The sequence below is a fragment of the Dendropsophus ebraccatus genome, chromosome 5, assembly GCF_027789765.1.
Source record: "Dendropsophus ebraccatus isolate aDenEbr1 chromosome 5, aDenEbr1.pat, whole genome shotgun sequence".
NCBI lineage: Eukaryota > Metazoa > Chordata > Amphibia > Anura > Hylidae > Dendropsophus > Dendropsophus ebraccatus.
Genome location: NC_091458.1, coordinates 137446627 through 137518715, shown reverse-complemented (window position 1 = coordinate 137518715; position 72089 = coordinate 137446627). Strand labels below are relative to the sequence as shown.

The 72089-nt window shown below is 43.9% G+C and overlaps 2 protein-coding genes across 2 annotated transcripts; both read right to left on the bottom strand.

Moving 5' to 3' along the window:
- Positions 1-17644: 17644 nt before the first annotated feature.
- On the bottom strand, positions 17645-46421 carry LOC138793846 (pancreatic secretory granule membrane major glycoprotein GP2-like). Its single transcript, XM_069972557.1, has 11 exons — positions 46379-46421; positions 44990-45004; positions 40767-40937; positions 40580-40669; positions 36656-36876; positions 28310-28464; positions 26320-26565; positions 24064-24220; positions 19556-19625; positions 19295-19330; positions 17645-17838 (listed from the first exon to the last, which is right to left on the bottom strand). The coding sequence occupies exons 5-11, from the start codon at positions 36773-36775 to the stop codon at positions 17777-17779; spliced, it is 846 nt and encodes a 281-aa protein (XP_069828658.1). The 5' UTR covers positions 36776-36876; positions 40580-40669; positions 40767-40937; positions 44990-45004; positions 46379-46421; the 3' UTR covers positions 17645-17776.
- Positions 46422-60011: 13590 nt separating this feature from the next.
- LOC138794201 (ZP domain-containing protein-like) lies at positions 60012-70092 on the bottom strand. Its single transcript, XM_069972979.1, has 5 exons — positions 70007-70092; positions 65973-66129; positions 65085-65151; positions 60866-60898; positions 60012-60272 (listed from the first exon to the last, which is right to left on the bottom strand). The coding sequence occupies exons 1-5, from the start codon at positions 70090-70092 to the stop codon at positions 60211-60213; spliced, it is 405 nt and encodes a 134-aa protein (XP_069829080.1). The 3' UTR covers positions 60012-60210.
- Between the last annotated feature and the right edge of the window lie 1997 nt (positions 70093-72089).

The following is a 72089-nucleotide window of genomic DNA, read 5'->3' as shown; positions in this document are numbered from 1 at the left end:
CTAAGTCTATAAAGTAAAGAAATAAAGACAAGACACAAGTTAAAAAATTTTTTATTCAAATAAAAACACCCCCACACCCCTCATTGACCATTTTATAAAAAAAAAAAAAAAAAAAAAAAAAAAACAACCGCTGGTCATCGACGTAGTCCACGGAATCCGACGTAATCCCCAGGATACCGATATCTGAAAAACAAAAAGGGAGAAACACACAAAAAACACACAAACAGGAGCACAACACCCATCATTGTGAGCGGTGTTGTGCTCCTTACAGTATGCAGCATCTTTACAGATCGCTGCTTACAGTCTGGCCCCCAAGGGGTTAAGGGAGGATGTATTGTATCCCCCTTAACCCCTTGGGGGCCAGACTGATGTCAGACTGCACCCATCCCAGCAAGGAAGGGGTTAAGTGACCCCCCTTCCTTGCTGGGAGGGGTGCAGTGCAGGGGAGGGGGTGGGGAGAGCTGTATACTCACCCCGATGTTGTCTCTTCGCTGGTCCGCAGCACAATGAAGTCACTGTGCTGCGGACCGGCTCTTTATATGTGCGCTCAGCCGATCAGCCAATCAGCTGAGCGCACATATAATTCTAAATGTTTCTTCTAATAATGCTATTGTGATAACATAATTAGAAGAAACATTTGATGTTTTAATTAAAGTAAAGTGATGATTAGTACAGAAAGCTCTATTGCCGGCAATATGAAGCTTACTGGAGCTTCCTGTACTAATTAATATTTAATTAATAAAACACATTTTCGTTGAAATAAAATCAGTTTCGTTGTTCAATAATTTAATTCTAACGAATCCATTATTGTGCAATTAAATATACTGTCAAAAAATAAATATATATATAAATATACATTTATTTATATATATATTTATTTTAACAGTATATTTAATTGCACAATGATGGATTCGTTAGAATTAAATTATTGAACAACGAAAGTGTCTTGATTACAAAGAAAATGTGTTTTATTAATTTAATATATTAACTATTAGAGGCATCGGCATTCGGCATCATTGCCGGCTATTTTTGAAGTACTCCGTACGGACCGCCTGTCAATCCACGGCCGCATTTCCAGCCGCAAACAATGGTCTTGTTCATTTTTTACGGGTCCGTTTACTATAGGGCCGTAGATTCATACATAGTGTGCACTGTGCAGCCATATATCGTATACTTTCCAGCGTACGCATGAACCACCAAAAATACCGCCGCACAATTACAGCCGCAAATACAGCCGCACCGTTACATAGTGTGAACCTAGCCTTAGATAGTTTGGCGCCTCTATCCTGGCGATGCTGTTTTTGTTAATTTCTACCCTTTTTCCTACTACTTTCTCTTGCCAGCGTGGTCCTCTTCTTAGCCTCTGACGCCCTCATCTTGTGCCTTGAATACTGTAATGGCGTCACTTAAAGTAACGTCCCTGAATGTTCAGGGATATAATAAGCCCGAAAAGAGGTCTCAAATTTTGTATACCATGCACAAGTTGAGGATGTAGATACTGTGTCTGCAAGAAACCCATTTTTTGCATTCTAAAAACCCCGCTTTTCGCAACAGGTATTACCCTACCTGGTGCCATAGCAGCAACGCTTTAGCAAAAACAAAAGGTGTGGCAATTTTCTTCCACAAATCGCTTGTATGTGAGGTGTTGGATACTCGAGTGGATGCGGATGCTCGTTATCTGTTTGTTCGCTGCACTATTATGGGCCAATTATTTACTGTTGCTACGATTTACCTCCCCAACCACGGTCAGCATACCTGTTTAGCAAAAATCCTAGATGAACTTACTGTTTTCGCCCAAGGCCATATCATTCTCTGTGGCGACCTTAATGTTGCATTAAACCCTCTGTTGGATACCTCCTCAGGGCGCTCATCACTGTCATATCACAAACTGAACAAAATTTGCAGAGCCCTGCATACTATGCAATTGTCTGATGTATGGCGGCTCTTACACGCGGGGGACCGTGATTACTCATTTCATTCCCACGTGCACAATGTTTATAGTCGCTTAGACTATATCTTCACGAGTCATCATATTCTCCCGCGGATTGTGTCCTCGTCCATTGGAAATATAGTATATTCTGATCATGCTCCGGTTCGTTGTGACCTCTCATTTCCACATGGCGCTCCCCGAGCCTTTACATGGCGGCTCAATGAATCACTATTGCACGACGTTGCGTGTCTGGCTGACCTCAAATCCTCTGTTCACCACTTCACTGCCGACCACGCTGCCGATACCTGCTCCCCCCAAATGCAATTGGAAGCGTGAAGCACTGAAGTATGTGTTAAGAGGAATTCTAATTAAACACGGTGCAAGGCTAAAAAGGGACGCTGCGTCTAAACTGAAAAAGCTGCTCGCGGAACTGCATGACCTAGAGCTTAAGATTTCTTTGGACGAGGACACACTCAGGGCACTTGTGAAAACAAGGCAAGAAATACGGACTTTATTAGAGCGAAAGCATAATAGATTTAGACAGGTATGCTCCAGTATGTTTACGAATGGGGCAATAAGTCTGGGCGGATGTTAGCAAGAGCCCTGCGTGATAAAAGGGCATCTACGCATATTGCGTCTGTGAAGCACTCCAGTGGGGAGTTAACACACCTGACGTCCGACATCCTGGCCATGTTTGGGGAGTACTACACGGGATTGTATTCTCTTCCCATATCTCCAAAGGCTACGGTTGACTCTATAGATACCTTCCTTAGGCAGACTGCACTTCCGCAGCTGTCCCGTGAGGTCTTAGAAGACCTGGAACTCTCCTTTACATCTGAGGAGCTGAGTGCTGCAATTAGTGGTCTCCCGACGGGGAAAAGTCCGGGCCCTGGTGGATACACGGCAAAATTTTATAAAACCCTCCAGGCTGAACTGTCCCCCCAACTCCTTGAAGTCTTAAATGCTATCTCAACAGAATCCCCTCTCCCACCCACATTCCAACTGGCTTATATCACTGTGATTCCCAAAGAAGGGAAAGATCCTAATCTGTGCCCTAGCTATCGTCTGATTTCGCTCCTCAACACGGATGTCAAGCTGTTTGCAAAGCTGATAGCGCTGAGACTGGTGCCTCATCTGGGGGCCCTAGTCCATCCTGATTAGGTTGGGTTTGTCCCCATGCGGGAGGCTAGAGATAATACTTTGAAGACATTTACGGTTATACACCATGTCCAAACCCATAATATCCCGACTGTTTTGCTTTCTCTGGATGCCGAAAAGGCTTTTGATCGGGTGGACTGGGGCTTCTTGCATGGGGTGCTAGCCGGTGTTGGTCTTGGCCCCTGTTGGGGGGTGAATGATGTATAAGTTTGTCTGTTTGTGTCTGTGTCTTTCTCTTACTTTTTTTCTCTGCTGGCCAGCAAAACCTCTTTCTATCCACTATTATTTCTGCAGACAGACAAGTGCAGCATTTCCCACCAGCACACACATCCACCAGCATACAAACAGCATCACAGTTTACCAGGAGGAACCAGAAGGGAGGGGGTGCTGGGTTTATATGGAGCACTGACCTGATTACTGCCAGGTGAGGCTGAGCTGGAGCTATGCAGCTATAGTGGGTTTTGTATTCCTGGTTATTTTTTGTATTTCTATGTTATTTATTTTCACATTATGTATTATAATTTTATGCTGTGTAAGAAAAGGACAAGTTTGTAGCACTTTTATGTTCGGATTTAAACTGATGTGTATATTGCTTTAAGAGTGTTGCATTTTGGATAAATTGGGTATAAAGACACCTGGAATCCCTAGGTTTAGAGAGAGTCTGGCTCAGAGTATGTGAGCTGGGAAAGCAGGGTGCTGCTGATCTGCTGTATATTATTTGTTTTGTTATTTTGCTTAACCTCTTAAGGACATAGGACGTACCGGTACGTCCTATGTCCTCACTTGCACTTCAAAGCGGGGCCGCGCGGCGGCCCCGCTTTGAAGTGCCGCGATCCCGGGTGCCGCGTGTAGCCCGGGACCGCCGCTATTAGCGGGCACGGTCTGATCGCCGTGCCCGCTAATTAGCTAATCGGAGGCAGCTGTCAAAGTTGACAGCTGCCTCCGATTACCGGAGGCAACGTTTCCCTGGTGTCTAGTGGGGGAGATCGCTCCTCCGGGACCTTGTCCCGGAGGAGCGATCTCCGTTACTGATGCCGGCCGGGGACGCGTCCAAGATGGCGCCGTCCTCGGCTCGGCACTCGTTTACTTCCGGCTGCAGCAGCCGAAAGCAAACGAGTGCCGATCTCATGGATCTCTGCAGCATATCTATGCTGCAGAGATCTCAATGAGAGATCACAGTGTATATACTAGAAGTCCCCCATGGGGGCTTCTAGTATATGTGTAAAAAAAAAAAAAAAAAGTGTTGTTAATAGTAAAAAGCCCCCTCCCCTAATAAAAGTCTGAATCACCCCCCTTTTCCCAGGTTTTAAATAAAAGTAAACAAATAAATAAATAAATAAACATGTTTGCTATCGCCGCGTGCGTAATCGCCCGAACTATTAATTAATCACATTCCTGATCTCGTACGGTAAACGGCGTCAGCGCAAAAAAATCCCAAAGTGCAAAATTGCGCATTTTTGGTCGCATCAAATCCAGAAAAAATGTAATAAAAAGCGATCAAAAAGACGTATATGGGCAATCAAGGTACCGATAGAAAGATCAAATCATGGCGCAAAAAATGACACCTCGCACAGCCCCATAGACCAAAGGATAAAAGCGCTATAAGCCTGGGAATGGAGCGATTTTAAGGAACGTATATTGGTTAACAACGGTTTGAATTTTTTACAGGCCCTCAGATACAATAAAAGTTATACATGTTATATATCGTTTTAATCGTAACGACTTGAGGAACATGCATAACAAGTCAGTTTTACCCCAGGGTGAATGGCGTAAAAACACATTTCCCCCAAATAAAAGAAATGCGTTTTTTTTTTCAATTTCACCACACTTCGAATTTTTTTCTGGTTTCGCAGTGTACTTTATGCAAAAATTCAGCCTGTAATTGCAAAGTACAATTAGTGACGCAAAAAATAAGGGGTCATGGGGGTTTCTAGGTGGAAAAATGCAAGTGCTATGGCCTTTTAAACACAAGGAGGAAAAACCGAAAACGTAAAAACGAAAATGGGCCATGTCCTTAAAGGGTTAAAATAAAGAAGAAGAATTTTTTTTGCTATGACTGAGTGATATTGCTTATTTTTGTGACCTCAACAAATCCCACACCTCAACATATGGTGGCAGCGGTGGGATGGTCACCTGTACTGGACTAAGTACAATTGTCAACTCAGTTCATGGCAGGAAGAGGACGTGCCAAGAGATTTATATGGACTCATTCTCCTAGACGGTCACAGCGTACCAAGGAGACTACACGTCCTAGATTGGTGGAAAAGAGTCTCCCAGCAGCCCCTGAATCCAAGATGGAAGCCACCCAGTCTGAGGTTGGTGAATGGGTGATACCAGAGGAGGGCGCTGCAGCTGCAAGCGATACTAGTCCACCAGTGAGTGCAACTACTGCTCCAAAGACCATGGAGGAGCTTCTTGTATGGTTGGTTCACCACCAAGAATTAAGTGACCAACATAGAATGGAGGAGCAAAAATACTTTCATGAACAAGAGTTGAACAGAAAGGAAAAAGAGGAGGAGCAGCGTAAAATTGAGTTGCGGCGACAAGAAGCAGAAAGAGCCAGGAGAGATGAGCAATTCCTTCAGGCACTGCAAGCCATGCAACACAGTGTACCTCCTGCTGCCCATTTAAAACTTACAAAGCTAACAGAGACTGATGATATAGAGTCATATCTGAAAGTATTTGAAAGAGTGGCTCAAGCTAATAAGTGGCCTGAGGAACAATGGGTCCTTCATTTATCCCCATTTCTCACCAGCAAAGCTCAGCAGGCATACAGCCAGATGAGAACCGAGGAGGCTGAGAACTATCAGAAAGTTAAAGCTGCAATTCTGAGACGTTATAATGTGCATGCAGAATCCTTTCGCCAAAGATTCAGGACCTACAGATACCAGGACAAAGAAGGACCTAGAGAGGCCTACACCCAGCTGTCTGAATTGTGCTTCAAGTGGATTTCTCCAGCAGGCAAGTCTGTTAAACAGGTACTGGAGCAGATTGTTCTTGAGCAGTTCCTTGGAGTCCTTCCTGAGCCAATGCAAATCTGGGTGAAGGAACATCAACCAGAGGATGGTGAGCAAGCAGTGAGGCTGGCAAAAAAACTATCTGCTTGCAAGAAAAGGACTGGTCTGTAAGCCAAGGGTGGTAAGATCTCCTTCATTTACTACTTTTACAGATAAGCAGAGGCCAGAAATTGTGAAAAGTAAAAGTCATTATAAAGAGCTAGTTTGCTTTGCCTGTGGTAAAGCTGGACATTATGCTAAAAACTGTTCTGGTACAGCTGGTAAAAAGGCAAAGGGAACTACAGTAAATTGTGCTGGACTTGTTAGAGACTATCTGCACCCTGTAACTGTGAACTCCCACACTGTGATGGCCTTGATTGATACTGGGAGTCAGCAGTCTCTAATAAGATCGGACTTGATGGACTCTGCTAACATAACTGGTCATCTATTTCTGACGTGTGCATGGTGATAAAAAAGTGTATCCTAAAACTGTGCTCCCTGTGCAAATAGGTGATACACTAATGTCTTTAGAAATGGGAATAGTGCCTAAGCTTCCATATCCTGTGGTCCTAGGCCAAGATGTACCTGATTTCTGTGTTATACTCAAAAGAGACAGTTTAGTTTCTGCAGTAACAACCAGGTCCCAAGCTAAAAAGCTGCCTGAAAGAGTGTTTGGGTGACATATTTCCATTTGATGGTGACTTATTTCACGGTGATGGTAAAAGGCGTCTCTCTAAGAGAGAAAAGCGATTAGCCAGTGATAAATGGCAGTCTGAACATCCTCTCATAGAAAAAAAACCTTTCCATACACTCAGGTGGGAAAAAGATATTTCTGTCAAACAGAAAGAGGATAAGACCATTTCCTCACAGTTCACTCAGGTGAAAGACGAGGCAGAAGAACCTGCACAGTATCCTTGCTACAAACTGAAAAGTAATATCTTATATCGGGTCTGTGAGCACCCCCAGACAAAAGAGCAAGTGTGGTAGATAGTGGTCCCCTCTGAATATAGAGAGCCTATAATGAAGATAGCCCATTCTATTCCACTATCAGGGCATCTGGGCAGAAAGAAAACCCTGGCAAGGATACTGAACCAGTTCTTTTGGCCTAATATACATACAGATGTGGCAAAGTTTTGTGAATCTTGTCCTGAATGTCAGTATGTTTCTCCAGGTGACAAGAAATGTAAATTGGTTCCTATTCCTATTCCTGTGGTTGATACCCCTTTTGAAAGAATAGCTCTGGATATTGTTGGTCCTCTGGAGAAAAGCAAAAAAGGTAACAAATATATACTTGTTATAAGTGACTATATGACCCGGTATTCCTTTAAGGACTATTACCACAAAGAGAATTGCAGAGGAATTAATACAATTTTTTAGTCACATGGGTATTCCTCATACAATTCTTACAGATCAAGGTACAAACTTTCAATCGAATTTAATGAAACAAATTCATGAACTACTTGGGATTCAGGCTGTAAGAACTACTCCCTACCATCCCCAAACTAATGGTTTGGTGGAACGCTTTAACCAAACCCTTAAAAAAATGCTCTGCAAGTTTGTGCAGCAGTATCCGGGACAATGGGATCAGTTGCTGCCATACTTGTTATTTGCATATAGGGAGGTTCCACAAGCATCCACTGGTTTCTCCCCCTTCGAGTTGTTGTATGGGAGGCGACCAAGAGGACCACTGGATGTAATCAAGGAACACTGGGAAAAACCTGACCCAAAACAAAAAAACTTGGTTGAATATGTCCTTTCTATGCGTGACAAGCTGAATGAGTTGGCTGATTTTGTAAAAATCAACCTTACCAAGGTGCAGTCACACATGAAAGGGTGGTATGACAAATCTGCTAAAGAGAAATGTTTTTGCCAGATGATAAAGTTCTGTTATTACTTCCATATTCTGACAACAAACTGCTAGCAAAATGGCAAGGACCATTCAAAGTCTTGTGTCAAACTGGTCCAGTAGATTATGAGATTTCTATGCCCGGCAGAATTCAGGAAAAGAAAATTTTCCATGCCAATCTGCTTGAAAAATGGTTTGATAGACCAAATGTTGCTTGTACCATATTAGCAGAATGTTACCCCAATGTTCTTGAGCAGTCTTATTCAATATTGTCCCCCACATCCAACCACTGTCCAATCACAGATATTCGTAGAGGCAGTGAACTTTCACATGAGCAACACAAAGATATAGACCTTATACTTCAGAAACACAAACCTACATTTGTTTCTACACCTGGTTGCACAGAGTTGACCCAGCATGTAATTGACACTGGTGATGCTAAACCAATACGTCAAAAACCCTACAGAGTGCCAGAAAAACTTAAACCTGTGATAGAAGAGGAAATTCAAAACATGCTACAATTAGGTGTCATTGAGCCATCATGTAGTCCCTGGTGTTCTCCTATTGTCCTTGTCCCAAAGAAAACTGGGGGTATGAGATTTTGTATTGATTTTAGAAAACTTAACCAAGTTTCTAAATTTGATACCTACCCTATGCCCAATATTGATGAATTGATTTCTAGGTTGGGTGAAGCGCAATACATCTCTACATTTGATTTAACCAAAGGCTATTGGCAGATCCCACTTGGAAAAGACTCCAAAGAAAAAACAGCTTTTGCTACTCCAGAAGGTTTATTTCAATGTACCCGAATGCCTTTTGGCCTACATAATGCCCCTGCTACATTTCAAACACTTATGGACACCATCATTAAGCCACATAGGCCATATTGTGCGGCTTATCTTGATGATGTCATTGTCTTTAGTCGTGACTGAAAGTCTCATATTTTGCATTTAGATAATGTAATATCTGACATAGCCAATGCTGGGCTCACAATCAATCCAGCCAAATGTACCATAGCTCAAAAAGAAACATCGTATCTTGGCTATGTTATAGGTGGGGGAAAAATCAAACCAGAAGTGTCCAAGGTCCAAGCAGTAAGGGATGCTCCCATTCCAAAAACAAAGAAGGAGGTAAGATCATTTCTAGGGCTGGCTGGCTATTATCGCAGATTTATTCCACATTTTTCTAGTTTCTAGTTTTCTAGTTTTTTCTAAAAAAACTAAGTTTAACCTTGTTGAGTGGACATCTGAGTGTAAAGATGCATTCAACAACCTAAAACAGAACCTGTGTACTGCCCCTGTATTGAGCAATCCAAATTTTTCTTTACCGTTTCAAGTCCAAGTTGTCAGATTCAGAATGGATAAGAACATCCAATTCTGTACATAAGTAGGAAACTATTTCCCAGAGAAGAGAAATATTCTACTATAGAAAAGGAATGTTTGGCCATCAAATGGGCTACAGAAAGTTTGCGCTATTATTTACTAGGCAAAGAATTTGTATTAGTTTCTGACCATCATCCTTTGTTCTGGTTGAACACAATGAAAGGTGACAATGCTCGTCTAACAAGGTGGTACCTAAGCTTACAACCCTACCGCTTCTCGGTAGAGTATAAACCAGGGAGTCAGCACAAAAATGCTGATCACCTATCCCGATTTGGTACCCAAGTTCAAGAACCTTCTTTTGTGGAAGGACAAGCTTCCACTTGAGCTGGGGGGTATGTTGGGGGGTAAATGATGTATAAGTTTGTCTGTTTGTGTCTGTGTCTTTCTCTTACTTTTTTTCTCTGCTGGCCAGCAAAACCTCTTTCTATCCACTATTATTTCTGCAGACAGACAAGTGCACACACATCCACCAGCATACAAACAGCATCACAGCTTACCAGGAGGAACCAGAAGGGACAGGGTACTGGGTTTATATAGAGCACTGACCTGATTACTGCCAGGTGAGGCTGAGCTGGAGCTATGCAGCTATAGTGGGTTTTGTATTCCTGGTTATTTTTTGTATTTCTATGTTATTTATTTTCACATTATGTATTATAATTTTATGCTGTGTAAGAAAAGGACAAGTTTTTAGCACTTTTATGTTTGGATTTAAACTGATGTGTATATTGCTTTAAGAGTGTTGCATTTTGGATAAATTGGGTATAAAGACACCTGGAATTCCCTAGGTTTAGAGAGAGTCTGGCTCAGAGTATGTGAGCTGGGAAAGCAGGGTGCTGCTTGATACCAAGGCAGTTGCAACAAACCCTGATCTGCTGTATATTATTTGTTTTGTTATTTTGCTTAAAATAAAGAAGAAGAATTTTTTTTTGCTATGACTGAGTGACATTGCTTCTTTTTGTGACCTCAACAAATCCCACACCTCAACAGCCCTGCTATGCTCTCGCGTATTATGGCCTTGTATGCATGTCCTAGGACACAGATCCAGATCAACGGCTAATTGTCCGACCCCTTTCTCATTAAGAACAGTACCCGTCAAGGGTGCCCTCTGTCCCCGCTATTATACGTACTAGTTATGGAACATCTTCTACAGGGTATCAGGGCCAACGATGACATTAAAGGGGTGCAGATTGGTTCCCATCACCTTAAATGTTCGGCGTTCGCCGATGATCTGCTCCTATACCTCACAGACCCGTCCTCCTCAACCCCTGCTCTGTTGGCCACTTTGCAGCATTTTAGTGACCTTAGTAATTACAAGATCAATTTTACTAAAAGCGAAGCCCTAAATTTAAACATTCCTGAGGCTGACCTGAGAGTTCTTTGAGCCTCCTTCCCCTTTTCTTGGAAGGACAAGGCATTTAAGTACTAAGGTGTAAATATACCCGCTAATTTGTCAAAGACGTTTTTGCTTAACTTTGCACCCCTGCTGGAGCGCTTCAAGGGTGACCTCCTAAAATGGGATAGGAAGGAATTCTCATGGATAGGACGGATAAATATACTTAAAATGGACTTGCCCCCACGCCTGCTTTATCTGTTCCAGACAATCCCTGCCTTTATCCCCATGAAGTTCTTTGCTGACATGGCCAAGGTCTTTTCCAGGTTTGTCTGGAAATGTTCACAACCCCGAATTGCTAGGTCCACCTTAACTAGGCCTAAATCTGCGGGTGGGTTGGTGCTACTGGACCTATATTACCTTGCTGCGGTGGCAACTAGAGTTTTGGATTGGTTTCATAATGGATTGATGAAGCTGTGGGTGGCGGTGGAGTCTGAGGTGGCGGACACACCGCTCTCATCCATCTTGTGGATGTATCCTTCCAGATGGCCCCATACATGGGTGGCTTTACTGCCCTTTGTCTTCTCCATTACGGTGTCTGCCTTCCACTGCCTTTCGATAGGCCCCATTGTTCATAGTCGGGGGCCCATTAACCCCCCTCTCGCACAACCCTGATTTCTAACCCGGGGCTTCTTCTTCTTCTACCTTTTTAGGCATTGGTTCATATAAGCCTCTTCTCATAAGACATTTCTTGGCAGCTTCGGCTCTTAAGGGGTATGAGGATATAGTCCCTGAGGGTCGGAGATCTAACGCTATGGTATTGCAATATAACCAGTTGCTCCATTATTATAACGCCAATAAGGCTCTCCTGCAGTTTCACCGGTCTCTGTCCTTGTTTGAGGATCTATGTATGGCGGACGCATTTCCTAGGCATATGGTGTCTCTAATATATTCCAAGCTGCTCTCTTCCTCGAACCCTTCACCTCCTGCGTTCCTGAGTGGCTGGGAGAAAGAACTTGTTTGTGTGATTGGTCCATCTGAGTGGGGAAAAATTTATCACTTTTGTCATAAGTCATCGGTCTCCGTCAGATACCAGGAAACTAACTATAAAATACTGTCCAGGTGGTACAGGGTCCCTACGCTTTTGCACACACTGTATCCTACTGTTCCTGATGTCTGTTGGAGATGCAAATTGGTTCAATGTTCTAGGCGCCATGTCTGGTGGGCATGCACCCACTTACAATCATTCTGGATGCAGGTGATTGACCTGGTAAAGGTGATCACTGTCTCCTGACCCTCTAGTCCTGCTCCTACTGATGCTTCCAGGTGCCAAAAAGGCTCAAAGGAAATCTCTAGTTCGGTTTCTTTTGACGGCAGCTCATGCCGTCATCCCGAGGCACTGGAAGAGTACGACAGTGCCTATGGTGCTGGAATGGTTGACAGAGGTGATGGTAATCAATCGCATGGAAGAACTGAGAGCGGAACTGCTTAGCAGTTTGCAGAACACCACAGTGCTGTGGATGCCGTGGACCACTTTTGTTGACTCTCCTGACTATTGTAGATACAGTAGTTCCTCTCGGCCTTGATTTGAGCTTGTGTGGACTTTGATCCTCTTTAGGGCTGTAGAGGACCACGTTGGCAATCCTTTTCCCTCTCTCCTCTTGCTTCTTTCATTTTTCCTGTTACTCTCTGCTTATTCTTTAGTACCCCCCCCCCTTTCTTCTCCTTTTTGTTGTTTCCTAAGTTTATACAAATGGGAGGCTATGTTTTTACCGGGTCCCTTACTAATGTACCTGCTTCTACTGCCTCTCCTTGGACCTTATTACTAGAATGCAGTTTTTGAGCTAGCTAGCTATTGTTAAAGTATGTTGAATATGGATGTTGGCCCTGGCTGACTTGCACTTGGGTTCTGATTCAAGCTGTACTTGTATTCTCGTATGCTTCTTACTGCATCTTGATTTTTACTTTAATTTTCTGCTTGTGTAAACTTCTTTTTCTCAATAAAAATTTGTTGAATAAAAAAAAAAAATGTAAAAATCTAGTGCCGTCTACCTGTAAAAAAAAAAAAGTGAATAAGCAGCAAACAAAGGCCCTGGCTGCATTAAGTCTATTGTCATTATGAGGAGGTCTCAGCAGAGACTCCCTAATAATGAAAACAGACTGCCAACCCGGAACAAAAAAGTAACAAGTCACCCCACCCCGCACCTCCCATATACATTACAGTGCAGTTATATCAGGTGACTTACAGGGGACGTCTTCTCTGATCAGAGTTCTTCCCTTTTCATCTTCTTCTCCATCCGTCCTGGGCCATTATGAGAACTTCTCTGAGCCACAAATCCACAGAATCTGCCAGACAGACATATTAGGCTCCTCACTCTGGCACCATCCTCATCTCTATACTGACTGCACATCTGTATTAGCCCCTTTACACCCTCATTAAGCAGGTAGGCTGACTCTATGTGATCCCCATGATAGTATATGTCCCCCTCTGTGTAGATTGTCCTTAGCTCAGTCTTCCATATAGATGGCCCATTGTGCATCTGCTTGACAGCCCCTCTCTGTGTAGTCCCCCTATAGTAGATGCCCCCTTATAGATGGTCCCCTTTGTGTATCCCCTATAGTATACAGCCCCCCCTCTGTGTAGTCCCCCTTATAGATGCCCCCCTCTGTGTAGTGTCCCTTACAGATTGCCCATTTCTGTGTATTCCCCCTTATAGATGGCTCCTCTGCGTATTCCTCCTTACAGATGCCCCCTGTGTTGTCCCCCTCTGCCCCCCTTTTAGATGGTCCCCTGTGTTGTCCCCTTATTGATTTCCTCCCTTATAGATGCCCCCCTTACAAGGCCTCCCCTTTTAGATGGCCCCCACTCCCTTATAGATGCCCCCCTGTGTTGTCCCCATTATGTGTCCACCCCCCCTTGTAGATGGCTCACTTATGTTGCCCCCTCCCTAATGGATAGCCCCCTGTGTTGCCCCCCCTTGTAGATGCCCCCCTGTGTTGTCCCCCCTTATAGATGGCCCCTCTGTGTTGTCCTCCTTATGTTGCCCCCCTTATAGATGGCCCCTCTGTCTTGCCCCCTTATACATGCACCCCTTATGTTGTCCCCCTATATTGATGCCCCCCTTATAGATGGCCCCTCTGTGTTGACCCCCATGTAGATGTCCCCACTGTGTTGTCCCCCCTTGTAGATTGCCCCTGTGTTGTCCTCTTATATTTGCCCCCCGCAAAGCAGATTAAAACAAAGAAAAAGAAACTCTGACAGCTCGCTCCCCTGTCACAGCTCCCTTCTTATCTATTCTTCTGAGGTGTCGGACGGGCCCCCGGTGATGCTCAGCTTCCTGGTGGTGTCCCCGGGCAGCAAATGCACAAGGGAGATCAGTGTGCGCCGCCGGGGCAGTTACTTCCGGGTCAGGCAGCGACGCGCTCCCTGACCCGGAAGTAACAACTCCGGCTCACACAACTCCCTGGTGCATATGCTGCCCGGGAATCCCGGGGACACCACCAGGAAGCTGAGCATCACCGGGGGCCCGTCCGACACTGACTCTTATGACCGCAAGCAAAACACTGCTTGCAGTCACAAGAGTGATCAATGCGATGGGAACCCGCGGCGGCGGACGGCCGGGGGCAGGGGATAGATTGTGGGGTGTGGGTCCCCTTGTACGCGGGGCCAGGTTGCAGCGGTTACGCCACTGGCGGCGGGGAAAATCTTGCCGCCCTCTGCAGGGGCACAGAATCTGCCGCCTGAGGCGGAATACTCATTTTGCCTCATGGCAGAAGCGGGCCTGCCTATAGAATCCGGTACCTATTTCTTTGGTTATACAGTTAAGGTATTTGGCTGACCGGGTCTCCTCTAAAGATTCACCCTTTTAAAGCTTACCTTCTGCTGTCGGCCTCAGAATCCAAACTTAAAACCTATTCATCTCTCCCCCCCTCTCCTAGGGCGGATAAATATTGTAAAGATGATGTACCTTCCCAAGTTGACATATCTCCTACACAGGTGCCCTGCCCTACAGGCTTTTAACCGTTACGGAAACCTCCATACATATTACATAGCCTTCCAGCTGGTCTATGCTCTCTGGTGCCTTGTTGTGGATTATAGTTATGCGGCATCTTCTTTATGTGGGGCCCTTATTAGTTCCTATGAGGGCTTAGCCAACACTCTTTTAGCAATTTCAGCAATAGCAACGTGCTCCTGCCTAGTGTGAATGGTGTTCTAGGAGAGCTGACCAAATTTGTCTTTCTTTCTATGTTCCAGATGAGGGAATGGCTGCCTCTACTTGATCGTGCACTCCACCCATCTCACCCAGGTGGTGTAGTTACTTTTGCCGGTATAAGATGGATCTTGCCCAGAGCATAGGCATATTACATGCGATGGCGAGGCCATAGTAGAGTGTAGAGTCTGCCCCGAATATGAGGCCACCTTATCGTGGTGGGGTGGTTTACACTGTTTGCAAAAGGTAACCAAGAGCCTCATTATTTTTATGGGAATTTTTTTTAGCAGTTGGGGGGCTGCTTTTAACTATTTTCATGTCTGTAGTGGGTCTGTATCTTGCCATTGCCGAGAGCTGTTGCATTTTTCTGTGTTTTTGTGTGTTTGCTCTTTTTAGGTACCGGCAGGGACATGCCTCTTCTTCTAGTACAGGTAGGGGTGTGAACTTGGACTTAGGCTCAGAGGCGATTGGATAGTCCTCCCCCTTATTGCTCACCTATGACGTCTCTTTGATTGAACCCTCACCTGCCACGATTTCATAATGACCCAGAAAGGGGTTATTGGACCTGTGGGGGACTTAAATACCTTTGGAAAATATTCCTTCACTCCCCCAACTTCACCTCCGTCCAAGCGTTAAAATAATTTTTACAATGCCCCTTTTTACGTCCATTTTGGTTCCTCCAGCTGAAGCATATGGCCTAAGCTAGGAGTTCGGGTCATGGACAGTAGCTTTGTAAACCTCTAGTCTGGAATCACTGTTATTTACTGAGGGCTTGGACAGGCCTTTAACTCACATATATGCCCTCATCCAGACGGCGTGTCCAAAGCCCTTTGACAAGGCTAAATGGCTGGGGAATATCCCTGAGCTTTCGGAAGATGATTGGGAGGATATCACCGACTACTTCCTGTCTTCTGTTGTGAGTGCACGGGAGCTTCTTATTCACTTCTGGTTTCTCCATAGAGTCTATTTCATTCCAGCTTCTGTTGTCAAAGCGACATGGGTACCTTCCTGCGTTCAGTCCTCGCGTGCTCTAGGGTGCTACCCTTCTGGAGGTCAGTGTTATTTTTCATGTACCAGTATTTTTATTTTCCGAGAATTCTCTCTCCCCAAGTTTTTTTTAACTTGGTATTATAGACATGGTTGTGTTCTGGACCTACAAACGCCTGTTTTTCCAAATGATATTATTTTGGTCCAGAAAGGTAGTTATCATTGCAAGAAAGTCCTCTGACACCCCTACCCTTACACCATGGAAATCTCTGGTTAACTCATCTTCCTTTGTATAAGGTGCCCTATCAAAAGAGAAACTGCCTCTGAAAGTTTGACAAAACATGGTCCCAGTGGATTGCGGTGCCTGATATAGCACAGTGAGTGATTTGCGTGTGTGTGCCTGGTGTATGGACAACCTGGCTAGTTGGTTATCAGGGTCCCCCTATTGGTGGCCCTCGGCATCAGGCAGTATTTAATGTACTCTCAGTTCAGATCTCTGCCTGTAGTCATACCTGTTTAAAATTATCTCCTGTTTAGTTTTGTCTGAGTCTGCTAAATTCAGTGGTTCTCGGCTATGCGATAATTGCTATGTGCCTTGATGTTGTTGTTTTTGTTTTGTTTGTTTTTTTTGCTTTCTTTGGTTAAAACAAAATGCATTAAAAAAAAATCACAGCACCCTGAATTAAGCCACTTTTACAGCAAAAAAAAGTCTAGTACAGTATATAGCGGCATATTCTCAGTCCCCACCACTAGACTTCACACTATGACACTGGTTACACTGGATAACACTGGTACTATTCTGTACGGCAGGTGATTTGTTTTAGTTTCTTTTGAGTTTTAAAGATTTTATTATAGTTGTGGAATGTAAATATTACTGACAACTACTACAACCTATATACCTATACTGTATACCACTATACTATTGCTGCCAATATACCACTCTACTGTTTCTGCTTATACAGGTGTATTGTATGGAATTAGCTCATTCACTCATACTCACTAATTACTACTACTGGTCCTTAAAGGGAATCTATCAGCTGTAATTCATGTTACACTGCTGACACTGTTAGGTCAGGGAGACACTTGGTATCTGTCATACATCTGACTGTGCTTTCAGACTGCTGACACTGTTAGGTCAGGGAGACACATGATATCTCTCATATATCCAGCTGAGCTTCCGTGATACTTGAACCAAAAGTGAGCTAGAAAGAGTATACTCACTCATCGCTTCATCTTACTAAGTAGACTTTTTAATTATCCATCTCCATATAATATACATATATTATATGTATCTTTACATGATGTTCTTGATTTTCTACCCATAATATTTGGTATGAGGTAAACCGGAGGACAGTACATTCTATCTATACATCTATACATACATACACATATACAAGTACATACACAACTATTTGAATAGCTTTAATGAAGTAGATGGCAGTAATCAGCTTCCCATTACTTAGTTCATAACCCTTTCATTTACCCTAATACAATAATAAGGGTTCACACTACGTATATTTCAGTCAGTATTGTGGTCCTCATATTGCAACCAAAACCAGGAGTGGATTAAAAACACAGAAAGGATCTGTTGACACAATGATGAAATTGAGTGGATGGCCGCCATTTAATGGCAAATATTTGCTGTTATTTTAAAACAACGGCTGTTATATTGAAATAATGGCCGTTATTTACTGTTATATGGCGGCCATCCACTCAATTTCACCATTGTGTTAACAGATCCTTTCTGTGTTTTTAATCCACTCCTGGTTTTGGTTGCAATATGAGGACCACAATACTGACTGAAATATACGTAGTGTGAACCCAGCTTAATATATACAAGTATGACCATGGTGAAGAAGAAAATAAATTAATTATAGCCCCATTGCTCATTACTGGCAAATCCCCAAGAGTTCATCACATTTTAGAAGTCATCTTCTCAGAACAGAGTATTGGATAGAAATCCAAGTAAAGTGCCGCACAGTACAGCCCAAGGTAATGCTGTAGAATAAGAGAGACAACAATTATCATACAGTATCCAGTCTACACATATATACTGCATAACCCCTAAGTGTGCCTCTTTTGGAGAGACAGACCCTTCTCCTATCCCTCTTTGCTCCTTTGAGATGTTTTCTGGAGAAAAATAAGTTAATATAAAGTTATATTGTATGCTACCGTGTTCCTCTGCTGCTGCCTGTTACATACTCAACTATCCTGCTCCTCCACCGCTGCTTTCTGTCACATACTCACCTCCCCTGCTTTTCTGCCGTTGCTGAGTATTGCATACTCACCTTCCCTGCTCCTCCACCACTGCTTCCTGTCACATACTCACCTCCCCCGCTACTCTGCCGCTGCTGCCTGTCACATACTCACCTTCCCTGCTCGGCCAGGGTGGAGTTGAGTATTTGGGTTCCTTTTATTTACAGAGAATGTACCATCAGTACATTTGCTCTAAGTTTTGCACATAGATAGAGCGGCGCCGACACGGGGGAAGCCATAGCCGCAGTCCTTTTTTTGAACCGCAGCCCGGTTCCCATATATGACACTGTTCTATTTCTGGCCATCAGCTATAGGTAAAGCACTGGAGGCGGGCGCGCCACAGTGGGAGGAAACCTCCACCCCTCTATGACGTGGCTCTATTTTATTCCCGGGTACCGATCGGGGGTAAAGCACTGGAGGCGGGCCAGCTCGCCCCCTTATTGTAACAGTGTCACGTCATAGAGGGGCGGAGGCCTCCTCCCACTGGGGGCCCCACCTCCAGTGCCTCACCCCTAAGCGTTGCCTGGGAATATGACGGCACTGTATGCAGGAACCGGGCCGCGGTTCAAAAAAAGGAGCGCTTCCCCACGCCAGCGCCATTCTATCCATATGCAAAGCTGGTACACTCGCTTTCAGTGTATAATAGAAATCTTTAATGACCTGGAAAGAAGGTCTGCATTACAGAGCTTATTCGGTTATTTAGAGTTAAAAGTGTATCCTAAGGACAGGCCATCAATATCAGATTGTGCAGGGGGATTATTCTTGGGTCATGTTCACACATAGTATTTCTGTCAGTCTTTTTAAACCAAAATTAACAGGGCCAAACTAGGATGGAAAGATTTGCACAGTTTCTGTGTTTTCAACCCACTGATGCTTTTGATTAAAAAACAGACTGATGGAAATACCATGTATGAACATGAACATGTGATGTGTTACTATGTGTTCATCATGCCCACTATCACATCACACCCACTATCACATCATGTCGAAAATTATTTCACCAAAATAATGATCATGATCAATAGACGGCCGTCCTTCTCCATATATGATGGGGTGTTCCTATAGTGTGAACATAGCCTTAGGCTGGTTATTGTTATTGTCTCTCTGACAGTCTGTCTATTGCTAATCGTTTATTCCAATTGGAGATATAAAGAGAAGGTGGGTTATAGGCTGTGTAATATATCTGTAGACATCTTACCTGAATGAGTTACAGAACTGCTAGAGAGATCATAATCTAAAAGAAACATAAAATAAGGAAGCGATTAATATCAGCCAGTAATACAATGTAATAGAATGCCTGCAGCCTATTCAAAGACTGATCATTATCCATACGTCACACTGAATGTTATACTATTGGCTGCAGTCTATTCAATGACTGATTATTACCCATACGTCACACTGAATGTTATACTATTGGCTGGTCGGTAGATCTGTGCTGATCAGGATGCTAATAACTTACTCTCATACGGCAGCTGTATCATCACGGATCTGGTGTCTTCAGAGGATCGGCTGCTGCCTGATGGGTCACACTGTGGGGAAGGCAGAAAGGGACGTTAGTTTTTATGTGCGTTTGTTTTTAGTTTTGTTTAGTTGACCTATTCAGTACTTTTTTTATTACATTGATTCCTTTAGCTGATGATGGTTTTTTACACTCCAGGATAAGCCGTATTAGTATAATGCAATAGTGGGCATGATGGGATGGTGGGCATGATGTTACATAAATAGTTACATAGTTAATACGGTTGAAAAAAGACACATGTCGATCAAGTTCAACCAGTGATAGTGATGTGACAGTGGGCATGATGGGATAGTGGGCATGATGGGATAGTGGGCATGATGCAACAGTGGGCATGATGTGACAGTGGGCATGATGTGACAGTGGGCATGATGTGACAGTGGGCATTATGTGACAGTGGGCATGATATGACAGTGGGCATGATGTGACAGTGGGCATGATGTGACAGTGGGCATTATGTGACAGTGGGCATGATATGATAGTGGGCATGATGGGATAATGGGCATGATGCGACAGTGGCCGTGATGTGATAGAGGGCATGATCTGATAGAGGGCATGATGAACACACAGTAACACATCACATGACCCAACAAATACCGACCAGAGCCACAGGGGCTATACGCATGTGTGAACACCAACATGATAATGTAAGGAACAGTTAAGCAAATATCCGGTGATCAGTTTTGTAGTAAGACACCTTTCTGTATGGACATTTCCCTTCCAGAACATTTCTAATAGCGGATATAGGATAACTCTTACCAGTAGCGAAATTTGATGGGGGGCAGGGGGGGCGGCCGCCCCCGGGCCCACTCTGGCAGGGGCCCACTCAGATCGCTATTGAATTTTCTCTCCCTAAGTCTATTCCTGAAGATACAGACTGCCTGTGCAGTCTGTATCTTATGCTTTTACCTAATCCTGTATAGCGGAGAAGTACGGCCGGGGGCGGCCATCTTGATGACGTCACAGTGGTGCGTTCCAACGCTGGAACGCAAGGGACGTCATCAAGATGGCGCCCGGCTTTACTACACCGCTACAGAGGACTGGGTAAAGTATAAGATACAGACTGCAAAGGCAGTCTGTATCTTCATGAAGTTTATTCTTGCCTGTGCAGTCTGTATCTTATACTTTACCCAGTCCTCTGTAGCGGTGCAGTAAAGCCGGGCGCCATCTTGATGACGTCCCTTGCGTTCCAGCGCTGGAACGCACCACTGACGTCATCAAGATGGCCGCCCCCGGCCTTACTGCTCCGCTACACAGCTATAGGTAAAAGCATAAGATACAGACTGCACAGGCAGTCTGTATCTTTAGGAATAGACTAGAGCTGGACATGTGGACGCAGGGGGAGCTGGACATGTGGACGCAGGGGAAGCTGGACATGTGGACACAGGGGGAGCTGGACATGTGGACACAGGGGGAGCTGGACATGTGGACACAGGGGGAGCTGGACATGTGGACACAGGGGGAGCTGGACATGTGGACGCAGGGGGAGCTGGACATGTGGACGCAGGGGGAGCTGGACATGTGGACACAGGGGGAGCTGGACATGTGGAAACGGGGGGAGCTGGACATGTGGACACGGGGGGAGCTGGACATGTGGACACGGGGGGAGCTGGACATGTGGACACAGGGGGAGCTGGACATGTGGACACAGGGGGAGCTGGACATGTGGACATAGGGGGAGCTGGACATGTGGACATAGGGGGAGCTGGACATGTGGACACAGGGGGAGCTGGTAAAGAGGGGGAGCTGGACATGTAGAAACGGGGAGCTGGACATGTGGACACAGGGGGAGCTGGACATGTGGACGCAGGGGGAGCTGGACATGTGGAAGCAGGGGGAGCTGGACATGTGGAAACAGGGGGAGCTGGACATGTGGACATAGGGGGAGCTGGACATGTGGACACAGGGGGAGCTGGACATGTAGAAATGGGGAGCTGGACATGTAGAAATGGGGAGCTGGACATGTAGAAACAGGGGGAGCTGGACATGTGGACGCAGGGGGTGCTGGACATGTGGACACAGGGGGAGCTGGTAAAGAGGGGGAGCTGGACATGTGGACGCAGGGGGTGCTGGACATGTGGACACAGGGGGAGCTGGACATGTGGAAACAGGGGGAGCTGGACATGTGGAAACAGGGGGAGCTGGACATGTGGAAACAGGGGGAGCTGGACATGTGGAAACAGGGGGAGCTGGACATGTGGAAACAGGGGGAGCTGGACATGTGGACATAGGGGGAGCTGGTAAAGAGGGGGAGCTGGACATGTAGAAACGGGGAGCTGGACATGTGGACACAGGGGGAGCTGGACATGTGGACACAGGGGGAGCTGGACATGTGGACACAGGGGGAGCTGGACATGTTGACATAGGGGGAGCTGGACATGTGGAAACAGGGGGAGCTGGACATGTGGACATAGGGGGAGCTGGACATGTGGACACAGGGGGAGCTGGTAAAGAGGGGGAGCTGGACATGTAGAAACAGGGGGAGCTGGACATGTGGACACAGGGGGAGCTGGACATGTAGAAACAGGGGGAGCTGGACATGTGGAAACAGGGGGAGATGGACATGTGGAAACAGGGGGAGCTGGACATGTGGACATAGGGGGAGCTGGACATGTGGACACAGGGGGAGCTGGACATGTGGACACAGGGGGAGCTGGACATGTGGACACAGGGGGAGCTGGACATGTGGACACAGGGGGAGCTGGACATGTGGACACAGGGGGAGCTGGACATGTGGACACAGGGGGAGCTGGACATGTGGAAACAGGGGGAGCTGGACATGTGGACGCAGGGGGAGCTGGACATGTGGACACAGGGGGAGCTGGACATGTGGAAACAGGGGGAGCTGGACATGTGGACGCAGGGGGAGCTGGACATGTGGAAACAGGGGGAGCTGGACATGTGGAAACAGGGGGAGCTGGACATGTGGACATAGGGGGAGCTGGTAAAGAGGGGGAGCTGGACATGTAGAAACGGGGAGCTGGACATGTGGACACAGGGGGAGCTGGACATGTGGACACGGGGAGAGCTGGACATGTGGAAACAGGGGGAGCTGGACATGTGGAAACAGGGGGAGCTGGACATGTGGACATAGGGGGAGCTGGACATGTGGACACAGGGGGAGCTGGTAAAGAGGGGGAGCTGGACATGTAGAAACAGGGGGAGCTGGACATGTGGACACAGGGGGAGCTGGACATGTGGACACAGGGGGAGCTGGACATGTGGACACAGGGGGAGCTGGACATGTGGACACAGGGGGAGCTGGACATGTAGAAACAGGGGGAGCTAGACATGTGGAAACAGGGGGAGCTGGACATGTGGAAACAGGGGGAGCTGGACATGTAGACACAGGGGGAGCTGGACATGTGGACACAGGGGGAGCTGGACATGTGGACACAGGGGGAGCTGGACATGTGGACACAGGGGGAGCTGGACATGTGGAAACAGGGGGAGCTGGACATGTGGAAACAGGGGGAGCTGGACATGTGGAAACAGGGGGAGCTGGACATGTGGAAACAGAGGGAGCTGGTAAACAGGGGGAGCTGGACATGTGGAAACCAGGGGGAGCTGGACATGTGGAAACAGGGGGAGCTGGTAAACAGGGGGAGCTGGACATGTGGAAACCAGGGGGAGCTGGACATGTGGAAACCAGGGGGAGCTGGACATGTGGAAACCAGGGGGAGCTGGACATGTGGAAACCAGGGGGAGCTGGACATGTGGAAACCAGGGGGAGCTGGACATGTGGAAACAGGGGGAGCTGGACATGTGGAAAACAGTGGTTTTCTGATTTAACCCTATTTGGCCCAGTTCTCTCTGGCAGCTTCATAGAGGAGCTGGGGGCTGATCTGGAGATCCTGGGGGAATGGGGGCAGAGGTCCGACCCCTCCACCCCAGTCTCTTACAGGATAAGGGACAAGTATGTTTAAATCAGAAAGCTGTGATTCGGATCACAGAGAGCAGGGTGCAGCAGCCTGTAGTGGCTGCCCGAGTTAGCTAGTGATTGAGCCTGCGGTACCTCCCTGTGAGTGATGCACCTGTCTTAGGCAGAATGCAAATTATCTACCTCTATGGTATATGGGTCAGTCAGTGTATAGGGAAAATAATAGTCTTTGCATAATGGATTTAACTTTTTTTTACAGTTTTAACTACAGATCTCAGGTGAACCTGTTATACTGCCCATACATCCATGACATTGGGATAGTGAGCGACTCCGATGAGAAGACACCCCTTGTAAGTCACTGTTTCATTTTATGTGTCTATATATGTAAATGTAGAAGCCTCTAACACTGCTCTTAATTCACTATGAGTAATGGAGCAGAATATACCCTTTATTATTTAGAAAGCATTGTTGTCAAGCGAGGTTCCCTTTGGGTAACATAATCGGTTGGGGGCCCACTCAGACTTGCTCGCCCCCCCTAGGCTGAACCCCTAGCTACGCCCCTGACTCTTACCTTCGAGCAGTCGGGGCTCCTCTCACACAGCCGCACATCACAGAATACATACACCGAATCTGTAGATTGAAACCTAAATGAACCGACTCGGATTCTTGCTTCCAGGGAGACTCCATTTTGTTCCACTACGGTTGAGATATAACCGCCCGCCGCACATCTGCAAAGAAACTTCCTAGTTAGGTGTCTAACCTGCAGGATTATTGTAGACCTGTTCTTATAATGTCATATTATATATTCCCTGTTATAACCCCATAATATACAGTATATACCCTGATATAATACCATATTATATATACACTGATATACCACCATATTATATATACACTGATATAACGCCATATTATATTATAACGACAATGATTACAGATGCCTTATCAAGGACTTTTGGAGTCTTTCCCATTGGGCAGAAGACCATTCCACTTTATAATGTTTCTATTTATAGTGATATTTAGGTCTATTGTGCTATTTTAGTGAATAGTCACCTATGCTCCTATTATATTGCATGTAAGGTATATGCGTTGTACCCACTTTAAGTGAACCATCTATGGACGGCATCCATTTGAAAGGTACTGCACAGATAACAGACTGTAACCCATTGTACTTGATGTTCCTGTAAAGTCACTGTTGAATAATAATAATAATAATAATAGATTGTCTCCCCATTAGCTGATTTCTACTGCACCAATAAAACTTGTATGCCAGTGATCCACCGCTGTCCACAGCTCTCCTGGGTTACTCACCCAGTAAAGTGGTCTGTTATAGAACCATGTCTGGCAGCAGAATAAGTGTCATTGTCAGACATGGTTCTAGAACAGGCCACCTGAGGTAACCTGACTCACTGGGTTAACTGCACCCAGGAGAGCTGTGGAAAGGGTATACTGATACAAATTTATACAGAAGAAGAAAGTGACATCACAGGGGTGTGTGTGTGTGTGTGGGGGGGGCACTGCAGCCCATTGGGATAACTCCTTGCATCTGCTCTTTTGCTGTAATGTAATGTACTATGTGCGGCTGTCATTTTGAATGGACATGTGTATGAACTTTCACTAAAATTTAGGTTAGCTCCAAAATCAATTTTTTTTGCAAAGTTTGTAAAGAATCTCAGTTCGGAAAGTTCGGTTTGCTCATCTCTAATCAGGAGTCCTTTCAGATCTTCAGATCCACGGTATGAATTCCAGACATGGTCTTATACTTATGAATACAATTGGTGATAATATTTTGCATATATGAGTTTAAAGTTATGTATTTCTTCAGCAATATACTGTTTACCTGGTTTTCCTTGTGCTTATAATGTAATTTGCTCTACTTAATGGTCATTTGATTTTTTTTCTCTTTAAATGGGGAGACTTTTATGTTAGTACTAGATGTTGAGGCTATAAGCGCAAAGGCAACAAGTTAGTATTTTTTATCATTGTGTCTGTTCCTGAAGGTGAATAAAGAAGCCATTTATTTATATTAAAGCGGCTCTGTACCCACAATCTGCCCCCCCCCCAAACCAATTGAACCTTCGGATAGCTGCTTTTAATCCAAGATCTGTCCTGGGGTCCGTTCGGCAGGTGATGCAGTTATTGTCCTCAAAAAAAAACTTTTAAACTTGCAGACCCGTGCCCAACGGCCAGGGCTTTGAGTATCTGTGTCCTAACTTTGCACCACCCCTCTGTCCCTCCTCCACACCCTCTTCATCATTAGGAATGCCACTGGAACATTTTCTCCTGTCTGAGCATTGCACAGGTGCTTTAACAAACCAGCCCATGTTCAGTATTCACACAGCTGAGGAATAGGAGACAATCTGCCTGGAGCATTCCTAATGATGAGGAGGGTGGGGAGGAGGGACAAAGAGGTTGTGCCAGCCTAATGCACACACAATCTAAGCCTCAACCTTTGGGCACAGAGCTGCCAGTTTAAAAGTAGCTTTTTAGGACAATACCTGCATCACCTGCCTAATGGACCCCAGGACAGATCTTGGTATAAAAGCAGCTTTCTGAAGGTACAAGGGGGGGGGGGGGCAGATTGTGGGTACAGAATCGCTTTAAAGGGTTTTTCACCACTGCAAAATTTTTTTTTTTTAAATAGACCCTAGAGAGCATTAAACATAAGAATTCATACTCACCTGCCCGGATTCACGCGACTTAGTAATGACTTTAATGAGTATGAATTTTATTTATCTCTGGTGATGCCTATTAACGTGTCATGCAAGAATATATGATTGCACTTGGGAACTGTATTCATTTCTTTGCATTCCGTTCTCTTACTTACCCTCCGGTCACAAGTGGAACACTGGCTGCATCACTACGACTATTGGTCGGTGAAGCGACGCAGTTTACAACTCTCAGTGTAAGCAAATTTCCATCAGCAGCAGTGACAAATAACCCCAGGAAGATGTCTGTTCCCACAGTCACAGTATCAGATTGAGAAATTACATTTGTGAATTTATCATCTCTAAATGCAGCCATGGTAAGAGGGAATGATCCTGTCCCATTGATGCCTTGAAGAATGGTTGTCCTAAAAATTTAAAAACAAACAAAAAAAAAAAACAACTAAACAAGGAAATTACTGTATTTATCATTGTTAATTTATCATTTTAATTTTATTATAACATTATAAAGTCACAAGCCCTGAAGTGCGGATGTTGATTTTGGAATTAATTTACCTTTCCCCTAATTTATGTGACTTACATAGAAAAAGAGAATACCAGCCTCAGGATAAAAATAAGGTGAAAGCCGGGGAAAGACGGGGAAGGCTGGGCAACACTGGAGAAAGACTGGAAATGCCAGGAAAGGCTGGGGAAAGATGGGGAATGCTGGGAAAGGCTCAGAGACGGGGAATGCCGGTGAAGGCTGGGCAACACTGGGGAAAGACTGGAAATGCCAGGAAAGGCTGGGGAAAGCTGGGAAAGGCTGCGAGACAGGGAAGGCTCCAAGACGGGAAATGCCGGGAAGGCTCCGAGACGGGGAATGCTGGGGAAGGCTGGGGAATGCCGGGGAAGGTTGCGGAGAGACGGGGAAGGCTGGGGAATGCCGGGGAAGGCTGTGGAGAGACGGGGAATGGCGGGAAGGCTGAAGAATGCCTGGGAAGGCTGCAGAGAAACGGGGAGTGCCTGGAAAGGCTGAGTAATGCCGGGGAAGCCTGCGGAGAAACTGGTAATGCTGGGGAAGGCTGCAGAGAGTCAGGAAAACCGGGGAAGGCTGGGGAATGGGGGGATAGGTTGGGCAATGCCGGGTTCATGACCCGGCTGAAACATCACAAGGGGGTGGGATTAAGGCTGGGTTCACATTTCTGTGCATCTGTTTTAATCCGTTTTTCCATTGACTTTCATAAAAAAAAACAAAAAGCGGATCAAAACACATCCTTTTTTTAATGTACAAAAAAAAAGGTCAGCTACGTTTTTGTGTACTGTAAAAAAAATGGAGCAAGGCTCGTGACATAGCTGGAGGGGAGCTAAGAAGACAGTTGGCTTTGGACACGGCGCTGCGTGGGCGTCAGGACAGGTAAGTAGGCAGGGCCAAGAGGAGGCTAAGAGGGGGTTAAAGGAGGCTAAGACGGGCCTAAGACAGGGCTAAGAGAGGGTTAAGAAGAGGCTAAAAGGGGATTAAGAGGAGGGTGAAGGGGGGCTAAGAGGAGGCTAAGAGGAACCCTCCAGGACAACACAAGAGACTGCCACAATCACACAGAAAACTAATATTTCAATATCTTACTGCTATGGGCTGAGGCATGCTGCTTAGTTGCTGTATTTACCAGATTTTGAGACTTTCAAAGGATCACATGTTTTATAATATGTCCTAATATTTAAAGCCATATAATTAAGGGGGTTATATAGACTGTTATTTGGACTGTTAATATATCGGCTGTTATATAGACTTGTACTTAACTGTTATATTTTTGCCCATGATATTATTGGAATCTAATCCCACATTTCAAATATTTTTCTATGTATCTTATTTGGATGACTTAGTGATACAATAATGTATTCTCTTCTATATGTCATTACTAGTAATTAGAGATGAGGTTCTAGTCGATCCGAACCCGAACAATCGGTATTTGATTAGCGGGGGCTGCTTAACTTGGATAAAGCTCTAAGTTTGTCTCGAAAACATGGATACAGCCAATGACTATATCCATGATTTCCACATAGCCTTAGGGCTTTATCCGACTTCAGCAGCCACCGCTAATCAAATGCCGAAAGTTCGGGTTCGGAACGACTCGAGCATGCTCCAGGTTTGCTCATCTCTACTAGTAATATACTTACCCTACAATTGGGTGTAGAGAAGAATTCAGGCTTATCTGCATAGAGAGGTTCATGCTGCAAGTGAAAGTGAAGTTGAGCTGATTAACAGTGATGAGCGGAGATTTCAGAATATCGATGTGGACGGTGTTACTGATGTAGAGCTTTTCTGTATCGTTCTGAAGGAATAAAATCCAGTGAAATATGTCATATAGAACATAAAGTAACAGCTCATATATATATATATATATAATTATAAAAGTAATGGCACAAACTTATTATAATAAAATACAAATGTTATTAATAATGTAAGGTAAATGGTAGCCATTTCCCATAACAATAAATAGACGTGTTACTATATTACATTCCTTACTAGTTCCTATTGTACTATAGTGCGTATCTACATTTACTATTCCGGCTCCTCGTCTATATGTAGATTGATCTGGTGCTTTTGCATTCTAGGATTTGGAGTGTTCACATACGTCGCTGATCATTGATAATGGAAGAATAGACTATTCTCCTGCATTATAGGACCTGAGCTAAACTGTACAGATATCAGTGACTACAAGTCTGTCAGTGATCCACAGAGATGACCGGACTAGCGGTAAATGCAGCGCTAACACCGTAATAGCGGACATGTATTCCATAACGACTCATCTTTTAAATAGCTTATGGGGGGATTATGCACTTTTCTAGTCTATTGTGAGTTAAGATACACCTTTTCTCCATTATTCCATCGTAGCTCTGTCTGAACACTTATCCCGCTCCCTGTCGCTCTACCTTGGGTATTGGGGAAAAGCTGGATCAAATCCTGGCATACAGGGAGAAGACTCCCAGGGTTGGATCCAGCTTTTCCTGGCATCCTGGGAGGAGTGGCATTGAGCGGAGCTGCGCTGAAAGGCCGGTGGCTTGATGAGCAGAGCTCTGATCAAACATAGCACTTCACTTTGTTTACATGAGCAATTCGCTCATCTCCAATCACTACCCCATCACCATTACCGCATGACCACATCACCACCACATGACCACATCACCACCACATGACCACATCACCAGCATATGACCATATCATCACCACTGCATCCATGCTTGCTATGTTCTGCACTAAGGCTACGTTCACACAGAGCAAAAGGGGCAGATTACGCGAGGAAATATTTCCGCCTGAAATCAACTGACGCTGAATCCGCGCTGAATCCGCATGCATTCAGTGCCGAAATTCAGCGAGTATTCGGTGAGTAAACTAGACTATACCAGAACATATACTAGAATCCCCCCCCCCTTTTATCCCCATTTCCGCGCTGATTCAGCCCGTAATTTCCGCCTGTATTCCGCGCTGAAACAGAAAATCAGAGCCCCATTGATTTGTATAGGCTTCCGCTAGCGGAAGAATAAACATGTTCATTAGTTCAGTGCGGAAATTCCACCGTCTGAACTGCAGAGCAGAATTTCCATTCAACACAATGGAAATTAGCTCTGCACCTATATCAACGGCTGAAATTTCAGCGCTGATTCAGCGCAGAAATTCAGCTGCTTTTGCTCTGTGTGAACGAGCCCTAACAGGGCCCCAACTGTCAGACTAAACTAACTGCTGGCCAGCAGACTATATTAGAGAGTCATAGAGGTAGATAGTTAGGTGGAGTGTGCTATTTGGTCTTTTACCAGAGACTGTGTAGGGTGGGAGTTTGGGGTTTACATTAAAGGGGTTGTCCGGCGATAAAAAATTATTCACAGAATAACACACATTACAAAGTTATACAACTTTGTAATGTATGTTATGTCTGTGAATGGCCCCCTTCCCCGTGTCCCACCACCCCCACCCGTGTACCCGGAAGTGTGGTGCGCGGCCACGTCATCAGCTGCTCAGCCGCGATTGGCTGAGCACAGTTATGCTCAGCCAATCGCGGCTGAGCTTCTGATGACGCTGCAGAGGGCGGCCGGCACTCGAGAAGATCCGCTGGCCTCCCGAAGAAGACGTCACTGCTGAGGATCGGAGACCGTGGACGACACGAGATGCGGTGAGTATAATGCACCACACTTCCGGGTCTAGCGTGGGTGAGGGGAAACACGGGGAAGGGGGCCATTCTCAGACATAACATACATTACAAAGTTGTATAACTTTGTAATGTGTGTTATTCTGTGAATAATTTTTTATCGCCGGACAACCATTTTAATGCATATTGTACTTTTACTACAGTTTCGCCATTAGGGGTCTCCCTTATGCTGAGTTGTAATCTGTCCATTACCTGTTTATTATATTATCCAGACAATATCTCTCTATGGTCACCCATTCCCTTAATAAAACTGTTCTCTGGAATGAGTGTGTACTTGTGTGCTGCCTATTTGGTGTAGTACTCGGCAAGTGATGGTGGTTGTCAGTGCTAGTTAGCACACAGGGGTGATGTTGGTACCTTTTTTTAGTATGGTGGGTTTGTATCCCCAAAATGGTCTGTGAACTGCTGAGTTGTAATGGGTCTCTTGGGCTCTTGTCACGGTAGTTCTGAGTGGCAATCGACCCACCCGGGCTATCTGTACCGCCACCCACAGAAAGGGGAAAATTAACCGAAGGTGTATAGGCGCTGGTGTGGAGGAAAGGATGACTGAGTCCCAGTGATGAAAAAATAGAACAATTTTACTGTACAGTCTCTTAATAACAGTGGCGTAGCGACCGCGGTTGCAGCGGTCGCTGCCGTGACCGGGCCGCCACCACACTGCCCCCCTCCCACTCCCTCTTGTGACGCTAGCAGTGTTTTGCTTGCGGTCACAAGAGGGAGGCTGGGACTGGCCCCCGGATGACGCGCAGCTCCCCGACTCTGTCCTGTCCCAGCCCCGGCAGCACACGCACAAGTGAACTCTGTGTGCGCCGGGGAAGTACTTCCGGCACAGGCGCGTCACTAACACACGCCTCCTGTGTCGGAAGTAACAGCCCTGGCGCACACAGAGCTCCGTGGTGCGTGCGCTGCCGGGGCTGGGACAGGACAGAGCTGGGGAGCCGCGCGTCATCCGGGGGCCAGTTCTAACCTGCAGGAGAGAAGAGCCACGACGGAGGAGCGAGTTGTCAGGTGAGTTGTTGTTGTTTTTTTATTTTTTTTTTGTCTGCACAGACTAGGAGGCATCTATAAGGAGGATAACTAGGGGGCATGTATAAGGGGGATAACCAGGGAGCATCTATAAGGGGGATAACTGGGAGGGGCATCTATAAGGGGGATAACCAGGGGGCATTTATAAGGAGGATAACCAGGGGACATCTATAGGGGGATAACTAGGGGGCATCTATAAGGGGGATAACTAGGGGACATGTATAAGGGGGATAACTAGGGGGCATGTATAAGGGGGATAACCAGGGGACATCTATAAGAGGGATAACTAGGGGGCACCTATAAGGGGGATAATTAGGGGGCATCTATAAGGGGGATAGCTAGGGGGCATCTATAAGGGGGATAACCAGGGGACATCTATAAGGGGGATAACTAGGGGGCATCTATAAGGGGGATAACTAGGGGGGCATCTATAAGGAGGATAACCAGGAGGAAATCTATAAGGGGGATAACTAGGGGGCATCTATAAAGGGGATAACATAGGGGGCATCTATAAGGGGGATAACATAGGGGGAGCATCTATAAGGGGGAATAACATACGGGGATCATTTATAAGGGGGATAACATAGGGGGCATCTATAAGGGGGATAACATAGGGGGAGCATCTATTAGGGGGAGCATCTATAAGGGGGATAACATAGGGGGGCCATCTATAAGGGGGATAACATAGGGGGAGCATCTATAAGGGAGATAACATAGGGGGGGATCACACAGCGCCAGCCTACCCACCTAATGAGGGCACAAAGGAGACAAGACAGATGTGCAGTTTGTAGAGAGATGGGAATGGTGCCAGAGTAAGGAGCCTAATATGTCTGTCTGGCAGATTCTGTGGATTTGTGGCTCAGAGAAGTTCTCATAACAGCCCGGGGCAGATGAAGAAGAAGATGAAAAGGGAAGAACTCCGATCAGAGAAGACGCCCCCTGTGAGTCACGGGATATAACTGCACTGTAATGTATATGGAGTACAGAACCTGTGTAGAGCTGAGGCTACCTCTATATAACTGGATGAGGTGATATTGGTCTTTGTACAGTGGATGTTATTCAGTAGCAGCGGTGGTGTTATTCAGTAGCAGCGGTTGTATTAGTCAGTATGTGGTGATGTTAGTCAGTAGCAGCGGTGGTATTAGTCAGTAGCAGCTGTGGTGTTAGTTAGTATATGGTGGTATAAGTCAGTAGCAGTGGTGGTATTTGTTACTTGTAATCTGGTACTTTGTTTTATTGGATTTAGTCTACTGGATTTGGTCAGTACCAATATGGTGGTCATAGTGTGGCGGTAATATTTACCCCTTGTATAATATTAGTGATAATATTGGTCTCAGTATACAGGATTTGGTTAGTAACAGTATGGCGGTAATATGTATGGTGATTATATTTCCTATATACTGGTATTATTGGTAATATCAATCTTGAGATATATATATACCAATAGCATCGCTTGGTCGAGGAAGGGGGAACCCAAATTGACCTCTTGCACCAGGGCCCAAGAGACATTAGCTACGCCCCTGCTTAATAATACAAAAAACTTTTGCAGAAATAGATAGATGTTCGTACTGACTTTGGTGCTTACACTCAGTTGTGCTGGGGAAATGCCTGAAAATGTAGAGTAGAGGTAGTGTGGTGCCCCACCACGGGTGTTGTTAGTCTGTACACCCTTTGCAAAAGCCTGTACTCAAAGTAAAGGGGTAATGAAGTTATGCCTAGGTTTTGCCACTAGATGTCGTTAGTATATATGTATCTGTACTTGTAAGTAGTGCTGTGTTGATTGTAGCATCACCATAATAGGTTACAGGCAGTCATGCAATGTGCCTCCCACTGTGTCTATGATCGTTTTGCGCTTACACTCTTCCCCTAGCTTCGTAGTACCTCAATGCCACAATAAACACAGCACTTAAATGGTGAGTGACCGCCTCTTCGTTACTTCTTACTACTTAGTGGATTGTCTTATCGGGCCTAGAGTGTTTTACCACTGACAGCACACCCTGCAACACCCTACAAGTGCCGGACCAGAAATCCACCCGCACTCCAAGTGAAGAGGCAGGGCCTAGCTGACTTGTTTGCTTCTTACTCCATATATCTGTACTTGTATATTACACAGATCTAGTGAGCAAGGGGTTATTGTTTATTTGTGATCTGTGCACAAATGAGAGCTCTTTCTTTTCTCCACCTATCTCTATCCTCTTCTTTTTCTACACTTTCTTCTCCACCACTCACAGGAGTTATTACATACCCTGTAGGAAGTTGTCACATGGGGAGAGGAAGTGCACACCCATGCTAAGTCAGTCTTATTTAAGTCTCAGTAGAGAGAGGAAGCAAGACAAGACGGTCCCTGCTGTAGTCCAGTTGGGCCCTGGCTCTGCCAGGTCACCCACCATGTCCAGTGTAGTCTAGTCTGGAGTGTAGTAGTGGACGGACACACATGGGAGATGCGAAGACTCTTTCCTTAAAAGCTACTCTGGACAAGTCAGAGATCACCCCAACCCACGCCGTTGAACATCTGTAGAGGTGCAGGACAGTATCCTAAAGCTAGAGGAACTGATCCAGATAGAGTAAAGTTGCTAGAAGCCTACGTACTCTCTCAGCACATGTGTAACCAGGTAATTTTGGCTACCTTGCTCAACTCAGGTAACAAGGACTGGGGCTTGTGTCACCTTGTTAGGATGGGTCACATTTCTAAACTGGGTTGGGACTCTTGAGACAAATTCCTCTCCACTACTTTGAACCCTCATGATCTACTCTTCTCAGCTATTCTTAACTTACTCTACTTCTCAGCACACAACCAAGTCAGCACTATTAGTCTACCTCTGAAGTTCTCAGCACAGATTTTGTCCAGTCAAGTCAAAAGTCTATTATCAGCTGGTGTATTAAGTGTTCCTTCAGTAAAGAAAAGTTTATTTATGATAACGGGACTATTATGATAACGGGTTATTGCTCAAGCTAGCCTTATCCAAAGATGAATAACGTGGCACTCACCGAATTTGCAAAAACACTTAGGGGGAGATTTATCAAAGGGTGTAAAATTTAGACTGGTGCAAACTGCCCACAGCAATCAATCACAGCTCCACTTTCCTTTCACCAGAGCTGGAAGCTGAGCTGTGATTGGTTGCTGTGGGCAGTTTGCACCAGTCTAAATTTTACACCCTTTGATAAATCTCCCCCTTTGGTGATGGAATAAAGAACTAAGGGGGAGATTTATCAAACATGATATAATGTGAAACTTGCTCAGTTGCCCCTAGAGTCTGTGAGGAATGAGAAGTGGAATCTGATTGGTTGCTAGGGGCAATTGAGCCAGTTTCACTTTTCACCATGTTTGATAAATCTCCCCCTAAGTGTTTTTGCAAATTCGGTAACTGCCACTTTATTCATTCATAAGGATCTTATGTTGGAACTGTATATGGTAGAGCACCACCAATAGCACTGTTTCCGGAAAAGAGTGTGTGGGTTAAGTGCCGAGACCTCTACATGAATTAGTTTTAGCTCAAGCACCTACACCTGTTACACTGTCCTTGGGTCATCTCCCCTTTCTGTGGGTGGCGGTACCGACAGTCCGGGTGGGTCATAACTCCGGACCACCGTGATAAGCGCCCAAGGGACCCCCCCCCCACAGCCCATCAGGTCACTGACCACAGGGGAAAGGGTATAGCCAGCCATTCTAAACTTAAAGCAGGTGTGCCTCCATACCTGTGTGCCCAAACGGTACTGGCGTCACGACAACCTGCCATCCGGCTGAGCTATACTCTGACCAACAACCACAGTAGTGGCAACATGCAGTACCATCTGGCAAGTGATAAGTCGACCACTCGCCACAGTTATAGTGCTTGAAAGTTTAGAGTAGAGTGGAGTAGCACAGAGGAGAAGAGTTTGTCAAGGGAGTCCTGACCCAATGTAGTACTGTGCTCTGCCGGAACTTTAGAGAGATACTTTAGAGTGAGAAGTTTACTGGTGCCCGTGTTTAGACTATGGTCTGACCACCTTCTGCCATACAGTGTCAAGGTACTCGTCCTAATAGGGTGATACAGTCCCAGCTTTGGTTACCTGGGTGAAGCTAAGTGTCTGAGGTTTCCCTGTTTACTTGCACTGCGAGGGAGAATACGTAGACCTTCTGGTAGCTTTGTTCTATCCAGGCTAGTTCCTCTGTGTATTTAGATACTGCCCGGCACTTTGTAGACTGGTTCACGGTGTGGGCTAGGGTTATCCCTGACTTTTCTCCCTTTGTAGTGTCTACCACTGCATCATAGATATAGTAGGAATACTGAAGAAACTGAGTGTCTCTGGTTGTTTCTGCATACACATGTCTTAACCATCTCACTAAACACACTATCTGGATAACTAACTTCCTCCCACATGGGGCCAACTAGCTACTCCCCCAAGGGCTGTGTGTGTGTGTGTGTGTGTGTGTGAAGAGCAGGGTTAGACAGAGAAATAAAGAACATCTCCTATAGGTCAGCACTGAACTCATGGTACAACAGCAACAGTAACCCTTTGTTAGCTTCAGATGTGCATAAGATAACAAGACTTAAAAGTAACACTGACACCTAGTGGTGAAACTAGAGAATACTACCTTCATCATCACTAAACCTGAAGAGAGAACTTAACGACAGGTGCCTAGGGCACTTAAAGGACAAGTGCCATAAAAAACTTTTTCCCAGTAATTGAAGCACATTACAAAGTTATATAACTCTGTAATATGCTTCAATCACCTATCTGCCTCCCTTCTCTGTCTTTTCCCCCCTCCACCCCCCACCAGGAAGTGTTCTAACTCACACAGACCTAATTACTGTCGTCACTGTCACCAGGCAGCTCCTTCTTGTGAGGATGAGTCATCAGCAGGAGGGCTGCTGGGGGGAAGGAAAAGGAGCTGAGAGAAGAGCTTGGTGACGGTGGCGACAGTAATTAGGTCTGTGTGAGTTTCTTACACTTCCTGGTGGGGGGTGGAGGGGGGAAAAGACAGGGAAGGGAGGCAGATAGGTGATTGAAGCATATTACAGAGTTATATAACTTTGTAATGTGCTTCAATTACTGGGAAAAAGTTTTTCATGGCACTTGTCCTTTAACTGTGGGACACCACACTTAAACTGGGCAGGGGTTTCCCAAGTAAAAACCTGCTGCGTATACAAAAAGCTACAATCAAGATTTGGGTGGAGGCACTGTGCTATAGTGAGGTGAAAACTATGTTACTACACACCCTGCCTACGGAGGTCCACCCAAATGGGTGTTACATCATCAATAATGGAAATTTATAAATCAGATAAGTAGCAAAAAAAGCAAAATAACTTACTGTTATATTATTCCCACACGGGGCATAAAAGGTTCTTATTTGAAGATGTGTGGTCATTATCCCATTGACCATGTCGGCATAGTTAGCAGCGCATTTGTCTGGGTTCCCAGCAACCTGCATAGTGGTATCATCATACTTAAGATACGTCAGCAAACATGTTGGAATGGATATTGTTACGGCATCAAGGTCACATTGCACTAATGGATTCAGGTCTTTAATTGCTGGAAAGATGAGAATAAGAAACCATTATTACACAGTGCATTCTCTACAGTCCATAGACTAAATATACAGCAACATCTAAGGTAGATGTTCACAGTATCATGTGGGGAGGTATCCTTTCATTCTCCAGTCTCTATGTCTCTATGTCCAGTAGAGAATATGTCAGAAAGCCACCAAGAGAAAATGGGTGATAAAGTAAGCAAGGAAGCTTAAAGGGATTGTCCGGCCCGTCATTGTTTCAATAGCTGTCATGTTCGCAGGGGATCAATGAGCCCTAACTGATCCCAGTCCACTGTCCATACCTACACTGCTAGAATGCTGGACTATCAAGTAGGGAAGGATGGTCAGAGGTCCAAGTCGGTAACTAGTGGAAATGTAAATGCCACATATCACAATCCAAAAGAATAACCAGGAAAACATGCTGAAGGTCAGAACCAGGAGGAAAAAGCAGTACAAAATCAGAATCCCAAGAATAAATGTAACAGTAGTCAGGAGCAAAGGGGGCAGAATCTGGAAACTAAAGCCAGGGTCAGAAAAACAAACCAAGAGGTCAGAACACACTGTAGCAACTAAAAAAAAAGGTTGGTGGGGTAGGAAAGCCTAAACGTTTACTGGCAAATGATTTTAAGATTTTAGGTATTATTAAGCAAAAGAGTTTCCTTCTGTACTCAAGAAGCTGTTTTACAGCCCCCCCCCCCCCCCAGTGGACAAACAGGAATATTGGGGCTAGGGGATAAAATTGTTTGACCACTTCATGGGTAGTCGGAGTTAGTGACATTGGGTTATCTAATGTCAGGGGGGCTGTAGCCTCAAGAAAAAAGGAGGTTGTCCGGTAACCCTGTCACAGTTACTAAAGGGATTGGAAGAAGCTATAGGAGCGATGTGATATAGGCAATGTGTATAGGAGCGATGTGATGTAGGCAATGTGTATAGGAGCGATGTGATATAGGCAATGTGTATAGGAGCGATGTGATGTAGGCAATGTGTATAGGAGCGATGTGATGTAGGCAATGTGTATAGGAGTGATGTGATATAGGCAATGTGTATAGGAGCGATGTGATGTAGGCAATGTGTATAGGAGCGATGTGATGTAGGCAATGTGTATAGGAGTGATGTGATGTAGGCAATGTGTATAGGAGCGATGTGATGTAGGCAATGTGTATAGGAGCGATGTGATGTAGGCAATGTGTATAGGAGCGATGTGATGTAGGCAATGTGTATAGGAGCGATGTGATGTAGGCAATGTGTATAGGAGCGATGTGATGTAGGCAATGTGTATAGGAGCGATGTGATGTAGGCAATGTGTATAGGAGCGATGTGATGTAGGCAATGTGTATAGGAGTGATGTGATATAGGCAATGTGTATAGGAGCGATGTGATGTAGGCAATGTGTATAAAAGCGATGTGATGTAGGCAACGTGTATAGGAGTGATGTGATATAGGCAATGTGTATAGGAGCGATGTGATGTAGGCAATGGGGGACATTTATTAAGTCCGGCGTTTTTTACGCCGGACTTAAAAATGTCCCCGCATCTCTGGCGGTACGGGGATTTATGTAGAGGCGGACTGCCTCTACATAAATCCCGTGCGCTCTGGTGCGCACCTCCGAAAACCTACGCCAGCTGAGGACTGGAGTAGGTTTTCGGCGTATCTTTTGGCGGAACGCATGGTGAATCGCGCGGACTCTGAGTCCGCGCCCTCCGTTCCGCCCCCTTCACACCCCCTCCCCGCCCCCTGGTGTACTCGGCGGAAAGTGCCGATTTGCGCCGAAAATCATCCGTAAGCCGGATGATACATGTCCCCCAATGTGTATAGGAGCGTTGTGATATAGGCAATGTGTATAGGAGCGATGTGATATAGGCAATAGTGTATAGGAGCGATGTGATATAGGCAATGTGTATAGGAGCGATGTGATGTAGGCAATGTGTATAGGAGCGATGTGATGTAGGCAATGTATATAGGAGCGATGTGATGTAGGCAATGTATATAGGAGCGATGTGATGTAGGCAATGTGTATAGGAGCGATGTGATATAGGCAATGTGTATAGGAGCGATGTGATATAGGCAATGTGTATAGGAGCCATGTGGTATAGGGAATGTGTATAAGAGTGATGTGATGTAGGCAATGTGTATAGGAGCGATGTGATGTACAGTAGGCAATGTGTATAGGGGCGATCTGATATAAACAATGTGTATATAGGCAATAGTTTAAAGGAGTGATGTGATGTGGGCAATGTGTATAAGAGCGATGTGATATAGACAATGGGGGGGATTTATAAAACATACGCCCAAGGCGTACGCCAGGGGGAAGGTGCAGATTCGCCCCTTTTCACTGGCGTACGCCTCCCGTACACCCTGCTCGCCCAGTGGGTGGGCTGGGGGAGCTTGGGGGGCGTGACGAGACGGGGAGGAGGCTTGCCCCCCTCCCGTACCTCAGGTTCTGGAGCCCGGCCGGATTCACTAACAGGCATGTGCAATGTGATATAAGCGATAGTGTATAGGACACACCTATGCAACACCCACGGCACGCCCACTTAGTGGGTTTTTTGAACAAAAATGTTGGGTTGACAGGTCGGGTTTTGGGGAAAATTGTGTCGTACACCTTAAGTAAATATGTTTGAACACCAAACCCCGACAATTTTCTGCCAGCAACATGTTTAGATATGTTACTATCCTTATTGGGAAAGGATAAGAAATGGGGCTGAACTGGAAGAACTAGAGCTCTCTCAAAGCTGAAGGGCAGAAGGTTATGCTTAAGGTTAAGGTTTTTGTTTAGGAAAGAGACAATTGGTATAATTTCACATCTAATTACAAGTGAGAGAGATGGGGACAATGGAAATGATGGGGATAATAACTGGAAAATCATCTAAATGTATTGTGGAGAGAATGTTTGCCGATCTAGTAGCAGATGGTAAGTGAGATGGTACGGATATCTAATTACCCTGTGGTACCAATTATGTGGGATGAAGACGTGAGTGTTGTCTAGATGTGGGGGGCGCCAAATGTAAAGCTGACACTTTTTGTTGGTTTGTGTCTGTATATTGGTGTAGCAGCACTGTATGTGCCTGTTGGTATCTGTATGTAGCAGAGCTTGGTGTGTTTTGATGTAGCAGAGCTTGGTGTGTATGATGTAGCAGAGCTGGGTGTGTATTGTGCATGCAGCAAAGCTGTGTATGTGCGGGTATAATGTTTTGTCATGGAGAGTATTAAAGTATTCCCCCCCCCCTCCTGTTTTATGTTGTCCAAATCAGGGGTCAAGTCAAGTGCGTCTTATAAAGTGAAAAATACAGTAATGACTTTATATTCCTTTACTTTAGATATGACTTCAGTTCTTTTCTATGCGTCACCTATAGACCTGCCCGCTGTCCTGATATATTTGCATTCTTAATAACATAATAAGGCTGGAGCATCTCTCATTGAGCCACTTCTATATTAGTCCAATGGTAGAGCTGATATTAGTCCAATGGTAGAGCTGATATTAGTCCAATGGTAGAGCTGACTGATGTGGCCATTACTACTCACCTTGCCTGTCCCTAGACGCTCTGACACCGTACACTGAGTACTGACAGATTCCAATAGGAATACCAGCATAGTGACTGCATGGGGTATACAGACATTTACTACAACAGACATGTACTATATATACGCAGCATAGGAAATGGGCATATATATTACCTTACACTGAAGAATACATTTTGTACTCACTTTTGCCTTTGTAATAAGTATTATTACATGAACATCTTCCAATATCACATATTTCATCATTGGAACATGCTGGATTACATAACAGTGTATCTGAAAGATAAAATGAGAAAAACACAAGACATAAAATAATAGAAAGGTGACAATGTAATGAATTGTGATGAGGAACAAGAAAGGAGCGTTCTCTCACCTGTGCAGCATTGAGCGGATGCGTTGTAATAATAACTGGTGGGGCAGCAGCTATTGTCTCCGCTCGTACACTCTCCGGTCGTAGGGACACATGATATTAATGGATTTGCGCAGAAGCATTGATCTGTAGGACAACCTCCGCCACAGGTATTGCAAGCTGCAATGTCACCAGCTGTAGAGACAAGAATATACTATGTGGCATCATACCTCATGTTTGGTATACAGCTCTATAGATGAAGAGTGCAATCTATCATCATTGTAACTAGTAACTGTGCCTTTTATATAGCGTGAAACCCCCCTTTCAGACCACTTCTTTGAGGAGACCACCCCCTTTTAGACCTTTTTTTTTTTTTGTGAACAATTTTATAATCATTATTTCCTATGGACACTGCCTCTCTTTGAGAAGACCACCCCCCCTTTCAGACCGTTTTTTTTTTTTTTGCGACCAATTTTTTAACCATTATTTCCTATGGACACTGCCTCTCTTTGAGAAGACCACCCCCCCTTTCAGACCGTTTTTTTTTTTTTTGCGACCAATTTTTTAACCATTATTTCCTATGGACACTGCATCTCTTTGAGAAGACCACCCCCTGATCTGACCAAAGACCACATTTTTGTGCAGATTTGGTAGTTTAAGACCCCCATAAAAATACCAGAAGCAGGACTTACGTGTTAAAATTGCTCCCCGACAGCGCTGACCGGACCATGATGAAGAAGGAGGGAGCGTGCGAGGGATGAGAAATGGAGGAAGGAGGAGGAATGACTGAGCTGGGAGGAGGAAGAAAGAGCACCATAGCCTCCAGGAACAGCACCCACAGCTCTAGCAGCCACCGGGACCCCTCAGACTGGCCCCCTTTATTTACAGGGTAATTAGAAGCTGTACCTGTGTCATCTGTGCTTGGTCCTGGCTATCAGCGACAGCCAGCGCCCGCCACAACTGTCAGCGATAGCTGGGGCCCGCCACAACTGTCAGCGACAGCTGGGGCCCGCCACAACTGTCAGCACTTTGCTGACAGTTAACTCTATAAATGTACGACTGCAGCATCTATAAAGCTGCGGGGAAAGAATTCTCCCTCTGTTCACCAACGGGGCTCTGTGATATGATTGCAGAGGCCAGAGGGTGAGAGGGGAGGGCTGGCAGAGTTCACTGCCGCAATTTTTTACCCCCCTTCCATGCCCCTTGCGGCTGATACCAGTGATGTAATTAAATAGTGTGTATCAGTGGCGTAGCTACCATAGAGGCAGGGAAGGAAGTTGCTATGGGGCCCTTGGGGGGACGGGGCCCGATGCACAGGGAAGATAAAAACCTCCTGTGTCCTTTTGCTTTACGCCTTATGTATAACCAGTGTTCTCATACATGCTGCAACACAAAAAAGGGTTAATAAGCTAAAGACAATTAGCAATAATCTGCCTCATTGCTCTGATAACCCCTGACCTCTGCAGAAGCTCAGAGAACAGAGGTCAGAGGTTATCAGTGCAGAAGTAGTGGAGGAGAGAGCTAATTGTCTTTAGCTTATTAACCCTTTTTTGTGTTGCTGCATGTAAGACACACTGCAGTACATGAGGGGTTAAGCAAAAGGTAGTCTGCTCCGGCACCTAGTATATAACCCTGAGGCTCCTAATAGGCTGTTATAGTTAAATGCAGTGGATAGACAAAACAAGCCTTCTCCTCTCTCTCTATATATACATTGTATAGTGTGTAGAGGAGGGGGGCCCCATACAGTTTTTTGCTATTGGGCCCCATGAATCCTAGCTACGCCCCTGGTGTGTATACAGCTGATACCAGTGATGTAATAGAATAGTCTGAATACAGCTGATACCAGTGATGTAATAGAATAGTCTGAATACAGCTGATACCAGTGATGTGATAGAATAGTGTGTATACAGCTGTTACCAGTGATGTAATAGAATGGTGTGTATACAGCTGATACCAGTGATGTAATAGAATGGTGTGTATACAGCTGTTACCAGTGATGTAATAGAATGGTGTATAGAGCTCCTGATACCAGTGATGTAATAGAATGGTGTATAGAGCTCCTGATACCAGTAATGTAATAGTATATGGTAATAGTATAATGTAATAGTATAATGGTATATACAGCTAGTACTGTACTTATGTTATACTGTATTCAGTTCCAAGAATAGTTTTAGGGCTGGCCACTACTTGCCATATGTAAGGATGTATGGAAAAAGTTCAAAATCCAGTCCTGTTTGCTGTATGAATATCGTCTCATTAGACACATAATAAAAGACATGACTGTGCGCTCTTTCATCATTATTTATGTGTAAATGTCTGCTGTACATGTTACTGCTTCAATTAGACACTTAATTCTGAATTTTCTAGACATTGTTTTTTGAGAAGACCACCCCCATAAAAGACCGTTTTTTTTTGTGCAAAATTGGGTGGTCGGCTCATAGAGATTTCACTGTATTTGTATTAGATTCAGAATATAACGTATGTAATATAATGTATGTATCATAGTAATATATACCCCATAATACACAGTACTTCACATGTATCCCATAGTTATATATACCCCATAATACACAGTACTACATATGTATCCCATAATTATATATACCCCATAATACACAGTACTACATATGTATCCCCTAGTTATATATACCCCATAATACACAGTACTACACATGTATCCCATAGTTATATATACCCCATAATACTAAGTATGTATCCTATAGTTACTGTATATATACCCCACAATACATAATACTACGGATCTATCCCATAGTTATAAATACCCCATTATACACAGTCCATTGAATTTAATAGTGAAAACAGGAAAAGGTCGGTGAAAAAAGAAAAACTGTGTGTAAATAACTAAAAAATAACGTCCACTGTTTGCGAAAGACGTCCGAAAATAATTGTCATGGTCATTATTTTGTCTGCACAGACAACGTCCGTTATTTAATACACTGTGTACATTGGACGTCCATCATTCTATTGACTTCCATGCATTGCATGGAAGTCAGATAAATCGTGGCAAACGTCTTTTCTAATAGTAAAAGAGGACGCCTTTTCTGTTTTTTTAATGTAGTGTGAACATAGCTTAATACTATGTAATAACACAACACAACCTAATACAGTGGTACTTTGGTTTAAGAGTAACTTGGTTTAAGAGCGTTTTGGTTTAAGAGCTCGTAGTTTTTCAAAATTGTGACTTGGTTTAAGAGCATTGCTTTGGTGTAAGAGCTCCCTGTACTGGGTGGGAGCGCGAGTGGGGGAGGGGCATGGCCTGCATAGTGGGGTCTACAGCACTGTACTCTGACCCAGGAAGACTCCCTCATCTTCCAAATCATAGCAGATCCACTTCAGGCTGGGGCTTGCATCAGGGGACAGGACAGTGGAGGTAATCTCTCCATAGCTGTAACCCCTCTCTCCCCGGACAGAGAGCGCTGCATGTATGTGCCACATATGTCCTGCTCATTCCTTCATACTCCCTGCAGTCTCTGTCCGCCCTTGTGTTTCCCATTGTCTCCATTACTGTACAGTAACTTATAATATCACATATTCTGCTGTTTCTGAATGTTTGTTTCATCTGTTTTACATATTATTAACAATAATAAATCATTATTTTTGGGGTGTGGAACCAATTGTCTGCATATCAGTGATTTCTTATGGGAAAATTTGCTTTGGTTTAAGAGTGGATTTGGATTACAAGCACGGTCCCAGAACGAATTATGCTCGTAATCCAAGGCACCACTGTACTATGTAATACTAGGTAATGCTATATAATATTATGTAATACTATGAAACACTATCTAATACTATGTAATGCTATATAATACTATGTAATACTATCCAACATATTCTAATACTATGTAATTCTATGTAATGCTATATAATACTATGTAATACTATGAAACACTATGTAATACTATCCAACACAATCTAATACTATGTAATACTTAATCTAATATTTATCCAACACTATCCAATAATATAAAATACAAGCTAATACTATGTTATTCTATCCAATACTATCTAATACTATCTAATAATATGTACAGCTATCCAATACTATGTAAAACTATGTAATACTCTCTAATACCATGTAATACCCAGAGTATGACTTGAGTAACAACTGCACAAGCAATTACTAGTGAATTGCATCCAGTCTGCTTTCCAATGGAGGGGTAACATTTTTATTAGGAAAAATCAATAGAATTCAGAATGCACAGAATGTGATATAAAAGTATACTCACCATAACATGCGGCTTCTGCAAAAGAAAAAGAAAAAAGTCAGAATTCATGTTAACTAGAACAAGAGTCAGCAAACCAGTCCGGACCATGAATGTTCTACTATAAAACTAACGATAAATGGACGCTCAGCGTCTGTCATCAAGTGACCACAAAAAAGCAAGCAGCAAAGATCTGAGGAAGAAATCATATAGATGGCGAGTATAGACAATCATATAGATGGAGAGTACAGACACAATCATATAGATGGAGAGTATAGACACAATCATATAGGTGGAAAGTACAGACACAATTACATAGATAGAAAATATAGACACAATCATATAGATGGAGAGTATAGACACAATCATATATATGGAGAGTATAGACACAATCATATAGATGGAGAGTACAGGCACAACCATATAGATGGAGAGTACAGGCACATTCAGATAGATGGAAAGTATAGACACAATCATATAGATGGAGAGTACAGACACAACCATATAGATGGAGAGTATAGACACAATCATATAGGTGGAAAGTATAGACACAATCATGTAGATGGAGAGTATAGACACAATCATATAGGTGGAAAGTATAGACACAATCATATAGATGGAGAGTACAGACACAACCATATAGATGGAGAGTATAGACACAATCATATAGATGGAGAGTACAGACACAACCATATGGATGGAGAGTATAGACACAATCATATAGATGGAGAGTACAGACACAACCATATAGATGGAGAGTACAGACACAATCATATAGGTGGAAAGTATAGACACAATCATATAGATGGAGAGTACAGTCACATTCATATAGTTTGAGAGTACAGACACAATCATATAGATGGAGAGTACAGACACAACCATATAGATGGAAAATATAGACATAATCATATAGATGGAGAGTACAGACACAACCATATAGATGGAAAATATAGACACAATCATATAGATGGAGAGCATAGACACATTCAGATAGATGTAGAGTATAGACACAATCATATAGATGGAGAGTATAGACACAATCATATAGATGGAGATTATAGACACAATCATATAGATGGAGAGTACAGACACAGCCATATAGATGGAGAGTACAGACACAACCATATAGATGGAGTATAGACACAATCATATAGATGGAGAGTACAGACACAACCATATAGATGGAGAGTATAGACACAATCATATAGATGGAGAGTACAGACACAACCATATAGATGGAGTATAGACACAATCATATAGATGGAGAGTACAGACACAACCATATAGATGGAGAGTATAGACACAATCATATAGATGGAGAGTACAGACACAACCATATAGATGGAGTATAGACACAATCATATAGATGGAGAGTACAGACACAACCATATAGATGGAGAGTACAGGCACAACCACAACAATCTGTCCCATTTTTCACTTCACATGCAGCAAGAGGGATTGTGGGAAAGTGTTTGCACTGTTGCCTGGCAACAGCAGAGTCACAGTTGCTATCACTTCAAAAATGTTTGACATGTCTTAGAGTAATGCGAAAGGTTTTTGTTTGGTCAGAGTCTGGGGGTTCTCACTCCCACTGATCTCTAGAGCCAGGAGAAGTTCTTCACTCCCCGGCCCAGCTCACTGCAGGGGCCATTGTAGTCTATGGAGCCAGGAGAAGTTCTCAGCTATGTACTTCACTCCCCGGCCCAGCTCACTGCAGGGGACCATTGTAGTCTATGGAGCCAGGAGAAGTTCTCAGCTATGTACTTCACTCCCCGGCCCAGCTCACTGCAGGGGACCATTGTAGTCTATGGAGCCAGGAGAAGTTCTCAGCTATGTACTCCACTCCCCGGCCCAGCTCACTGCAGGGGACCATTGTAGTCTAGGGATCCAGGAGAAGCACTCAGCTATCTAGTTCACTCCCCGGCCCAGCTCGCTGCAGGGGACCATTGTAGTCTATGGAGTCTCCAGCAGAGAGACAGACATTGCAGTGAGCCATGGAGGAAAAATCAGGGAGATATTGCCTCATAATAAAAATCACTTACATTTAACCTTAAAAAGAAAAAACATCCAGAGTAAAAGCAGAAGTGCAGCCCACCGCTGTTTAACCCCTCAAGGTCACAGACAATTTTAATTTTTCTACTTTTGTTTTTTCCTCGTCGTGTTTAAAAGACCATAGCGCTTGCATTTTCTTCAACCACAGGCCCACATGAGCCCTTATTTTTTGTGATACCAATTGTACTTTTTAATGACAGTTAATTTTTGCATAAAATATGCTTCAAAACGGGGAAAAATATTTCTGTGTTGAAATTGAAAAGAAAAGCATTTTTTTCTATGGGGGGGGTCCTGTTTACGCCGTTCGTTCTAGCGTAAAACTGACATGTTATATATCAGGGGCGGGGAACCTCCGGCCCGCGGGCCGCATCCGGCCCCTGAGACCTCCCGATGCGGCCCGCGGCCCGCAGCTCCCCTGTGATGCGCGCCGCTCTAGAGGAGGAAGGAGCCGGCATACACAGCATCCTCTGGTGTCTGTGACAGCTGCCGGACACAGGAGGATGCTGTCTATGCCGGCTTCTTCCCCAGCAGAGCGGCGCGTGTCTTCAGTCTCCTGCGGGCCGCGCGCGATGACGTCATTTCATCGCGCGCCGCCTGCAGGAGAAAGACCGGCACAGAGGACCTGGGACAGAAGAGGACATGGGCAGCGTGGGAGCGGAGGTAAGGTGAGTGGGATGTTTATTTTTTTTTATTTGGGGGTTAACTAGGCCACCAGGGACATGCCTGATGGGGGTTAACTAGGCCACCAGGGACATGCCTGATGGGGGTTAACTAGGCCACCTGGGACATGCCTGATGGGGGTTAACTAGGCCACCAGGGACATGCCTGATGGGGGTTAACTAGGCCACCAGGGACATGCCTGATGGGGGTTAACTAGGCCACCAGGGACATGCCTGATGGGGGTTAACTAGGCCACCAGGGATATGCCTGATGGAGGGTTAAATAGGCCACCAGGGACATGCCTGATGGGGGTTAACTAGGCCACCAGGGACATGCCTGATGGGGGTTAACTAGGCCACCAGGGACATGACTGATGGGGGTTAACTAGGCCACCAGGGACATGACTGATGGGGGTTAACTAGGCCACCAGGGACATGCTTGATGGGGGTTAACTAGGCCACCTGGGACATGACTGATGGGGGTTAACTAGGCTACCAGGGACATGACTGATGGGGGTTAACTAGGCCTACCAGAGGCATCACTGGGGGGGTTAACTAGGCTACCAGGGACATGACTTGGGGGTTAACTAGACTACAAGGGGCATCACTGGGGGGGTTAACTACAATAGCAGGGGCATCACTGGGGGTTAACTACAATAGCAGGGGCACTAGGGGAACAATACTGTGCCTTGCCCCGGGTGCTGCAAACCCACCCTACTAACTGCCGCACACGGTATGCGACCCTCGAATGATTTTATTAATGCCCGACTGGCCCTCGACATGGAAAAGGTTCCCCACCCCTGTTATATATGATAAATTACAATGATCGGAAACTTATAAAACTTTCTTTTTATTTGACGGCTTTAAAAAAATTTTAACTTAAGAAGGATAATTAGATGTTTTTAAAATGTCTGAATTCACATCCCAATAACGCCGTTATTTTTTTTGTCTATGGGACTATATGAGGCGGCACTTACTTTCTAACAGTATCTTGCTTGCGTATATGTGACTTTTTTTAATTTGCTAGACCACTGGGGAAACCGATACCGCCATTAGACCATTAGGGAAGCTGCTACCTCCACTAGACCACTGGGGGAGCTGATACCCCCACTAGACCACTGGGGAAGCCAATACCCCCGCTAGACCACTGAGGAAGCGATACTGCGGCTAGATCACTGGGAAAGCCGATACCCCCCCTAGACCACTGGGAAAGCCGATACCCCCGCTAGACCTCTGGGGAAGCTGATACCCCTGCCACACCACTGGGGAAGCCGATAGCCCCGCTAGACCACTGGGAAAGCTGATACCCCCGCTAGACCACTGGGGAAGCCGACACCCCCACTAGAGCACTGGGGAAGCTGATTCCCCCCCTAGACCACTGGGGATGCCTTTTTTGACATCATTTAAATGGTTAATTAGCTGGCGCGGCACTGTACAAAGCGGACTCAACGACTCAGCAGCATAATGGCATACATTTATGTCATATGTTGGTGAAGGAAGGGACCTCACGAACATCATTAGCAATGGATGGAATGATCATTGAGCCGTGTTATAGACTTTGTAAGTAAGTGCTGATCTATCAGATCGGTTATCGTTTACACACAGTGCACCAGAGGAGCCCATTGGGGCATCAATGCTGGAGCAGTCAGGGAGTTAGGATTAGGAAAAACACAGATATATATATATATATATTTATTTTTTTGCAAAAAGAGTGCCACCCCTAGTCCCCAGGTTGTGAGTGATATTACACTTCATCACCGTTCACTTCAATGCAGAACCCCCACCCAAACTGAGGACAGTAGAGGAGATTTTGGATAAGGAACCTTTTTTTTTTTTTCTAAATCAACAACATGAACTGCAGTTAGATTAATATTAAACCTTCTGTACAAGCACTATATGGACATGATCACACTAAGTATAACACCGGCCGTTCTGTGACCCGGCTGGATCACAGAATGGTCGGTGTTACTGAAGATCATCCCGACCAGTACTGCAATTCTGCTGAATTTGGATGCAGGTGCATCCATGTGCGCCCGCACCTGAATTCACCGCTGCACACAGTGGAGCATGCGCCCGGAGCAGCGCGCTCCATTGTGTGAACTGACAGGTTCTCTGCGGCCGTGATTTATACAACACATACGTTGTGTAAACATGGCCTAAAATGGTCGAATACATCACAATCCAAGGGACAAAACGAGCAGAACGACATCTCCACACAAAAGCTTTAACAAATTCTTAGTGGATCAATTGCTACTAAAATGTAGATTGTAATTTATAAATATAAAATGAGCAGAAAAAGGTCTAAAATGGAAAACATGTCATCGCAATGTACTTCTCGCCTATGTAAAAATATATCAAATTATAAATTACAGAACCATGTCTAGCTAAGACTTGGATCACGCTGTGTTTTTGCAATCCAATTTCTGCAAAAACTGATGAAAAAATTTATGCATTTGTGATTAAAAAAAAGCATCAGTTTTTTAAGCGTACACAAAAACGTGATAGACCACATTATCTCCTATCTATCTATCTATCTATCTATCTATCTATCTATCCATCTATCTCCTATCTATCTATCTATCTATCTATCTATCTATCTCTCTCTCTCCCTCTCTACTATTATTAGTCCAATATCTTAATAGAGGACAATCTCTGATGACGCATAAAGCGGGTATCATATCCATCATAATAATATCAGGGACGTCCATTCACCTTTGTAACCAACACAAATCCCATAGACGTATCTTACCGGCGTAGCTGAGTGTGGCCACCAGAATGGCCATATACAGGATGTACATTGTGTCCGGACAGTTGTGGCGTGTGAGTGAGCAGAAATGTCTCCTATATATAAGGACAGGGCAGGTAGGAGGGGGAGTGTAATTATTAGAATAACCAGAGTTGAAGTTAAAGTTGTCACTTAGAGGGAAGATGAAAGAAAATTTAACACTTTCCTTGCTGGTGTTATATAAACAATTCCAACCTGTGAGGAATGTAGGTCAGAATGTGATGATCTGCAGAGAGCACCACTTTACTGTGACATGTTGTCTCTACCCTACCCTGAAGACACATAGCATACGCCACATCCCTGTGAGACTGGAGGGAACAATCACTCACTGAACATAAGCGTCAACTTCTTTTTTGAAAAATATATTATAACAAGTGGTGGGCAGTAGATTACATGTGATAGGACGCTGATCCAGGGATTATTCTGATTGTCATATTGGAGTCGAGAAGGAATTTTCTCTCTGTGATGGGGTGATTGGCATCTGCCTCATAAGGGTTTGTGCCTTCCTCTGGATCAACACAGTAGGATTTCTGTAGGTTGAACTTGATGGACTCTTGTTTTCTTTAAACCTTATTAACTATGTCACTATGTTATGACTGTTCAGCACATGTAATAATAATTTGAATTGGCCATTGAGTCATCTTCTAGGAGGTTTTAGCTAGGCCCTACTTAAAGGGATTATCCAGGATTAGAATTACCCCTGTCTTCGGGTCGTGTGCAGCATTGTAACTTAGTTTTATTGACATGAAGAGAGTTGTAATACCACACATGACCTGAGAATAGGGGTGGCACTGTTTTTGGAAGAAAGCGGCTATATTTTTCTAATCCTGGATAACCCCTCTAAATCTCTTTCTGGGAAAGATGGATGACAACCGACAAAGTTACTGAATAAAGGACACATCCGCGGTGAGGCGGCAGGACGCTGTCCAGTGTGGGAACCATTCGTTGCTGCCGAGTACATTTCTGGTAAACTACATTTAGAAGGAAGATCCAGTTGAGCAATCTTCATTGCTCTTGGGGCATACACGTCACAGTGTGCAGACGCAGCTGCCTAACAAAAGGTTCTGTGCACGAGTATGGAACTCGCCCATGGCATCTCCACATTAACCCTTATAAACAGAAACTGGGTCTGCACACGCACCTTCACAAGACTTGATTAGATTGCTTTAACCCCTTGACGAGGTAGGTAGGGGAGTTCAGAAGGGGGGTCACACTGTGACCCTGTCCCCTCTGAACCACATCCGGCTAATTAGCCATTTAAATGTAGCTGTCAAAACTGACAGCTGCATTTGAATGGCTTTTTTCCCTCATCGATGGTGGTAGAGTGGGCGGATCACCCCTCCCACAATGCGATCGTGGAGGGGCGATCTATGCTTGTTGCCAAGACGGCAGCACTTAGTAATGGACCACTGATCTCATTGATCAATGCAGTATGCATGTACTGCATTGATCTCTATGAGAGATCAGTATAGTTAACATAAAAGTCCCCCAGGGGGACTTCAAATTACAATGTTAAAAAAAAGACGTTTTTTCATTATTAAAAAATCTCGCGTCCCACGGCCTGACGAAGCGGGGGACCCCTTGAAACAGCTGTAGCCACCGTCTACAGTGATCATGCTTTCAGCCTCCCTCCCTGCCCCGATGATTATCCCAGCATCTTACAATATTGTTTTTCATTAGCTTTGAGCACCCCACAAATACTTAATTAGTTATAGAAAGCATCTTGTATGCAACACAGAAACATCTCTGCATAAGTACCTCCAATCAACATATCGTACCTCAATTCACTGACAGGAAACAAGGATAGTGCAGAAAATCTAACTCTGTGCTTGTGAATTAAAGTGTTATAGTGTTATATGGATGGTGATAGAGATGGCGAAGATGGTGATAAATAAAATAAAAAAGTTATATGTTACCTATCGTGGTAATCGATAACATGTCAGTTTTACCATAGGGTGAATAGTGTAAACACAAAACCCCTTGAAATGAAAAAAATATGTTTGTTAGTTTTTTCATTTTCACTGCGCAAATATTTTTTTTCTGGTTTTGTTGCATGTTTTATGGAAAAATTAGGTATATCATTGCAAAGTAATAATTGGTGTTGCAAAAAGTAAGGGCTCATGTGGGTCTGAAGGTGAAAAAGTGCAAGTGCTTTGACCTTTTAAATACGAGGAGGAAGAACAAATGTGCAAAAACAAAAATTGCCCAGGTCATCAAAGGGCTAAGATCACACACCGTCAAAATCACGGCGTTTTTTTGCTGTTACGTGATGGCTGTCCAATAAAAACAGTCGTCATTATGACGGTGTGTGAACATAGCCTACATCTGCTAACTTGTGGTGACTTGCAGAACACATGACGATGTTCAGTGTATAGCAGTAAACTATGGTCTGTTCCCAAGGGCAAACCCTTATGTATACAGATGGGAAAAGACATTAGCTATACGTCATAGTAAAGTAAGAAACTGCAGCAACATTCTGCGGAATAAAATGTAACATAAACTTTAATGTTGCAATGCTTATGTGGTGTCCCACTAGGGTTGTTACTATTATCCACACCCTTCATAAAAGTCTGTACTTTTTGTAGTCCTATTGCAGCTGAAGTGTTACTAGAGATGACCACTAGATGTCGCTGTATTGTATAATTAAACCTTAGGGGACACAGCCAGTTTTCATTTTTGCGTTTTCGCTTTTCCCTCCTCGTGTATATAAGGCCATAGCGCCTGCATTTTTCCACCTAGAGACCCAAATGAGCCCTTATTTTTTGCGCAACTAATTGTACTTTGCTATGGCAGATGTAATTTTTGCCTAAAATGTGCCGGGAAACCAGAAAAAAATTATATGTGTGGTGAAATTGAAAAAAACATTTTTTTTTATTTTTTATTTGGGGGGGGGTTTGTTTTTACTCCGTTCGCCCTGGGGTAAAACTGAATTGTTATATATGTTCCTTAAGTTGTTATGATTACAACGATATGTAACATGTATAACTTTTATTTGATTTGATGGCTTGTAAAAAATTAAAACCTTTTAAAGAAAATATATGTTCCTTAAAATCGCTCCATTCCCAGGCTTATAGCGCTTTTATCCTTTGGTCTATGGGTCTGTATGAGGTGTCATTTTTTTGCACCATGATGTGATCTTTCTATAGGTACCTTGATTGCGCATATACGACTTTTTGATTGCTTTTTATTACAATTATTCTGGATTTGATGCGACCAAAAATGCGCAATTTTGCACTTTGGGATTTTTTTGCGCTGACGCCGTTTACCGTGTGAGATCAGGAATGTGATTAATTAATAGTTTGGGCGATTACGCACGCGGCGATAGCAAACATGGTTGTTTATTTATTTTTATTTATAAAATGGGGAAAGGGGGGGGGGATTCAGACTTTTACTAGGGGAGGGGATTTTGTGTTATTAAAAATACATTTTTCTTTTACTTTACACATATACTAGAAGCCCCCCTGGGGGACTTCTAGTATATGCACTCTGATCTCTCATAGAGATCCATGCAGTATAGTTATAGTGCATGAATCCATGAGATCGGTGTTCTATTGCTTTTGGCTGCTGCGGCCAAAAGCAATAGAATGCCGAGTCGGGATCAGCGCCATTACGGCGCAGACCCCGGCCCGGGATGGATGCGGGGATCGCCCCCCCCGCAATCGCGCCACGGGGGGGAGGGGGGGCGATCCCCCCACTAGACCACCAGGGATGGAGATGAGCAAGTGTTTCCCCTCTGAACTCCTATAGCGGCACGAGGACGTTCAGTAACGTCCTGGTGCAACTATGGGTTAAAGTGTGGAAGCTGCACGGCTATTGTTATTTATGTAGACCAGTAGGATCTTTCCTTTCTTCTGTCCTATCACCTCCCTTTCTGCTCTTCTTTTGCACCCTTTCCACCCAACCAAAGCGCTTCTTACACGCTGGTTAGGAAGTTAGTCCCTTGGGTGAGGGAGGAGTCTTAGTTGAGATTCTGTAGAGAAAGGACGCAGCTCAGATAGCTCTCCACAATGGTTCTACCTGGGCCCTCGCCCTCTGCCAGGTCCCCTCAACAGACAAGTCGCAGTCTTAGTCAGTACCCTGCATGGGTAGGATGCAGGACACTGGTCTCTTACAAACTTCTTTCTTGACGCACCACACCTGCAGTATGCAATGCTAAACCCTTCAAGAGAGGACTAGCCTACAGATCATCTCAACCCACGCCGTGGATTAAGAGTTCTACAGTGTAGGACAGTATCCATTACAAAGCCAAAGAGCTAGGAACTGATCCGGGTGGAGAAAAGTTACTGGAAAAGTCTAGGAACTCCACCTCGCAATGTGAGTGTCAGTCAGGGAACCCTGCAGGGCACTCTGCTCATCCCAGGTAACAAGGTCTGGGGCCTGTGTTACCCATCAGTACAGTTCAGCCAAAGCTAGTGGGCATTAGGTGGTGTAAAGACTATAGGAAAAGTCAATACATGGGCACAGGTTGTTTCTTCTTCTTCTTCTACAAGTATTCTTCTTTACACTCCAACCTCCCGGCAGAGCACATTACTACTTGGGTTGAGACTGTCACGGCACTCCCTCTCTACTACGCTACCTCAGTACAACCTTATCAACTCTACTACATCCTACTCAGCACTTATCCCACAGATCTGGTGGTTCTATGTTTGTGTATTTATTGGAACTGTATCAAGTGTATCTCAAGATTCGTTGTATTACCTGCTGCACATTAACAAGTAGTAAACCCAGTCAGCGTTATCACCTGTGTCTGTGATTAGTCACTACCACCTGCACAGCACCTACTCCGCAACCTTGGGACATTTCCCCTTTCTGTGGGTGGCGTGTCCTACTACCATTCGGGAGGGTCATTACACCGCTCTGGCTACCTGTGACTACTCTATCCCAAAGGACCCTGCAGCAACCCAACAGGACACCGACCACAGGGGAAAAGGGTACAACCGGCCTTACACCTTATAAGCAGGCGTGCCATCACACCTGTGTGCCCACCAGGCCCTGGTGTCACGTGACAAAACCCTAAGGTCCGACTGTATCTCGGCTATCCACCACAGTAGTGGCGTCACACTTCCATCTAGCAAGTGACCGGTCGTCCCACATCTATAACACCATATGCTCACCACACTTAGGCACCATTCACACATCCGTGTCAGTTTTTAAAACATGAGGCCTCAAAGGGCTTCAGGGAAGTATCAGAATTTTCTGACAGTAATCAGTTTTTACCTTTAGTGTTTCCTGATTGGGAAAAAAAGTGTTTTCAATATGGTCTAGTATGCAAACAAATACTCCACATACATCACATACTTACATGTTTACATGTACCCCCATGGCTTCTCATGTACTGTGTCACTGTCTGCCCCCTCATGTACTTTGCCACTGTCTCCCCCTCATGTACTGTGTCACTGTCTCCTCCCTCATGTAGTTTGATACTGTCTCCCCCCTCATGTACTGTGCCACTGTCTCCTCCCTCATGTAGTTTGATACTGCCTCCCCCCTCATGTACTGTGCCACTGTCTCCTCCCTCATGTAGTTTGATACTATCTCCCCCCTCATGTACTGTGCCACTGTCTCCTCCCTCATGTAGTTTGATACTGTCTCCCCCTCATGTACTGTGCCACTGTCTCCTCCCTCATGTAGTTTGATACTGTCTCCCCCCTCATGTACTGTGCCACTGTCTCCTCCCTCATGTAGTTTGATACTGTCTCCCCCTCATGTACTGTGCCACTGTCTCCTCCCTCATGTAGTTTGATACTGTCTCCCCCCTCATGTACTGTGCCACTGTCTCCTCCCTCATGTAGTTTGATACTGCCTCCCCCCTCATGTACTGTGCCACTGTCTCCTCCCTCATGTAGTTTGATACTATCTCCCCCCTCATGTACTGTGCCACTGTCTCCTCCCTCATGTAGTTTGATACTGTCTCCCCCTCATGTACTGTGCCACTGTCTCCTCCCTCATGTAGTTTGATACTGTCTCCCCCCTCATGTACTGTGCCACTGTCTCCTCCCTCATGTAGTTTGATACTGTCTCCCCCTCATGTACTGTGCCACTGTCTCCTCCCTCATGTAGTTTGATACTGTCTCCCCCTCATGTACTGTGCCACTTTCTCCTCCCTCATGTAGTTTGATACTCTCTCCCCCTCATGTACTGTGCCACTGTCTCCTCCCTCATGTAGTTTGATACTGTCTCCCCCTCATGTACTGTGCCACTGTCTCCTCCCTCATGAAGTTTGATACTATCTCCCCCTCATGTACTGTGCCACTGTCTCCTCCCTCATGTAGTTTGATACTGTCTCCCCCTCATGTACTGTGCCACTGTCTTCTCCCTCATGTAGTTTGATACTTTCTTCCCCTCACATACTGTGTCACAGTCTCCCCCCTCATGTACTGTGCCACTGTCTCCTCCCTCATGTAGTTTGATACTGTCTCCCCCTCATGTACTGTGCCACTGTCTCCTCCCTCATGTAGTTTGATACTGTCTCCCCCCTCATGTACTGTGCCACTGTCTCCTCCCTCATGTAGTTTGATACTGTCTCCCCCTCATGTACTGTGCCACTGTCTCCTCCCTCATGTAGTTTGATACTGTCTCCCCCCTCATGTACTGTGCCACTGTCTCCTCCCTCATGTAGTTTGATACTGCCTCCCCCCTCATGTACTGTGCCACTGTCTCCTCCCTCATGTAGTTTGATACTATCTCCCCCCTCATGTACTGTGCCACTGTCTCCTCCCTCATGTAGTTTGATACTGTCTCCCCCTCATGTACTGTGCCACTGTCTCCTCCCTCATGTAGTTTGATACTGTCTCCCCCCTCATGTACTGTGCCACTGTCTCCTCCCTCATGTAGTTTGATACTGTCTCCCCCTCATGTACTGTGCCACTGTCTCCTCCCTCATGTAGTTTGATACTGTCTCCCCCTCATGTACTGTGCCACTTTCTCCTCCCTCATGTAGTTTGATACTCTCTCCCCCTCATGTACTGTGCCACTGTCTCCTCCCTCATGTAGTTTGATACTGTCTCCCCCTCATGTACTGTGCCACTGTCTCCTCCCTCATGAAGTTTGATACTATCTCCCCCTCATGTACTGTGCCACTGTCTCCTCCCTCATGTAGTTTGATACTGTCTCCCCCTCATGTACTGTGCCACTGTCTTCTCCCTCATGTAGTTTGATACTTTCTTCCCCTCACATACTGTGTCACAGTCTCCCCTCTCATGTACTGTGCCATTGTCTCCCCCTTTATGAACTGTGCCACTGTCTTCCCCTCATGTACTGTGTCACTGTCTCCCCCTTATATACTGTGTCATGTACTGTGTCACAGTCTCCCCTCTCATGTACTGTGCCACTGTCTCCCCCCTCATGTAATATGCCACTGTTCCCCCTCATGTGCTGTGTCACTGTGTCCCCCTCATGTAGTGTGCCACTGTCTCCCCCCTCATGTACTGTGCCACTGTCTCCCCCCTTTGTACTGTGCCACTGTCTCCCCCCTCTGTACTGTTTCCCTGTCTCCCCCCTCATATAATGTGTCACTGTCTCTCCCCTCTGTACTGTTTCCCTGCCTCCCCCTCATGTACTGTGCCACTGTCTCCCCCCTCTGTACTGTTTCCCTGCCTCCCCCTCATGTACTGTGCCACTGTCTCCCCCTTCATGTACTGTGCCACTGTCTCACCCCTCTGCACTGTTTCCCTGCCTCCCCCTCATGTACTGTACCACTGTCTCCCCCATCATGTACTGTGCCACTGTCTCACCCCTCTGCACTGTTTCCCTGCCTCTCCATCATGTACTGTGCCACTGTCTCCCCCCTCTGTACTGTTTCCCTGTCTCCCCCTCATGTAATGTGTCACTGCATCCCCCTCATGTAGTGTGGCACTCTGTGTACTGTGTCATCCTCTTATCTAAAATTCCCAACAAGAACTGCAGGACATTGTGGGGGTTGTAGTCATTGGGGGTGTAATTTCAGGGGAGTTGGAGGATGGAGGAGATCATTAGTGGTTTCCGGGGGGTGGACATGGTGGTATGGTTGATCACTGCTGAATTCAGGGAGGCGGGGCAGGGGGGCAGTAAGAGGCTGAGGGCCGGGATCATGTGCGCTCTGCTCCTGGAGCACTCTGGGAGCAGAGCGCACATGCCGTCTGTGTCTCTCTAGGGAGGTGGGGCTTGCGCTCAGCACTCCTTGCAGTCGCCCTGGCCTGTCTCCCGTCACCTGCCCAGGCCTGTCAATTGTCATCAGCACTTACCTGTTTCCTGTCACCCGGCCCGGCCTGTCGCTTGCTTGTCACCTGCCTGAGCCTGTCATTTGTCATCAGCCTTGACCTGTCACTAGAATTATGGGTGCTTTCCTGATGTACATGACCCCTCTTCACATGACCTATGTCCACATGACCCCCCTCCACATGACCCTCCCCCTCCACATGACCCTTCCCTCCACGTGACCTCTATCTACATGACCCCCCTCATATGCACAAGACACAAGACACCCCCCCACATAACTACCTCCTCATGACCCCACATCCACATGACCCCCCCCCTCCCCCCCAATTTATATGTGAATAGGATGTAATGCAACTGGAACATAATTCCTTCCCGACTCCAATATAACAATCTGAATAATCTCTGGATCAGCGTCTTATCACATGTAATCTAGTGCCCATTTTTTGTAATATTTTATTTATAGCGCATCCAGGCCTCACCTGTATTTATATAATGAATCAGCCATAACAGCATCATGTGGCAGAGCGCTCCATAGTCTCACTGCTCTTACAGTAAAGAATATAGAGAGTTCCATAGTCTCACTGCTCTTACAGTAAAGAATATAGAGTTCCATAGTCTCACTGCTCTTACAGTAAAGAATGTAAAGAGTTCCATAGTCTCACTGCTCTTACAGTAAAGAACAGAGAGTTCCATAGTCTCACTGCTCTTACAGTTAAGAATATAGAGAGTTCCATAGTCTCACTGCTCTTACAGTAAAGAATATAGAGTTCCATAGTCTCACTGCTCTTACAGTAAAGAATATAGAGTTCAATAGTCACACTGTTCTTACAGTAAATAATATAGAGTTCAATAGTCTCACTGCTCTTACAGTGAAGAATATAGAGTTCCATAGTCTCACTGCTCTTACAGTAAAAAACATAGAGAGTTTTATAGTCTCACTGCTCTTACAGTAAAGGATCCCCGTCTGTGATGGTGGTGAAACCTTCTTTCTGCTAAATGTAGAGGATGCCCCCATCACTAGAAAGATCTCTGTACTGTCCATTCATATATTTGTACATTGGGATCAGATCGCCCCTAAGACGTCTCTTCTCTAAATTAAATAGCCCCAAACTTGATAACCTGTCCCGATCCTGTCACCCACCCATTGCCTAAAATTTATGAATTTTAATATTCATGAACAGACACAAATCTCTTTACTACCAATGATTTTATTTGTATCAGAGCATATAGAATGTATAAATACAGAGAGAGCACAGCATATATATACAGAGAGTATATAGAATATATATGTGTATATATATTTATATATATACATATATATTTATATACACATACATATAGAGGTGTGTGTCTGATTTCAGTAGCACAGAATATAGAAGAGGACATGTTGGGCCATTCAGGGACCCAGTGATACGATGGATCCATTACTACCAGGCTGTGACCTCTTGTGTTCCTCACAGTCCAATCAGCTAAGAAGAAAAATAAATTAACTACAGTCCCAAAGGAAAAGGCTTGAATTATCCGTGATCTGAGGAAGAGTCTGAAGAAGCTTGTTAGAAGAGATTCAGAGACAACAATCCGAGCAGGGAGACGGCCAGCACTGTCCTGGATGCATCTATACAAGGAAAGATGGTATATCTGTTATATATATAGTATATCCTGTATCATAGGCTGTTAGAACCTTCTACACTGTGCAAGGGTATGTTCACACTGAGCAAATGTGGCGGAGTTCCGCGGCAGAACTCTCCCATAGACACACTATGGGACAATGAGGCAGGCTGGATTCCGCAGTGGAGAGGTCCGCCACGGAATTTCGCCACATTTGCTCAGTGTGAACATACCCCTTAGGGTATGATCTGCTGCTCTGGCCTCCTTATATGAGACCATCTGTGCACTCCAGCAGCTACACCCCTTCATTTTCATATCACATACTGTATGTTTACACCACATACAATGTTCTATTATCTCGCAGTATGGCTATATGGTTATCATAAGGCCACGTTGACATTTGCCTCAGGGTTCTGTTTGGGGGTCCGGGTACAGTGGGGTCTCGAGTAAAAAAATAACATCCTGCTTCCAGGTCCAATCCTGCTAAATACACAGACATCAGAAAGAATCCCCATGTACCCGGCCTAATGGAATCCATTGTGCAACACACCATCTGGGCTCACATTTTCGGTCCAGATTATCATAAACAGAAGATCGTACCTGTGAAATGTCCAGAGCTGCTGAAGAAATTCACTAAAAAAGAGGGAGAAAAATAAAAAGCTGGACACCAGAAATGATGGATACAAGCAGAGAAAAGTCTAAGAAATATACCATATAGCAGAGTATACTGTGGTGTCCCAGCACATGGTGCTGCCTGTTGTACCTTAGTATGTCATTCTCTCAGGTTCACACAAGTGGGAGATGTAGTACTGTGTTGTTTCCCACTAGGTGTCACTACTGTTGTTTGTTTTTATATATTGCATAGCTGAAGGAGTCAAAAGGGTTAACTGTTATGTACCACGCAATGTGTGCTGACCACTCACAGGTGCAGGTGCTTTCTTTCCTATCCTCTTTCTCCTTTCTCACACACTTACAGTCCCCACCACTCACAGGAGGGTTTAGATCGCCCCTGTAGGAGTTAGTTTCTAGTGGGAGGAAGTGGCTGTTCTCAATCAGTTTTCAGTGTGAGAGGAAGCAAAACAAACTAGTCTCTGCATAAGTTAAGCCAGGGCTTGCCTTTGGCCAGGACCCCTGACAGGGACCCAGGACGGCTAAGGACTTTCTTTCTGCATGCAACTAGGACCACTATGCAGTGCTAGACACTAGCAGGGGAGAGAAGCCAAAACAGGGATCACCATGCCCACGCCAGGAACCTCTCTAAACCGGGCAGGGCAGTTACCTGAAGCCATAGGATCTGACCCCAGTAGGACAAAGCTACCATTAATAAAGGTCTACGTATCCTACTGCGCAACGCTGGACAACTGAGAAACCTCAGGAGTCTGTTACACCCAGATAACCGACAACTGGGGCTCATATTACCCACTTAGGACAGGTATCTCACAACTAGGGGACATAAGGCGGTACAAGGCCAATATAGACATCAATAAGTATGAGTATTCTCTTTCTCTTCTTCTTCTATACCTGTTCCTGCAGAGCATACTTACTGCATTGGGCAGGGCTCCTCTGGCAACTCCTTTCCTTTCTCTCTACCAAAAAGCACCTACTACTACAAGCACTGGACCTACCACACTTGTCAGCACCCAAGTTCTTTTTACAGACCGACAGCCTGATGAAGCTGATCAAAGCAAAACGTATGTAGGGACTAGGGATGGTCCGTACCGAGTTCGGTTCGGGTTCGTACGAACCCGAACCCTCGGTAATGATTCCCGCTGTCTGCCCGCTCCGTGCAGTGGGCGGATCCAGCGGGAGGACCGCCTGGAAAATTGGGATACAGCCATAGCCATAAGCTGTATCCCAGTTTTCCAGGCGGCCCTCCCGCTGCATCTGCCCGCTGCACGGAGTGGGCAGACAGCGGGAATCCGATGCGGAGCATTCGGGTTCTTATGAACCCGAACCTCGGCAGGTTCGGACCATCCCTAATAGGGACGGCTCGGATCTGTGTGACAATATGGGTGAGTGCAATAGAGACTGAGGATCTAGTGAGTGGTAATTGGGGTTTAATGATTCTATCCAAATGGTGATTCTTATGCTGCATTTACACGAAGCGATAATTCGCCCAATCGATCGTTTACCGATTTTGAAGCAACGATTTGGTTTTTATAACGATCAGTGTTTAATTAGTAAGAAAAATCGTTAATGCGATCGCTTTTAAGATCGCTTAAGCCCATCTTTTACATAGGGTGAATCTTTGAAAGACTGTTTACACGATACGATCTGCGAATTTTTAGCGAACATGCTGAAAGATCAAAATGAACGATTTTTCGCTCATGGCTTGATCGTTTGCTGTGTTTACACGGAACGAATATAGCTCAAATGCGATCATTATTGCGAAAATTTGAAAATAATCGTTCCGTGTAAACGCAGCTTTAGAGATGGTAGTAACCGTATGGGATCCCTCAGATTACCATGATTGCTCTTGTTTTTTGCTCAAGCACTTTTAATTTATACTAGCCCTCAGCATCCCAAATTGTAAAAATTAATGTGCACAGTCTTAAAGCTATTTTACTATCTGGTAATTTTTTTATGCACAAATTTTATCATATGATATATTATTTTAATCATGTATGTTTAATAAATCATGCTAATAAAGAAGATGTAACTGAGATTCTAAACTATGCCCATTGCTCTCTTTTGTATACAATAGTGCTCTATGTGAATACTGGGAAATACATGTAGCTCTATGTGAATACTATACATGGTGCTCTATGCAAATACTATACATGGTGCTCTATGTGAATACTGGACTATACATGGTGCCCTATGTGAATACTATACATGGTGCTCTATGTGAATACTATACATGGTGCTCTATGTGAATACTGGATTATACATGGTGCTCTGCGAATACTGGATTATACATGGTGCTCTATGTGAATACTGGACTATACATGGTGCTCTATGTGAATACTGGACTATACATGGTGCTCTATGTGAATACTGGACTATACATGGTGCTCTATGTGAATACTATAAATGGTGCTCTATGTGAATACTGGATTATAAATGGTGCTCTATGTGAATACTGGACTATACATGGTGCTCTATGTCAGTGATTTTCAACCTTTTTTGAGCCGCGGCACACTTTTTATACTTAAAAAATTCCGGGGCACACCACCAACCAAAATGGCACAAAATGACATTAAAACAGTACATATTATACATATAGTTAATAATATAGATTTAAATGTATTTATACTCACTCAGTGTGAAACCTGGGCCTGTTTTCTTCTCCCCCCTGTGCTTCTCTCCTGTGCTTTTCTCCACCATACTTCTCCCCCCTGCTTCTCTCCTGTGCTTCTCTCCCCCATGCTTCTCTTTTGTGCTTCTCTCCCCCATGCTTCTCTCCTGTGCTTCCCTCCACCATACTTCTCTCCCCCTGCTTCTCTCCTGTGCTTCTCTCCACCATACTTCTCCCCCCTACTTCTCTCCTGTGCTTCTCTCCACCATACTTCTCCCCCCTGCTTCTCTCCTGTGCTTCTCTCCACCATACTTCTCCCCCCTGCTTCTCTCCTGTGCTTCTCTCCACCATACTTTTCCCCCCTGCTTCTCTCCTGTGCTTCTCTCCACCATACTTCTCCCCTCTGCTTCTCTCCTGTGCTTCTCTCCACCATACTTCTCCCCTCTGCTTCTCTCCTGTGCTTCTCTCCACCATATTTCTCCCCCCTGCTCCTCTCCTGTGCTTCTCTCCACCATACTTCTCCCCCCTGCTTCTCCCCCATGCTTCTCTCCCCCATGCTTCTCTCCCCCATGCTTCTCTCCTGTGCTTCTCTCCACCGAACTTCTCTCCCCCCTGCTTCTCTCCGCTGTTTCTCTCCCCCATCCCCATGTTTCTCTCCCCTGTTTCTCCCCATCCCCAGGTTTCTCTCCCCCATTGTTTTCTCCTGTTTCACAGGGGCACCATAGTTTGGGGAACTTTCCCCGCGGCACACCCGACGGTGTGTCGTGGCACACTGGTTAAAAATCACTGCTCTATGTGAATACTATAAATGGTGCTCTATGTGAATACTGGACTATACATGGTGCTCTATGTGAATACTATACATGGTGCTCTATGTGAATACTATAAATGGTGCTCTATGTGAATACTGGACTATACATGGTGCTCTATGTGAATACTGGACTATACATGGTGCTCTATGTGAATACTATACATGGTGCTCTATGTGAATACTATACATGGTGCTCTATGTGAATACTATAAATGGTGCTCTATGTGAATACTGGACTATACATGCTGCTCTATGTGAATACTGGATTATACATGGTGCTCTATGTGAATACTATACATGGTGCTCTATGTGAATACTGGACTATACATGCTGCTCTATGTGAATACTGGATTATACATGGTGCTCTATGTGAATACTAGGCTATACATGGTGCTCTATGTGAATACTGGATTATACATGGTGCTCTATGTGAATACTGGGCTATACATGGTGCTCTATGTGAATACTCGGCTATACATGGTGCTCTATGTGAATAATAGGCTATACATGGTGCTCTATGTGAATACTGGATTATACATGGTGCTCTATGTGAATACTAGGCTATACATGGTGCTCTATGTGAATACTGGGCTATACATGGTGCTCTATGTGAATACTAGGCTATACATGGTGCTCTATGTGAATAATAGGCTATACATGGTGCTCTATGTCAATACTGGATTATACATGGTGCTCTATGTGAATACTAGGCTATACATGGTGCTCTATGTGAATACTAGGCTATACATGGTGCTCTCAGTATCACTTACTTGGCTGTAAATTTAACTGTATTCCCAGTTGTGCGGAACCTGTTGTGCTTGAACGGCCAGTGTTACACTACAAGAAAAAAGAAGGTAATTGTTAATCCGGAATCCTCCATGTCAATACTATGAGATGATGAACCTTCCAAAAGATCATGCATTATAATCCCCCTATGTGTTATCCATCGTATCATGTACACAATGATATAAGGAAGCAGGCCATACAGTAGAGGATATACAAATGCTTGCTGACAGCTATCTATATATAGAGAGTAAGGGGAGTGAGCCATTCCTTGACACTTCTGGAGGCGGCTTATTACACCAGGGAACAAGGAGACTGGTAAAATCCCTGGATATCCAGGTACTCACACATTATTCCAGGATGAAATCTATTGCATCTGATATTAAACAAATTTCTCTACAATGCCCCATCGCCAGGTACAGATGTAGAACATTATAACATGCGGCTCTAGAATATTATAACAAGCAGATCTAGAACATTATAACATGCAGATCTCAAACATTATAACATGCAGATCTAGAACATTATAACACCAGGATCTAGAACATTATACCATGCAGATCCAGAACATTATAAAATGCAGATTAGAGGACATTAAATATGTAGATCTTAAACATCATAACATTCAGATCTAGAACATTATACCAAGCAGATCTAGGTCATTATATTATGCAGATCTCAAACATTATAACATGCAAATCTAGAATATTATAACATGCAGATCTAGAACATTTCAACATGCAGATCAAGAACATGTCAAAATGCAGAGCTAGGGCATTATAAAATTATAACATGCCGATCTAGGATATTATAACATGCAGCCCACAGGTTCATCATAACAAGCTTCCTTTTCAATTAGAAGCCCTCTTACTTACCCCTGCACATCCTTTCGTTTTGTTACATAGGATTACATCACAAAATATATACATGTCACTAAATCCTTGGAACATAAAAGCACTGATCTGGAATCTGGCCTCTGTAGAATTTCCATTCTCTATGACTACAGACGGGATATCAGCACTCACAGCACAGCTGCAATACAAGGACAGTTATTTATAACCAATGACAGGAACTACAGTCATATTACAGGCATGTATATTATATTAGATATTATATGTAGATATTACAGGAGTGTATATTATATTAGATATTATGTGTAGATATTACAGGAGTGTATATTATATTAGATATTATGTGTAGATATTACATGTGTAGATATTATGATATTATGTGTATTTATTACATGTAGATATTACATTTGTGTATATTATGATATTAGATATTATATGTAGATATTACAGGTGTGTATATTATATTAGATATTATATGTAGATATTACAGGCGTGTATATTATATTAGATATTATAAGTAGATATTACAGGTGTGTATATTATGATATTAGATAATATATGTAGATATTACAGGTGTGTATATTATGATATTAGATATTATATGTAGATATTACAGGTGTGGATATTATTATATTAGATATTATGTGTAGCTATTACAGGTGTGTATATTATATTAGATATTACAGTAATCCCTCAATTCTCAATATAGAATATTTTCAACATTCAATGTTACTTTTTAGATTATCGTAACTTACGACCAGACTCGACATACAATGCTACAGACAGTCCAGATCTGCGGGACATGTAAAAAAAACTAGCTGATCAACCAATGAAAGTGGCCATTTTACTGGTAAAATCCCAGTATTAATGAAGTGCATGCACTGGTTGGCTGTCGTGATACTACATGTCCTGTACTGCTGTGTGTTTAGTATCTCCTCTCTACAGTACAGTGTGATACTACATGTCCTGTACTGCTGGGTGTGTCTAGTATATCCTCTCTACAGAACATTGTGATACTACATGTCCTGTACTGCTGTGTGTTTAGTATCTCCTCTTTACAGTATAGTGTGATACTATATGTCCTGTACTGCTGTGTGTTTAGTATCTCCTCTCTACAGTATAGTGTGATACTACATGTCCTGTACTGCTGTGTGTTAGGTATATCCTCTCTATAGTACAGTGTGATACTACATGTCCTGTACTGCTGTGTGTTTAGTATCTCCTCTCTACAGTACAGTGTGATACTACATGTCCTGTACTGCTGTGTGTTTAGTATCTCCTCTCTACAGTATAGTGTGATACTACATGTCCTGTACTGCTGTGTCTGTCTAGTATCTCCTCTCTACAGTATAGTGTGATACTACATGTCCTGTACTGCTGTGTCTGTCTAGTATCTCCTCTCTACAGTACAGCGCTTTTTTTAATCCAATCACCATGCAGGGAGGCCGTGAGGGACCCTGGGAGTACGCACGCAGCGCGAAAACAGCATCTACCCTCATTGAATGGCTGAACCACATGACCTTCGAATCTTAAATACTTGGCTCCCGCCTCTTGACCGCAGATGCGCTTTCAACCTAGCCAGGGAAAGATCTTGCAGCAGAGAGAGATAGGTTTTAGTAGCGTTTTGGTCAGGCAGGATTACTACTGAACCCAAAAGTCCTTTTTTTAGGGCTAAGATCCAGCGAAAAAGTCATCTCTGAATCCAAAGCACTTCTCAGTGCTAAAACATAGATAATAGCAGCAGCAGATGTATTCATTCCAGTACCCTGTGTGTACAAGTGACTTATAGTGTGCCTGGTGTAGCCCTCTAAGGGCACGTTATACATACTGTTCCAGTAGCCCACTAAGGGCACCTGATATATACTGTTCCAGTAGCCCAGTAAAAAGCATGTGATACATATTGTTCCAGTAGCCCAGAAAAAGGCACGTCATACATATTGTTCTAGTATCCTAGAAAAAGGCACGTGATACATATTGTTCCAGTAACGTTCGTACAGCATGACACGTGATACGCGCGAATAACATGATGCTCTACGGACGCACATTGGAATCATGTATGTAACACTGCGCAAGAAATACAAATGAAATGTGTGAACATTGCCAAAAACATTTGTAAAGTGTTCGCAAATATTTTTCCTCAACTGCAGAGAGTGGCCTTATACTGCGATTTTGGGGTGTTGGGTGCACCCAGGCATGCTCCCCCTAATGTCCCAGTGTCATTCCGGAGGTATTGGCATCGTTAAGAGAGGTTTCATGGGGGACTTGGTGACCTCCAAGTGGTCGAATTTGGATTTCAAAGTGCCGCAAATTTATTTTCCCATAGACTATAATGGGATCGAAAATTCGTTCGAATAGTCGAATCCCGGTGCCTAATTGATTCGAATTCTCGAAAGTCGGATATTTCACTACTCGCTCCTCTCTAGTGTAGATATTATGATATTAGATATTATGTGTAAATATTATAGGTGTGGATATTATGATATTAGAGATTATATGTAGACATTACATGTGTAGATATCATGATATTATAGGTAAATATTACATGTGTAGATAATATGATATTATGTGTATTTATTACAGGTGTGAATATTAGATATGACATGTGTGTATATTATATTAGATATTATATGTAAATATTACAGGTGTGTATATTATGATATTAGATATTATATATAGATATTACCGGTGTGGATATTATGATATTAGATATTATAAGTAGATATTACAGGAGTGTATATTATGATATTAGATATTGCATGTAGATATTACAGCTGTGTATATTATGATATTAGATATATGTAGATATTACAGGTGTGTATATTATGATATTAGATACTATATGTAGATATTACATTTGTGTATATTATTATATTAGATATTATATGTAAATATTACAGGTGTGTATATTATGATATTAGATATTATATGTAGATGTTATATGTGTGTATATTATGATATTAGATGTTATATGTAGATATTACAGGTGTATATATTATGATATTAGATATTTTATGTAGATATTACAGGTGTGTATATTATGATATTAGATGTTATATGTAGATATTACAGGTGTGTATATTGTGATATTAGATACTATATATAGATATTACAGGTGTGTATATTATGATATTAGATATTATATGTAGATATTACATTTGTGTATATTATTATATTAGATATTATATGTAAATATTACAGGTGTGTATATTATGATATTAGATATTATATGTAGATATTACATGTGTGTATATTATGATATTAGATATTATATGTAAATATTACAGGTGTGTATATTATGATATTAGATATTATATGTAGATATTACATGTGTGTATATTATGATATTAGATATTATATGTAGATGTTATATGTGTGTATATTATGATATTAGATGTTATATGTAGATATTACAGGTGTATATATTATAATATTAGATACTATATGTAGATATTACATTTGTGTATATTATTATATTAGATATTATATGTAAATATTACAGGTGTGTATATTATGATATTAGATATTATATGTAGATATTACATGTGTGTATATTATGATATTAGATATTATATGTAGATGTTATATGTGTGTATATTATGATATTAGATGTTATATGTAGATATTACAGGTGTATATATTATGATATTAGATATTTTATGTAGATATTACAGGTGTGTATATTATTATATTAGATATTATATGTAAATATTACAGGTGTGTATATTATGATATTAGATATTATATGTAGATATTACATGTGTGTATATTATGATATTAGATATTATATGTAGATGTTATATGTGTGTATATTATGATATTAGATGTTATATGTAGATATTACAGGTGTGTATATTATGATATTAGATGTTATATGTAGATATTACAGATGTGTATATTATGATATTAGATATTGTGTGTAGATATTACATGTGTAATTTGGTATTAGAAGAGCAGATGATTTCCATTTGATGTCAGAGTGGATTGGAGCTGGACTTTTACATAACCTATAGCACTGAATGAGATGACGAAATAAATGCTGATAATAATAATGGACTTACCCTCCACTTACAAACGTAACATATGTGGGGTCATTGATGTTATTGCTCGGGGTAGCAATGCACTTATCTACCCTTACAGCAAACATACTGCCATCCACATCCGGAGAAAACACTCCTAAATAGATGTTTGATCCAACTTCTATTTCTTCATCCTGTGTTATTGGAATATTGAACTTTGAATCTGAATAGGCCGCCATAGTGATAGTAAAGAATCCATTCACACCGCCTTGTGAGGGGAGAGAAACTGAACTACAAAAATAAAACATCATTATTACCATAAATTACATAATCCGGTCATACATAATCTGATCACACATAATCCAGTCATACATGATCAGATCATACATAATCCGGTCACACATAATCCGGTCACACATAATCCAGTAATACATAATCCAGTCATACATCATCCAGTAATCATGGTCTGGTTATACATGATCCGATCACACATAATCCAGTCATACATAATCCAGTCATACATCATCCAGTAATCATGGTCCGGTTATACATGATCCGATCACACATGATTCAGTCATACATAATCCTGTCATACATGATCCAGTCATACATAATCCGGTCATACATAATCTAGTCATATACAACCCTGTCATACATAATCCAGTCATACATTATCCGGTCATACATGATCCAGCCATACATAATACAGTCATACATAATCTGATCACACATAATCCAGTCATACATAATCCGATCACACATAATCCAGTCATACAAACATTTGTGAATCTGGTTGAAAGAAAACACTAGAGGAAGACCGAAGAACACCGAACAATGGTAAATCCGGCCATTAAAGGACTAGTTCACCGGAAAAAAATCTTTAAAATCAACTGGAGTCAGAAAGTGCTAAAGACTTTATTTCTTAAAGATTTATTTCTATTTTAAAATCTCCAGTCTTCCAGTTCTTATCAGCTGCTATATGTCCTGCAGGAAGTGGTGTATTCTTTCCAGTCTGACACAGTGTTCTCTGCTGCCACATCTGTCCATGTCAGGAACTGTTCAGACCAGTAGCAAATCCCCATAGAAATCCTCTCCTGCTCTCCAGACTGAAGAGAATACACCACTTCCTGCAAAACATACAGCAGCGGATAAGTACTGGAAGACTTGAAATTTTTTAATAGAAGTAAATCACAAATCTATATAACTTTCTGTCACCAGTTATTTGAAAGAATTTTTTTTTGCGGTGAACCCCCCTTTAATAGTTGTACAGCTATACAGCTCACCTTGACACCGGATGGAGCGTAAAGTTCAGACTGGTCTGCATAGTGAGGTTGAAGATACAGGTAAAGTTGTAGACAATTGGATTTTTAGTGATAAGAGGCCCAGAGAACGGATCGATGTAGAGAGTATTTTGGAAATAGATTTTTGCTGAATCAGTCTGCATAAGAGAATAAATGTAAATGTTATTGGGTAGACTTGATCATGTGATACTCATTCGACATGGGAGTTCTCAAAATCTACTTTAAATTTTAAGAGAATCTGTCAGCCCACAAGTGCTCACAAGATAGCATACTTCTGAATCCAATTGTCGGCACTCTGTGACTTGGTGCTCGTGGATACCAGTATAACTCCACATGAACAAATTCCCGGCACTCCAACCGCACTTCAAATGCAAAGTGGTTTATTCATAAACAGAGGTGCACAAACATACACAGAGTCAGAACGCGTTTCGGCGTTATCGCCTTTCTCAACTGCCTAATACACACTGGAACGCTATCTCTACTTATAGGAAGTTCAACTCCTGTTGATGACGTATCTCGCTTCTCATGCGGCGCTCCCAGATGACGTCAACCGTTGTCTTGACAACCCGTAAACAAGTCCATAAGTGCAGTTCCATCTGAGATAGAATTGTAGCTACAACTAGCAATGTGAACAAGAGTAAACACATGACACAACATAAATCACAATAACCATATAAAAATAACAATATTAATATTAAAGATGTTAAAATAGCCTACCCCACAGACACCTTAGTTTCTTATCATAACCTACAATAAATACATAGAAAAAAGTATTGTTAAAACCGTATATAAATATGGAAATACAAAAACGTACAAAAAAATTG

Bases quoted from the DNA above. Each gene is read 5' to 3' on its own strand.
- LOC138794201 (XM_069972979.1), bottom strand. From the start codon at position 70,092: ATGTTTGCTGTAAGGGTAGATAAGTGCATTGCTACCCCGAGCAATAAC. The intron at 66,130-70,006 runs GTAAGTCCATTA...CTTGTATTGCAG, and splicing joins GTTACGTTTGTAAGTGGAGG to CTGTGCTGTGAGTGCTGATA. The intron at 65,152-65,972 runs GTAAGTAAGAGG...TTTTTCTTGTAG, and splicing joins AAACGAAAGGATGTGCAGGG to TGTAACACTGGCCGTTCAAG.
- LOC138793846 (XM_069972557.1), bottom strand. From the start codon at position 36,775: ATGCAGGTTGCTGGGAACCCAGACAAATGCGCTGCTAACTATGCCGAC. The intron at 26,566-28,309 runs GTAAGTATATTA...TTAAATTTTTAG, and splicing joins TCTCTACACCCAATTGTAGG to GACAACCATTCTTCAAGGCA. The intron at 24,221-26,319 runs GTAAGTAAGAGA...GTTTCTTTGCAG, and splicing joins GTTCCACTTGTGACCGGAGG to ATGTGCGGCGGGCGGTTATA.